The following is a 72,089-nucleotide window of genomic DNA, read 5'->3' as shown; positions in this document are numbered from 1 at the left end:
CTCTAGCCTGTTATCTTGGGAGGAACGAGACGGGAGAGGAACAGCATGAGAGGTGAGCGGGAAAGAGAAGGGAGATATTTACTTGCCAGGGGCGCCAGTCGACTGTCGTCTTTCGTCGACATTTGCAACGAAAGGAGTAGATACGGGGCCAATTTTTTTTATTTGCAAAAGATACAATGACGCCATGTTACCCTTTAGCGAATTTTGGTGTCTAGGGGAGAGGGGGTAGCTTATGAGAATGGATGGAAAATTTGATATACCCAATAATGTACGAAACTAACAAAAATGGTGCTTCCACACAAGGAGCGGTTCCTCACACCACCGCCAGAGGCCGACCGTGTTCAATCTCTGGGAAATTACCTAGTGGCGCCCCCTGGCTCTGACGTCGGCTTAGGGATTCGCGCCGCTGTCGTCTGCTACACTCGCGCCGCTGGTACACTCGCGTCGCTTGAGGGGCAGCGGTGGCTTCTGCTAGAAAGCGCCCGCTTTTATGTTTTAGTACAATAAAATGCGTATTTCCAGTAATTCAGGTATTTTGCCACCTTCTGACACATCTGAATACATTCAAGCAGTATCCCGCACACGTTTGCAACAGACCAGGAGACAACAGCTTTCTACAGAGCATCGGTCAGATGATCGTGTGTAACTCGTCCTTTCTGGCATAATTGCGAGTTTCAGTGCTCTGAGCTCCTCGATAAGTATTCAAGATGCGTAGGCTTCCCTAAAGTATTTACACACACTATAGCCCGTAATGCTACGCACCAAGCAGCGAGCCCCTACACACGCATGGCACAGCAGGAAATAAAACGGCTGTCTTCTATTTCTTTCGTTGTTGGTGACTTGTGTTAGACGAAGGTTTTTTTTTTTTCTGCATACCCAACGCATTATTTTTGTAGCACCGTCACAAACATCTTATTATGAGGTTTGGGGACGTTTGGGGGGCTCACAAAGTTCGTGATTTTATTGGGGCTGTAAGGCATACAGCCTACAGAAATTTGCTTTCGTTGTGGCTACGTACAAGAAGGTGCATATCCTCAGCATTGCATTGCTTGTTTATTCACATGCAAATGCAATGAGAAGGTTTCTGCTACAACAACGCGAAACAGTGCAGACCACGTTGTCCAGAGTACTTGAAGGTGGCTTTTGTGCCCCGAATTTCTATCGTAATTATCCTTATAGTCACGAACTGAATCTCAACCAGAACAGCTATAACATGATTGCGGTGTTGAAAAGCTTGATATACCCGTTAACGCACGTAATAAATAGTATACGTGCCGGTTTTCGGTATAACAAGAATCTAAACCGATGAATATGCCCAATCAGCTCTTATTGTTTTCCAACCTCTTCAGACGTAATGAAAAAATCCTGGCCTATTCGGGATAGCGTTCCATGAACTCAAGAAAATTACTCTTACTGTCTTGTAATGGAATGAGAAGCCCGCCCACTAATCATCCCGATTTTACTGTTAAAAAGTCTTTCCTCGTCCTCCTCCTCCTTCACCTCCACTTGAGTGCAGTTTTACAATAACGCATATCAGCTGGGAAGATATGGCTGTGGGAAATGTAATAAAATGTCCCTCCAGGTCTCAAGAAACATAGTATTACTGTATTCTTACCGTACACGTGACTCGTTTTGCTCAATAGGCATCCGTACTGGTTACACAGTAGGTTATATGGAATTAAGCTTCATTTTTTTGCGCCCCACAGTGCATTTAGGCCTACTTTCATGACGTGACAGCGTCAAGGGATGTGATGCAATACTTTCAATCGTTCGGCAAGATTGCAAAAACTGTTTTACCTTCCATACGATTACCGGGAATCGTAATTCTTTCTGCCAAAACCGACAGCCCCGAACGCCTGGAATTTGTTTTGGTCTTGCAGTTTCGCTGTTGTCGGTTACTACACTCTGTCTGCTCCCTTTGTTCGAAAGATTGCTTAACACAGACGCTGGCGCCTAGCTCCGACTCTTCGCGCTCAGCACAGGACCGTGCACATGTTCGTAGAAATGGGCGACGTCGGCGATGTTTCTTCCGGAGCGGCAACAAAAACTGCACTTTAAATCCAGGTTTGAGCTGGTGTATGCGATTTAAAAACTTTTATTATAAAAAAAAGTTTCGCATGCGCAGAACTGGTGGCACAAGCATAAAAAGTCCGCGGGGCGCAAAGGAACCGCTGTGAGACCGAGCCCGACTGAAGCAGACGACAAATGTGAGAATCCCTAAGCCGACTTCATGGAGGCGAGCTTCGCAGCGCCGCCTGGAATCGTGCTCACCGCCATCGCTTCTGCTACAGGTAGCACTCGCCAGTATTATTGGGCAACGGGTTTTATCACCATGCCATTTCATTTATTTTACGCCCATATATTATTTCCTAGGTAATAAATTAAACCAATAAGTTCGAATCAGAGCTCTGTGCATGGATTAATCCTCCTTGTGGGAATGTTATCATCATCAACTCGTTCACGCGCCGCGAAGGAACATCGAGCCCCGCAGTACAACAACCACGGCGCCATCAACGGTACGTTTGCCTCCCGGCATGACGAATCAAACTTCGGACATGGCAGCGCCAAAGACCCACGACATGTCGTACCCCGAACAGATCGTGGCCCGCTTGACACCGCGAGGTCTGCGGTTTGAACGCGCCTGTACGCAAGCCGATGACCGCGACTGCTGGCTTTGTGGGGAACTCGACGCTTGGAACAAGGTGTTAACCCTCGTCAGTCTCGAGCTCATCGAAGCCGTGCCAGGGTGGCTTACCCTCCGCTCGACGCCCGCAAAGCAGCGCCAATACCGGTCCGAGGAAGAGCTTTACGACGCCGCGTACGTATTCTGCTGGCTTCCGAAAGTGCACCGATGCGTCCAGGCAATCAGGCTCGAAGGTGCGAACTTGGAGATTTTCTATCGGCCGGCCTACGCGCTCGCCTCAGCCCTGTGTCGAAGCTGTAATATCCGAGATCTGGCGCTGCGCGGCACTCCGAACACCTTCATCTGCGAAGAGGAACTGGTCGAAGGACTGGGTGGCCTGGCTGTCCTCGAGAACTTCGAATTTGCCTGTTCCCTCATCAACCAGACCATCGCTAGCCACTTGGTCGTTCTACTGAGACGCAACGTGAAACAGATAGCTAGCGTAGTCATCGAGAGCAACCGTATGTCGAACGGCACTGCCAACCAGCTCCTTCGGGCGCTACACAGCTGTCACGCTCTTAACCAGCTCTCCCTTGCCAATAATCCGCTGGACCCAAAATGTATCAGGACTCTGTCGCGGCTGCTTCGATCCTCCAAGACCCTGAAGAAGCTGGACTTGTCTGGTTGTTTTCGATTGAACGCGGACATTCGCACTCTTTCCGAAGCACTCGAGACGAACACGTCTCTCATGGAACTAAGCTTAGGGCGCTGTCAAACAAACTTAGTCTCTATACTGGAAGCTCTGATAGTGAACAACACCTTGCAGCGCATGGACTTGACTCGCTCCGCGCTCGACGACAACGAAGTGGCGACACTTTCGTCCGTGCTGCAGCGCAACACGGGATTACGTCATCTGGTCTTAGAGCAGTGTGGTATCAATGACGACGCTGCTGAGGCGCTCGCAGCAGCCCTGCGGACGAACTGTACGCTCGAGACGGTTAACCTCAAGAGCAACAGCGTCAGCGTCTTTGCCGTCGCTGCTTTCTGCGAAGCACTCCGAAACAACGATTCCGTAAAGATGGTCCTGTTCTGTTCGGTTTTAGGATCACACCAGGACAGGTAAGTATAAGGTAGACATGAACCACAGCACTGCGCGCTGGATGCAGGGATATGATTGAGCGTCCGCTTAGGTGAATACCTCAGTTTTAAAAGTAGTCGCAATAAGATGACCTTGTTGCATCTCCACACTCTCGAGTGCCCAGTGGGGGGTGGAGGAGGCCTGGACCCTGCTACCGCAACTCCTTCAGTGCGTGAACATGTTCATGAATTCAGAAAGGGTGTAGGCGATTACTAAAATTACGTCTTGGCCACGACGTTGGAGGGCCCGGACATTCGCGCCTGATGATATTCACGGTTGTATCTGATCGCTTCTTCCTGCAATACCCTTTAGCAAAAATTCATACATCTGCAACATTATGCCTTTTGTTAGCTCAGAATACCGAACTAAATTTCTTTTTTTATAGAGTACATAGTATCTGATTTGACTAAAAGTATACAAAGAAAGAACTCATCTGAAGAAACTCCGACAAGCGCGCATTTCTACACGCATGTTTCCCTGTATTTTGTACACTTATTCCCAAACAGTCTCTGGCCTTCTGTACACCCTTCATCATGCCTATGAATTTCACCGTGCTTACGGTTAATTGAGAATTGCTAAAGTACGCGTCGGCTCTTTTATTTAAAATTGAAGGGTGTGATAACTGTGATAACTAAAATACCTCCTTCTTCTTTCTGCAGGACAAGTCTGTCGTTTCTAATGGACGAAGACAACGGCTACGGTCGAATACAGATGACGTGGTGCGCTGTGGACATTCCGCTGCTCTCCGCGGCGGTGGCCCGCGTTTCCGAGTCACCCACGGAGCTCCACCTTGTCCCCATCTATCACCTGGACGAAGAGAGTGTCTGCGCCCTGCTCGAAAACCTCGCCACTAACACGAGGGTCCTCGTCTTGACGATAGAGCTGGGACAACGCTGCAGGGAAGCTATCGACGCCTTGTACTGCGCTCTTCCACAGAACCAGAGCATCCGGCGCCTCGGGGTCACCGCCGCCATCGACAATGCCTCAGATTGCGGGATGTTCTCGTTGGTCGCAAAGGCTCTCGTGCTTAACAACACTGTGACCGATGTTTCCATGCGGAGTGAAATCACGAGTCTTCGTTCTATCAAGTCTATAGCGCATCTGCTGTCAAAGAACACAAGCATAACGAAGCTTGCAGTGAACATCAACCAAGCGTTTCCCATCAAGCGCTTGGCCATCTTGTCACGAGGCCTGACCAAGAACAAGAACGTCTCGAAATTCCCGCTGCCAGAGCAGTCTTCAGCGAATTGTGTCACCCGGCGCGTACTTAACGCACTGAGGAGGAACGCATGCCTGCAGAATTCCGCCATCAGGTTCGTGACGAAGCAGCGGCAAGACAGACGGGCGGCACAGGCCTTTGAAGAATTGTGCTGCAGTGCTTCGTTCCTTGCGCACGTGATGGAAGCGATGGGACAAAGCGAAGCCGAGGCCAGATATTCCACGCTGTCGGCACGTCACTACATCCAGACCAACTACTTTCGCCTCGTCGGCGTCGTCCGGGAGAGTGTCGCCTGCTACCCGAGCGCGAGACTTCAGCTAGGTGACCTGAACCAGGATTGCCTGTGCAGTATTGTGAAACACCTCAAGTTGTCCGACGTGGTTCAGACGGAGCCCTAGGACGTTTACATCCTTACATTCTTTAAGGGTGGTTGTTGAGAATCCTGAAGATTACAATTCGAGGTATCAGCTAAGTTTATAATAACTATCGCGCCACGCACCTGTCAGCAGACGCCATGTTTTTGACACTCAAAGCCCGCTGCATGTGAACGATTAATGTTGTGTCACGAGGCAGCCATTCCTCGCGATTTAATTTCTTCCTATGTCTTTGCAGTGCATCTGTATCTCATCCTCATTGAACTCGTTCTTCGCGAGTAGACACATCATTTTTGTGCGCTTTTATATACGGGACAATATGGGGAAACTTTCTCAAGAGTCAGCGTGCCGAGTTCAGTGAAAAAAAGAGTGAAGCATACTTGAAGAGAGAGTCATGTCATTAGTGGATCTATCATGAACGGGCTGTAGCGTGGAGAAGATGTTTGCGCAGATGTAATTGTGATTTTAGGTGCGGAATACCTTAGGACCGCAGAATGTCCGTCTGCGTCCGTGCGCATAGCATTTACAATCGCAAAAAATCACGCAGGCTGTGGCAGTATTTGAGCCTGTGTCTGGCAGACCAGACAGAGTTAGTGTCAGTCGTTTTACCCATTGGGCTACGACCGTGAGTTAGTACCCGAGAGTCAAACGGCTTACTCCCTCGCCTGTAACGGTGCGGAGTACCTTAGGACCTCCCAATGTCCGTCCGCGTCCATCCGTGCGCACACCACCATCAAGCAAAAATCAAGAGAAATTCGATTTGAACCGTGAGTTAGTTTCCATTAGGGAATAATGAAGATGCAACTCACGGCTCAAATCAAATAACGGTCGGGCACAACTCGGAGGTCACTCGGGGCACAACTTGGACCTCATTCCGAGTCCCCGTACTCCGCACCCTCTCCATCATCGACGGACTGGAGATGCTGCCATTTTTTGTTTAAAGGGGCCCTAAATAGGCTTCCGAAGGTCGCCATTTCAATCGCGCAATCGCTAGAGTACCCCTTCACGACAACGTGTACCAAATATTACACCTCTGCGTAAAGCAGGGGCTGCACAAACACGAAAAAAAGATTTCACTTTCTCTCCTGGCTCACCAACACCATACCTTGCCGCCACACTTGCCCGCCACACTTGCGCGCTCTGACGCAGTTCTTTCCCGCTCTGACGCGCCTCTATGACGCACGAGACACTGCCCAGTGCGGCGCCGCGAACGCGAACCACAGCGACAGCGCTCACCGCACAACCGGAATCTGGTAGGCGGAGCATGTGCGTCGAGTGCTAAAAAAAAAAAAGCGCGAGCAGGGCTTGGCGCAGCCAATGACTGCACGTACATCAAGGAGGGGGATGGATTGCCCTGTTTCTCTCGGTGGTCTTGCGCCGGGTCGATGACGTCGCGGCTTCCACAGTGCTTCGGAGGAGCTACTAGGAGAGCCCCAGGCCTTATGGGTGGCCCCTTTTAATGAGCGATAACTCGGCTAATACTTAACGAATTTAAACAATTTTTGCGGGATGACGTTCCTTGGATAGTACTCCAGTGACTGCGCACGCAAAATCGTAACATTTGGCAGCCTATTTAGGGCCCCTTTAAGGTTTCTCTGGACAAACGTGAAACAGACATGTTCAGCTTCTGATGGACGGTTTGCACCAGGTGCATATACGGCTAGTCATCCCCGTGAAGATTGGCGATGAACGGTAGACCGTCGGCTGTATAATAAATTAATGTTTCGGGGGTTAAATGAGTGTAGTCGATTCAAAACAAGCACCGAGATGGAGTCACGGGAACTGTTTGATGTACAGCGCAAAAAAAAGACAAAGGACAAAGAATTCACGAAGACAAAGCGCTAGCTTGAAACTGTTTATTGAAAGAAGCACACATTTATAACAACAGCGTACATGATAGACAACCTACGCGACGTAAACCAAAAACAAAAAAAAAATCCCGCCATCTCCACGAAGTGAATGATGATGAGAGGGGCGAAGCCAAAATGCTTATCGGTAAATCCGTGAAACATTCGCCCACACATCATATAAAGACCAGACTCGTCAAGTTTTCCACCGCTCCGTTGACAGCCTGTCGACGACGTCGATGTTTGTGGTGATTATGTAGGGCTGTTTGGGATCGCATCGCGCGGCCGTCGCGCCACGTCGCGAGGCCCCGCCTCCTGGGCGGCGATCACGTACGGTGCAGCTGGCGGAGCAGCTGCCGCGCCGGCTCGCCGGCGCTCGAAGTCCGCTCGTCGCGAGCGCTCGGCGTCCAGACGGAGAAGCGCTAGCCGCTCGTCGCCACGACGCAGCAACGACACGAAGCAAACGAGAGCCTCCCCGGAGACCGTGGAACTACGCAAGATGGTGAAAGAGCTACAAGCCACCGTACACGCCCAGCGAGTGACCATCGAGCAGCTCACCACGAAGCTCGAAGAGCTATGGGGGCCAAAGTCGACCACGGGGTCAAAGCCCGCACCCGCGGAGACAACGAACGCTAGCCCGGCGGAACGCCCGAGCCGGGCGACGAGTTGGAAGCAACCGCCGCCAGTGAGAGACCCGATGCCGAAGCCGGCGGAGGAGCGACGGGAATCCCCGGCCCACGAATACTACATAGAAGAGGAATGCGACGAGGACGCCGACGACGTGGGCTCCAGCGTGTCGGTCTCCGCATCGAACGTCCTCGAGCTGAGCAAGACGCCGGGCTACGCCGGCTTGAACAACCGCATCAGAAGAATAGAAAGCCAGATGAACCGCTGGGGTAGAGACCTCGAGGTCCTGGAGAAGAGAATCACCAACAGGCTGATGCAAGCTTTCCAGCAGCAGATGCAAGCCTTCCAGCAACAGATGCAAACTGCTATCCAGCAGCAGATACAACAACAATTCAGCAAACTGACGGCACCCGCGTGCGGAGTCGTACAAGAACACAACAACCAGGTCACCGTCAACGTATCACCATGATGACGACGGCCCGACATCGCACCTCGCTACGAATCTGGCACTGGAACGCGAACGGCTTTCGGTGCCGGAAAGCGGTCCTACAACAGCACCTCCGCACCCTGGCGCCGACGGAGCAACCCGACGTCATCATGGTGCAGGAAACTCACGCGGAAGACGCCGGCGCAGTGTCCCTGCCGGGCTACAGGACGCACGCCAGCCCGCCGAGCGCTCGCACCTGCGGGCGCGGAGCGGCGCAGGGCGTGTGCACCTTCGTCCGAAAGGGCATCGCGTTCGTCAAGCACGACGCACTCATGGGAAGCCGCGGCAGCGCGATCGAGCTATGCGCGACCGAGCTGACGGTGGCCACCGGCAGACGCAAAGGGAAGAGCACGAGCACGACCGTGATGGCGGTCAACGTGTACAGCAACCCGCAGCACCGGCAGCAAAAGTTCAAGTCACTACTGCACAAAGCACGCGGAGCGGTCTCCGCATGCGACGGCGCCGTCGTCGTCGCGTGCGGGGACTTCAACGCACGACACAAAGAGCTCGGCCACGCCGATACTTCGGTCAAGGGCCGGAACCTGCTGGAGGACGCCGCGGAAGCGGACTACGTTCTCCTCACGGACCCATCGCACCCCACGCGCATCGGCACGTCCACAGTCAGAGACACTACCCCGGACCTGGCATTCCTGCACTTGCCCGACGACCGGACGGCGAGCTGGAGAAACACGGGAGTGAACCTGGGGAGCGATCATTACATAATCGAAGTCGTCGTCCCGCTCCGACCCAACGGCAGAGGCGGTGACGACACCGGAGACGGGAGCATCAAGCACCGACTCACAAACTGGCACGAGTTTCGTACCGAGGATTTGGGCGAGATCAAAGACATCGAAGAGTGGTCGAGAAGCATAGTCGCGGCCGCGAAGAAGGCGACGACCGTCACGGAAACGTCCGAGGAGACCGCGCGCATGGACCCCCGGCTCGCGCACATGCTGGAGGCGCGACGCTCGCTACAACAACGATGGAAGCGGCAGCGGCACAACCGTGCCCTTCGCAAGAGAATCGCAACGCTCGGCCGAGAAATCGAAAAGTACAGTCGCCAGCTATGCGCGCAGCAGTGGTTCGAGCTGTGCAGCGAGGCCGACGGCCAGCTCCACCGGGGCGGCACGTGGAAACTCCTCCGCCACCTGATGGACGAAAGCCAGAGTAAAGAGTACCAACGACACCGGCTCGCGCAGATCATGTACGCGGCGACGAAGGAGCTCGGGGAGCGGGAGGTTCACAAGCGTCTCAACGAGCGCTACCTTCCCGAGACCGCGAGAGAACGGCACGGAGAATATGCCGGCCCGCCCAACCCCTCGCTCGACAGAGACATCGAGGTGTGGGAAGTCCGGCGCGCGACCCAGGCCCTGAACTGCCGGTCGGCGGCGGGCCCGGACCGAGTCACGAACAAGGCGCTGCGCAACCTGAGCGACGCGGCCGTAACCTCACTCACGAAGTACTTTAACGAGCGCTGGCGAGCCGGCAGCCTCCCGCGACAGTGGAAGACGGCCAAGACGATACTCATTCCCAAGCCCAACAAGCCGCCGGGCATAGAGAGCCTGCGCCCCATCTCCCTCACGTCGTGCGTGGGGAAGGTGCTGGAGCACGTTCTCAACGACCGGTGGCAGCGGTACCTGGAGACGAACGACCTGTACCCCGACTCGATGCTGGGATTCCGCTCGCGTCTGGGGACGCAGGACGCGATGCTACTGCTGCAGCGCGAGGTGCTGGCCCCGCCAACGAGGCCGACCTCGGACAACCGCGCCATCCTGGGCCTGGACCTGCAGAGCGCCTTCGACAAGGTGAAGCACTCGGCGATCCTGGCCCAAGTGTCCCGGCTCGGCCTGGGACAGCGTTCCTACAACTACATCCGGACTTTCCTAACCGGCCGCACGGCCCGACTGGAGGTGGGCCAAACGCAACTAGAAGAGCGAGAGCTGGGCAGCGTCGGCACGCCGCAGGGCTCGGTGATCTCGCCGCTGTTGTTCAACTTGGTCATGATCGGCGTGGCCCGTCGCCTGGACGAGCTGCCCGACGTAAAGTATACGATCTACGCCGACGACATCACGCTGTGGGTGTCGGGCGGCAGCGACGGCCACATCGAGTCGGCGCTGCAAGAGGCGGTGGACGGCATCGAGGAGAGTCTGCGCGGCACGGGTCTCCGGTGCGCCCCGCAAAAGTCGCAGCTGCTGATCGTGCCCCCGTCGGGCCGGTATCACAAGAAGGCGTCGGCCGAAGCGGAGCGCAGCATCGTGGTGCGAGCGAGCGACGGCACGGCCATACCCAAGGCGACGAGCATACGCGTTCTCGGCATGCACGTGGACGCGAGCCGCCGCTACAACAACACCACCGTGGAACGGCTGATCACGAAGATGGGCATCGCCACGCGCCTCGTCAAGCGACTGGCGACGCGAGCGCGCGGCATGAGAGAAGCGAGCCTGCTGCGGTTGCTGCAGGCGTTCGTCGTGAGCCAGGTGGCTTACGTGGGAGCGTTTCACGAATGGAGGACCCAGGAACGAGCCAAGATCGACGCGGCGATCCGCAAGTCATACCGGGCGGCCCTGGGCCTACTCAACGGCACGAGCAACGCGGCCCTCGCGTCTCTGGGAGTGCACAACACGCTCGCGGAGATCAGCGAGGCGCAGAGAGTGGCGCAGCTGGAACGCCTGGGGTCGACCCGGACGGGCCGGAGACTGCTGCAACGCGTAGGACTGGGCTGCCCCCTCGAGGAGGAGGACGAGCTGATCCCGCTACGAGACGACATAGCCAACAGCGTGGTGGTGCCCCCGCTCCCGAAGAACGTCGCGCCGGGACGGAACTCGGAACGGAGAATGGCGCGGGCGTGCGCGCTCGCCAAGGAGTACAACGAGAGAGGCGATGCGGTGTTCGTGGACGCCTCCAAACATCGGGACCGAGACGACGCCTACGCGGTGGTGGCGGTGCGAGCCGTCACGGGAGAACTACTGAGCGCCGGCAGCGTGCGCGCCAAGTCCGCCAGACAGGCGGAGGAGGCGGCGATCGCGCTGGCCCTGCTCCACCCGGGGACGAAGACGGTGTTCAGCGACTCCAAGTCCGCGATAGCCAACTTCGCCAGGGGCACGGTGTGCAAGACGACGATGCGCGTCCTTTCCGGCATCGGAGAGGGAGCGCGCAGGAACACCAGCACGACCATCCGGTGGTTTCCGGCTCACATGGGCCGGGAGCTCCGCAACGGCCACCGAAACGTCAACGAGGTAGCCGACGCCGCGGCCCGTGATCTCGCCACGTGCCGAGCCGCGCCAGCGACGGACGCCGACGTCGACGAGGAATCGAGCGAAGAAGAAGACTACGACGCGGAACCCCTGACCACGTACGGCGCGACGCTGCGCTGGTACAGGGAAGAGAGGCGGGCCTACCCTCCGCCCCATCCGGGGCTCGCGAGGAGGGAGGCCGTGCTTCTGCGGCAACTACAGACTCGGACGGTGCTGACGCCGGCGCTCGCGCGCCACGTGTGCCCGGACCTGTATGAAGACTGTGTGTGCAGTGTTTGTGCGCGAGTGACCGCGGACCTGACCCATCTGATGTGGGGTTGTGAAAGACACGACGCGAGTGACGGGAGGCCGACCCTCCCTCCAGACGTTACGGACTCGATCGGCTCTTCGGAGCGCGAACACCAGCTAAGGGCTATCCAGCGGCTCGAGGCTGCAGTGGGCAAGCAACGGCGAAAGGAGAACCCGCACTCCTCTCGGCCTCCTCCTGCGGGAGCGAGGGCTAGGGGAGACAGCGGCGGCACTCCAAGTAGCCCGCGCCGACCAGACGCAGGCCTCGGGGTCGGCCCGACGCCGCAGTGAGCGGCGAAGACTACGGGACGGTGAAGCCCTGGGAGCAGTAGTATTAACTCTATGCCTGCGAGGCCTGACCCGTCCCCGACTGCAGGAGATCCAATAAAGTCCTTTCTCTCTCTCTCCATGGGTAAGTTGGCGAATTCGGTATGTGACATTTTAGCTACCTTGGCCGTCGCCTTCTGCAGAGCGTCTTGTGTCGCGTACCCCCGGTACGTGTCTTCAGCTCTCAGGCGACGAACGACCTCTTCTTCTCCTCCTTGTTGGGTAGCAACGAACGCGTTGAACGTTATGACCTCTTCGGCCAATCTTTGGTTGGACAATCCCTAGGGGGATCCTGCCACAATCATCATCAATGTGCCGTGTACGGCCGGGACAGGGCCCGAGCAAGAGGAGCTTCGCCCCTAAAATAAATTTGATACCCCACTACGCAATCTTATCGCCCCCTTCCCGAGCCACGGGCTTCCAAATAAGCAATCTCTTTTTGCCGATAAAGTAATTGATGCTTGATTAATGCATCCGTCTCCGGCTTTGAAAATTTCTAGCGCTTCCACTATTTCTCTGGTTATTTGTTTCTTGCTTTTGGGCAAAATCTTGCACTTCGAAAACAAAGGCACGCATCCACAATCGCGACAGTGCTGCCCAATGTGGCCCTGCTTCTGCCGCACGTTATAGTTGTGACCCCTCAATCTGCAGCTTGGCCGACGTATTGCTTGCCACATCGAGTCGGAAAGGAGTACACCACGCCTTCTGCACACGGTACAAACTGGTTTTCGTGCTTTATCGAGCACTCTTTCGGTTTTGGGCCAACTGGATTCGTCTGCTTGCAGAGCCGCGATAACTTATTTGGCGCGGTAAACAAAACGTCGACCTTTGCGCGCATTCCAATGTGTTATGGGATATTCTGGGCAAATATGGTATTGCCGCTCTCTTACTACATGGTTCGTCAGCGTTTTGCGCGTGTCCTTGGTTTTTAGTGTCATGTTTAAGTTTTGCGGAAAACCCTTCAGCCACTGAAATAAGTAAAGGTTTCGGATACCCCGAGGCAGAGAGCCGTACCTCTTGCTAGATAAAACTCTCTTTTATCGTGTGGGCGCATGATTTTTCTAGAGCGTTGCTGAAGCACAGCCCCACAATACGTCCTTTAACCAGCTTCGAATGCGCAGAGTTAAATGGTAAAAGGGCCTTCTTGGCACACGCGGTTCGTAAAGCCAGCAAACGGGGTCTGGGTAGAAACGGATCCCGAGATCTAGAAATTTTATGCTGTTTTATTCGGAAAACTCGTGCGTTAAAGTAAGAGGGCTAAGATATTGACTAAAAACTGATAAAGTGGTATTGAAAAAGCTTTTAACATGTCCGTCGGCTGTGTCATGAGTATCAAAAACTCCACAAATCTAAAAACATTAACAATACGAGGATCACCCAAGTCATTGGACATGGCGTTGTCACAGGATCCAAGGTACAAATCGCTAATGACAGGTGCAATGGAGGAACCTATACAAATGCCTTTTCTTTGCAGGTAGGTGCCATGGTTGATTTTATTGATTGATTGATTGATTGATTGATTGATTGATTGATTGATTGATTGATTGATTGATTGATTGATTGATTGATTGATTGATTGATTGAAGGGTTTAACGCGCCGACGCAACCAGGCGATGAGGCGCGCCGTAGTGGAGGGCTCCGGATTAATTTTGACCACCTGGGGTTCTTTAACGTGCGCCGAAATCTCGTACTCACGGGCGTTTTTGCTTTTCGCCTCCATCAGAAAAACGGCCGCCGGGGCCGGGAATCGAACCCGCCACGTCGTGCTCAGCAGCACAACACCTTAGCCACTGAGTCACCACAGCGGGGAGGTGCCGTGGCCCCATTCCGCGTAGGTGCTATTAAGATAGACATCGAGCAGTTCTAAAAAACCGGCAACACTGATCCCAGAGGCATTTTGGAAGCCAACATCACCATACCTGTAAATGGCATCTTCAACACAACGAAGAACGCCAGCATGAGGCAACGAGTAAAATAAGACCTTAAAAGGACCCTGCAACACTTACCATCGACTACTCGGAATGTATTGTGAAGTAAAGTCTATTGTCCCAGAAATCTCCTCCGGCAAGAATTATGAAAATCCGTTCACTATCACCGAAACTACGCGCGATGAAAAATCGCGCATAAATGTTCCCTCTCAACTCAACCGCGGACAACGCGACGAAAGCTGCGCGCTCTCTACCGGAGAGGGGGCGGCGCGCGGCGTTCTATTCGGAGGCCTTCGATATGTCACAGGCCGGGGAGTTCTGTCCTTTTCCCCGCAACGTGCACGGGTCTATTTCCGGTCTGGTGCCACAAAAAAGCAGGCATGGCGGCCTGCTCGCAAGCAAGCGCTCAGGCTGGTAGGGCGTTTTTGAAGCAATAAACTTTTGTCGTCGAGTGGGCTAGTTGAAAGTGTAATATTTAGTTTGTCACTCAAACTCCGCGCACACTCAAAACGAAAGAAACGCCAAAAGCATGTGGACAGGTATACTCAGGAGAGGCCCCTAGCATCCCAATGCATTGCGAAAAGTGTGGAGAAAGATTTTTCTTGAGCCCATAGACAATGTTGCTTACTTGTTTACAACAGCGGCGGCCAAATTTGGGCGAATAGAACGGACAAATTTTTAAGGCGCTTGGTATGTGGCTGCCTCGCTACGTTTGCAAACCAGCGCAGTCGCTACGAAAAACGTTTTTAGATTAGGCCAGTTTGAAATCTTCGCCGTCGGAGGCGGCCTTAACTCGTACCCAGTAAGGTCCCTAAAAGTAATTTTAGGGACCTTAGTACCCAGGCCGCAGCGGCGCTTACGTCGCGTCGAGATTGGCAGAGCGAGCCGCTGCCGCCGCGGGCGACCTGCCGGGAAAATCCCGTTAGCTCAGCGATGGCGAGAGCCACAGTTCGTTCTTTGCTCACTTTGTGTTTCTTCGTTGTGAAGTAAAGTGAAATTTATCGCTGCTGAGACGTAGCGCGCAAAGACCGCAGTGCTGTACGACCCCAAACAATGCTCCCGTCGTCTGCGTTCGCCACCCCGCGAGCCTGTTGCTATGACGACGACAAACGCTACTTTGACAGGCTTAAAGGAGTACTGACACGAAATTTTTATGTTACGTTTTTTTCGCTGCTATGCGTGCCCACCAGCCCACTAATCATAGAATGACAGATTAGACGGTCGAGCGCAGCGTAAACATTCATTTACGGCGTCGTTTATTCGTGCCAGTTTCGGTTTCGACTGAAAAACGCCGAGCGGCCGCCATGACCGCATGTATAACATGACGTCACCATTCTTGCCGTATCGCTGCCTCTCTGGAAGCGTGCGCGAGCGAGCGCACGCGCGCGCCCAGACCGGCCGGGGTTTTCGCCGTCCCCACAGGCCCGGGCAGCATGACGTAAGTCCCAAAACCATGACGTGTACACACGCCCGAGCAGCGCGCGCCAACCACAGCCAGCGCGTCGGCTTCGTCACGGGAGCCCCGACGTCGGCAGTTTGGGGCACGTAGCAGATGATGTCACGTCGGCCCGCTCTGGGCTTTCTCGTGCGGGCGAAGATTAAAATGGATTTTAAATATGTTTCGCTGAACGGTTGCTGTTGAAACTTGCTGGGAGATATCTCCTGATAAAAAGGAAGCGTTTTACATAGTTATCTCAGCTTTGAAATTTCGTGTCAGTACTCCTTTAATAGGTGAAAAATCGTCCTTCTATCTCAAAAACGAAGGCAGTTTTTCGATTGAAACTTTGGGTGAGCGTTAGAATGGGCAAATTGAAGGCGAAATCAACAGCTTAGAACATGACATCGCACCGAGGAATTAGCGACGAAGCTCTTTTCGCTTCGAAGCGGGAGGGCCAGGGCGACGCCATGTTAGTCAAATCAAACCGGAGGCAGCAAAGGATGATGGGATAGAGTGCTGGGTTCCGTGGGCTTAAGTCATGGCGGGACTCGGCTACAGTGTACTCGAGTATTTCTAGGGACCATAGTACTCGGCTTCACAAATGTGACGTCAGGGCCTCTCCTAACCTTTTCTTTCCTCCATGGGTTCAGACATAGAAGAGGTGCATACACAGCGCCGACGACGGCGGATCGTCACAGGAAGTGCCAGAATTTAGCCGCGAAGTTGACCAGCGACAGCCAATAGGACAGCCAGGACAGCCATGGCACGATTGACGTCGCAGAGGCCATGCCAGGGGTGCATAATGAGGAGAATTGAAGACAGCGCGGTTGGTTTTTCCGCGTCTTTCACGGCGATTTGCGCGCTTACCGCTTCACGTGCACGTGTAATATTTGAACCGGGTGTTCCTGGCAGTGTAATCTAAACGTCACGCAGGTTTACTTGCACTGTACGAAGAGTGTTGCAGGGTCCCTTTAATATCGACTGAAAAAACAGTTAAACTTTTCTTCTCATTACATTTTACAGTATCAATCATTTCAGAATTCCTAATCATGTACGGATCGCCACAACTTATTTTATTGAGCCTCTCCTGTAAAAAGAGCGCTACTGACTTCTGCCAAGCCCCCCCCCCCCCCCCCCCCCCCGTCTCCGATACTATTACTTGGGGGGGGGGGGGGGGGGTATTACTACTTTGTGTGTTTTGGCTACAAAAAGTAAATCCAGGCTGCATTTTTTAGAATTGCTTATGCTACGAGTAAGGCTGGTTAAATCCAATTGATGGCACAGGTTCTTAGCCCTACGCTTAACCATCCGCAACGAAACATTGTCGTTACGCGCGAACAACGCATCTGCGGCCTCGGAAGCCTTTCGCTTTAAAAAACAGTTTCGCCGTCCCTTTTCCCCTACAACTTCCCGCACTGTCACATACCTCTCACCACTTACCACCTTGTTTTCTCTTGTCCTCACCACCCTAACCCCATCCCATCCGCCAACTCTGACCAGTGCATGGGAGGAGAGCGACAGCAAGCCCTGGTGCAACGAGCTCTGGATGCAGCTCGGACTCGCGGCCTCCTGGACTAGGGAGGCTGAGCACATCATGTTGTGCACAATAAAAGTGTATGCCTCCTCCTCCTTGGCAATACGGCAAAAACCCCTTCGTTGCCCGCAGGCAAAACACACAGGCGCAGCTGCACCAGAGAAGTTGACACTTTCCCCAAAGACACACCTTTATGGGGGCACTCGGAGTGTGCCAAGGCGTCCACTCCTTGTGATACACACATATCGCCTTCATTCTCAGGAGCCAACCTCGAAACGTCCATCACCATTCCCGGCAGCTCCGTGGTACTTTTCTTCGGTTCCATGGCATGCTTTGGACCGAGCGGGCGTGCTCGGGTAGTGCAGCGTCGCCGATGATGTGAACTTGGTTTCCAGACCGCGGGGTCCTGTCTGGCTGTGCTGACCGGAGGAAGCCCTGAGTGGTTTGCCACTACGACTCGGTCGTCCAGTTGATCAGCCGGCAATAGGCACCCCACTTGACCTTGGCTGTTGCAGCCTTCTCACGCTGGTTCACCCGGACGAACAGACAATCTGTGTATAGACGGGCTTGTCTTAGCCATTCGGTCCGCGGAATACTGCATATCCTTGTGCCATTCCCTACGGATGGCTCGAAGCCACCGAAGAGGGCCAAAACTTGCGCGGGGAGGAATTTCTTCCTGATGCAGAAGGCAAGCGTATACGTGCCTGACATTGAGCGTTGCAAGTCAGCAGAACGAGAAGACGCGGGTCAAGCGACGAACACGAGAAAGGACCCATATAAGTATAAGCAGCAATGAAGTCTAGCAAAGTACGTGGTTGGGCTAGTTGGTCGATCATATTTAAGACATGTATAGCGCAAAAAAAGTCGAAGGACAAAGAATGCACGAAGACAAAGCGCTAACTTATTGATAGAACTGGTTTATTGATAGAAGCACACATTTATAACAACAGCGTACATGATAACAGGCAACCTACGCGACGCAAACCAAAAACAAGGAAAAATAAATTTGATACCCCGCTACGCAATGTTATCGCTCCCTTCTGTGAATTGCTTTCTTGTACGCACACTCCCCTTTTTCCTCGACTGTTCTTATTTGCTTTATTGGTCGGTAATGTTTAATCTTAATGTCATGTTCGAGCAACAGTTACAGGAAACAGAAATAATCTTTCAGCGTTTTTGGAATCATACGGGGATGGAGAGCGTTAGTGGGCAACATGGACGCACATTTTGTTCCCATATTTTTACGTTGCTTCTCGTAAGCTTCTCCTTGTGTATCTCCTTTCCCAGCGCCCTCCTTTCAGCACGGACAATAATTATTCCTTCAGTATAATGCCATGGACTAGTTTTCTTACTCAGTTGTCACTATGCCATACTACTCGGCTTGATCCGGACATTTCGGTGCAGGACGTCTCGGTGCGGACATGCCAGTGCACGGTATGCCCCAGGCATTCTTTTAACGTTCTAGCTTTAATATTGTAATTTCATCAGTTTGTATGATTTTACGTTCCAGAGTTGTGTTTGCGCGAGGAAACGAAAGCTAAATCGAGGAGGAGCATCAGAGCGTAAAACTCAATTTCGTTCGTAGATGTTAAAAATTAACGCTGTAAATTTACTTCTGTTCAACTTTCTTTTTGAATTTCAACATTCATGCGAACAACCCTTAAGTACTACTGAACCGCTTTCATTAACTTCACCCAAAGCTGCAAAACATTTCTGTTTTTAGTCCATTGATATCACTTCTCTCCCACCCCTCCCTGCCAAAACACCACGAAAAAAAAAAAAGGAAACGAGCTAGCTTAAACGCCAAGAGAGAGAGAGATAGAAATAAACGTTTATTTGCTGAAAAGACTAGCCAGGACTTGATCCTTGCCGGTCCGAGGTGGTAGGTCTCCTCAGTCCAGGAAACCTCTGGCAGTGGCTGCCGTCTTCGCCCGGTTCACCAGATTCTTCTGGTTCTCCGGATCTTCGCATACGAGCAGTGCCTCCCACTTTTCAGCGATGTCGTGGTCACCGGTGGTATGGGAGCTTGCAATATCTTGTGATGCGGCAGTCAGAGTTGTTGAGGATGCTCGGCTATCCACAGGTGCGTCTGGACGGCGGTCTTCGCAAGGGCACTCCAGGATCATGTGTGCCAAGGTGTCGGGTATGTCGCAGTAAGGGCAGAGATATGAAAATTGCGTGGGGTAGATGCGGTTCATGATTATTCCGTGTGTGTACGTGTTTGTTTGGAGCCGACGAAAGATTTCGCTCTCTTCCTTGGTGAGGTCGGGGTGTGGTGGGGGATATCTCCTCCGCTCAAGTCGGTAGTGCTGAAGTATGGCCCTGTATGTGATGGGTACGTCCGCTGCGCCCGTTGCAGCACGGATGTTGGGTGGCAGGAAGGCCCGGCTGGTGTGCTCTCGGGCTGCAGCGTGCGCTGCTTCGTTTCCTACCATCCCTTCATGCCCCGGGATCGAGGAGACGTAGGTGTCAGGAAGTTGGGGGCGCGTCTTTAAGATTTTAAGAGCCGTCGCGGACACGCGTCCTTTCTGGAAGTTCCGACATGCCGCTTGGGAGTTGGTGAATATCAGTGCTCGGTCGCTGCAGGTCGTCATTACCAAGGCGATGGCTGCTTCTTCTGCAGTTTCGGGGTTACGAGCCGGTATTGTTGCCGATGTCAATTCCCTGCCTCGTGGGTCCATGACGCTTATTGCGAAAGCAGTGTGGCCTGGATATCGAGCAGCGTCTGTGTATCTGGTTTTAGGATCCTTTTCATATTTTCGGAGGATTGCCTACGATCTTGCCTGTCTTCTTTCTTTGTGGTAAGTGGGATGCATGTTACGTGGTATGCGTGCTATACAGATTGTCTCTCGGAGTTCCGATGGTAGTCTCGCTTTTTGGTCGGTGTCCGCGATGTAGGTTTCACTGTAATTGGGGAAACGGAGTACTGCTCTGCCTGTAGGAGTGAGCTTGAGGCGTTCGAGTTGGCTGGCTTTGTGGGCTTCGACCATCTCTTCCCACGTATTATGTACGCCTAATTTAAGGAGCTTGTCGGTGGATGCCATGAAAGGAAGGCCTAGAGCAGTCTTGGTTGCTTTCCTAATAATTATGTCCAATTTGTTTATTTCAGCGTTTTTTAAGGCTAAGTATGGGGTGCCATACGTGATCCTACTGGTTATTAATGCTTGAATGATCCGCAAGGTGTCTTGTTCTTTGAACTGCACTCAAATTTACCCTCGACCAAGTTTACTTTTAATGTGTAGTAAGACCCCTCAAATCAGCTGGGACACAAGTGGTAGCCCCGTGAAACGCCTCGTTAATGCCGCAGACCACGCTGCACCTGCCGGCGGATCGCGTAAACTGACATGACGCGCCTGTGACGTTCCAGCCGAAGGGGGGGTCTTCCTCTGACCAGCCACGCAGCAGGAGAAGCGGTCGAGCTCTGCTGCGCTCGCTTCACCCATGTGTTGCCCCGTGCGCGCGTAGAGCTTGCGCGCAGGCTTTTCTCCCGAGCTACTGACCATACGTCTGGCCGCTCGCTGGACGGCTGCAACGTCACTGCAATGGCCGCGCTTTCCTCGGTTTCGGTTTCAAAGCCGCCGATTTGTGCTGGCCGCTTGCGGCGTCCACGCGCGTATTTCAGCTATTGTATTTTGCATGTTGTTTTCTTTTTAAGCATACTATACGAAAATAGGGTTTGCAAGAGGTCGAAATTTTGAGTGCAGCTGGCCTTTAAGCGCGTGTGCATTCCCTTTTGATTATTTCCTCTATCAACCTCGTACATATGTAGAACCCACCAACGCACTTAATCTGGCGTTAGTAGAGGTTGGGGGAGGGGGGTGCTGAGCACCGCTGGCAGCCTTGGTAGAGAGAGGAGGGTGTCACTTGTGTTTCTCCATTGTGTAAACTGGACATGGAAAACTTAAAGACGACTGTCGCAGCTCTCGTCAAACGAGCCTATTGAGTTTTTCTTTTTTTCCCCTTAGAATGGAAGAAAGCGAGGTATGTCTAAGGTGTCCATTATGTACGCGATTTGAAGAGTTAATTGCCAATGGGGCGACCGAAGGCGAAGACGAAGCGATTCCTGGAGAGGGTATGTCGGTATGGTGTACCCAGCAAACTTCTTCCTCGATGGGGGCGACAGGCGCCAACGATAATGGACATTGTGTCCCGAGCAGCACTCCGGATGGCTTTCTGTTGCGAATTGGAGATATTGTGTGAGCTCATGGTGAATGTATAGCTTTTTCTTGCATCAATGCGGTAACGCGTTGGAGACTTTTAAGATTTTCAGGGGAAGCTGAAAGTAATATGACTAAGAAAATTAAAGCCATTCCACTCAATCTGAAAGTGCTCGGAAGTGTAGAGTAGTGATTCGCCATAACGGGCTGCAGCGCGGTTATCCACTCACTGCTGCCACACAATGCATTTCAAATTTCCCGCCTTCGCAGTGCTCGCGCGCCCCCTGCCTGAAACTGCGCAAGCGGTAGTTCTGCTCTTTTTGTGCTTTCTTTAATTTTGTATGCTGGAGCTGTTTGCGTCATCTAGAACGCGCTATTTTATTCTTGCGCGGCTGGAGCCTTTTTGCGTCCTTTCGAACGCACCATTTTTTTCTTGCGCGGCTGCTTTTTTCGCTTAATCGTAAAAACCAACCCAACGAGCGTTCCCAACTAAATGAACGCGGGCGCTGCAGGTTACCTAACGTATATTTTGCCTCAAGTACACCCATAGTTTTCTTTGCGCTAAACAACGGGGAAATGTAGGACAAGCGCCAGCGTTTCACGAATTTCGAACGCTCATAACTATATAAACCGCTTGGCTTTCGAAGCCTCTGGGGTACGCCGCGAACGACAGCGTTACCACGGGACGACCCCGTTGCTCTACTTGGGTCCAGCGAGCGAGCTACGACGACAAGGCGAGCGCCTAAAGTGCTCTGCACTTAAAACAAACGTAGATCGCGGGTTCGATTCCCGGCGGCGGCCGCCGCTTTTCTGATGGAGGCGAAAATTAAAAACGCCCGTGTGAACGAGCTTTCGGCGCACGTTAAAGATCCCCAGGTGGTCAGAGTTAATCCGGAGCCCTCCACTACGGCGCGCCTCATCGCCTGCGTTGCGTCGTCGCGTTAAACCCTACAATAAATCAATCAATCAATCAAAACAAACGGGTGATTCGATGACATTTGAATCCGGGTCTCCAACGCTGCAGCCCAATGCACTTAAATTTTCTTGTGCCCAGGCGTGCAACAAGTTTTTGGTGACCCGACTTCTTTATGTCCTACAGGTGTTGCATTGCTCTAGCTTCGGGAGGCAGGTTCTTCGCGGGATTTTCGCAACCTTCATTTGGTGTTCGCGTAGTGAGCCTATACGTCGCGATAAGATATTCCTTCCGGTTGCGCGAGGGGAACTTATTCATCCTTTTGTTGGGCAGCTTTATCTCGTTTATTATACTTTACAGATGTTCAACATCCGTTTGTGAAAGCTGTACTGCAAACACGTCCTTCCCATTTTATCCTCGATACGGTTGTGTCTTCGGTGTCTGTAAAAGCAGTCCGATGTCGACGGGGTTTTCTCAAAGAAGTGGTTGACACGTTCCGCTTCTTACAGGCTTTTACAGGCCTTGAGTACATATTTAATACCTCGCGCGTCTATTTACGATACCCTGATTTGTGGGCTTTTCCCCAGACCTTTATACCGTGTTCCGTACGTCCAGTGTCCTCAGGAAATCGTCGCACGTACTGAGGACTCAGGACGTCCTCGAAGAGTGTGTTCCGCCAGGTGTTAAAACATTTTTCTTTTAATCACACACGAGTACCCTCCCTGCTAAAACTGTGATTAAGGATCCTAAACTATTTTTAGCTATAGATCAACAAATGGCCGCCTCTGCTCATTACGAAAGACCATTAATCACTCTCTTATAGATTGCATGGATGCTGTATTTTTCCGGGACCTTGTGCAACGAACATGCAGGAAATATATGGATATCGAGCCTTTCTCAGTTCAATTTTTGCCATTCGGCTGTCGTGGTGAACCACGTTAATTGGTCTGTTCAGTCTTTGGCGGTGCCGCTTACGTGATTGGGCTGCAGTGCAATGTATATCAGCAAAGTCGTACTTTCGAGAAACAGTGGCGTTTGTGCATATTGTGCATAATTCTTGCGACGAAGCCAATTACTGGTTCCCATTTTTGTACGCTTGTTTGTGTTTGTCTAAAATTTTGTTGTATTTGTGCTTGTCCTAACTAGTGTCTTCTCTTGTTTGTTTGAATGTGTAGTGTCCTTGTACTGTCGCTATGCTTAGCGTATGCAATCTCCATGCAATATCCGCAAGCTGCCAGCGTTGGAACAAAGCTTGTTGACGCGGTTCTTCACGGTTCGTTTTTTGTGCACTTTGAAAATTAGCCAGCAACCGGAAACTTGGAGGGGATAGCGTGCCCGTGTCACAAAATTTACGAAACTGTAGATTAGAAACATTGACGATGTAGAATAGTGCAGGCTGGGCGTGATGGCCCGTCAGTAGAACAGGCGCGCCTCAGCCGCGGGGAACCCTGGTCCTATAGGAACCTGTGGCGTGTGCTAGTCTGCTTTGACTTAATTTGCGCTGTAAGATGAAGAAATGAAACACACGCACACAGTTCAGCAGAAAAGAAGTTAATAGGCTTTTAAAGCACATAAGTAGACGAATGCCTCGAGAAATTTTCTCCTTGTTGTATTAGTTTTTAAGGACGATACACATGTACAAAATAAAAATAACCACACGCTGCATAAGACACACCGACACAAACCTACCAGACATACCTCCGGCTTGGCTTTGTCATTTGGTTATCACACCGGCTCTACAAAATCCAGCCAATCTGGGAGTGGCTGCTGGACTCTCAGCCCCTCAACAAACTGCGTTCACGCAGTTTGTTGAGAAGAAACTGCTGCTGAAGAAAACTCTACTGAAGAAACTGCCGGGCCGGTCAGGCAATCAAGTCGCCACGAAACCACGCCATGCGTGCCCACCATATGATGTGAAGGCGCACGAGCTTTATTAAATCGTAGGGGACAGTTATATTTCGCCTCTCCATCTTCTTGGGGAGTGGTGAAGACGAAATAACGAGGTTCTTTTGATGCTGGAGCCGAGAGGACGATCTCGGCTCGCCCCGTTGACCGACATCTAATGCTTGAAGAAGGTAAGGGATGAGGACTGGTCTTCCTGCTGGATATTAGTTTTATTTACACTATCTACACTACTCCAAGTATTTACAGCAGGGCAGAATGACGGTTACATTGCAACTCTGCCCGCAGCATCCTGTTTGGCCAAGGTCTATACTGAACTAGATCCCCTCGACCCACCCCGGACAAAACCCGACACTCTGGTTTTGATACCAAAAACCACGCCTCCAAGTGGGGCGTTCAAGAAAGAGCGAAAACCCGTTTCAACATTATTCACGTGGACCATGGATTGGCAACAAGAACCAACCAATCCTAAACATGTCCCCACCTGCGGTCACATGACCCAACACTCTCTCTCATGCAGTCATGGGCACGTTACCGAAAAAAAGTAACAGTGTTACAGTTACAGTTACCTAACCCAAAAAAGTAACTCTGTTCCAGTTACAGTTACGAATTTTCCAAAAGTAACTAGTTACAGTTACAGTTACTGCAAAAAAGTAACGTCGTTACTTTTCCGTTACTGTATAAAACTAAGTAATAGCTAAAGAGATTTGGCTTATTTAATAGAAACGTACGAAGGCATGCAGGTAGTAAAAATTACACGTAGTAAAGCTATACACGAGGGGACCTAAAATGATGCACTCTCATGCCCAAACAATCGTTGCTTACACCTCACTTTTTTATTACGGAAGTTCTGCTATCCATCATAAGGAACTTTATTTTTTGGTTGCTGCACTCTCACTGCAAGAAATTTATTTGCAAACATCATTGTAGCATAGAATTAGTTGTTTTTCAAAGTTGGACTCAGAGAGGCCGAACTGGAGGACAACACAGCCGAAACAATCGTTCAATGTCAACTTAATTTATTTTCGCCTAAAATGCCGTCTCTTGACCGCCCTGCGCAGTGAGAGAGAATGAAAAAAAGGGGGGCGGAGGTGGCGGATCGACGGAAGGCCCTCGTAGGAAAGGGGAAACGGACGTGGGAGTACATCGGTTCTCGAGGTGTTTCTGAAGGATACTAAAAAAAAGCGCTTCGTTGACTTTTTATTTCGTACTTGTGGCCGGAGACGGAGACCAATTTGAGCCATTGCCGAAGCGACGTTTGTCCGGGGGCCCTCGGAGTCGTTCTCCCGCCCCAACCCGCAGCTACCCCCATCCCCGGAATGAGACAAGATATTTCCAAAGGGAATAGAAACTGAAGCGAACGCTTTACTGTTTTCGTCCTCCCCTTCCTTCCCCCGCCCCTTCCCCCCCGTCCTCACAAAGGCGGATTTTGCGTCTCGACCGGAAAAAACTGCTCTCACAATCCCAGCCTTCCACAGCACTCACGTCTCCGATCCCAGGAACCCCTCCCTTCGTTTGCTTTGAGGCGTAGGCCGAACGAAGCTCACCCAAGTATTCCTTGCACCCAACATTCGAAAGCAGATGTAGCTACTGTTTTCGTTTCGGCCACAGCCCTCGAAACGAAGTCGCGAGGCCTTCCAAGAACATTTCTTCGTGCAGTGGCAGTGTGGTCAGACGTTTGCCGGCCAAGATGCTGGCTGGTGTGAGGGCACTCGGGGGCCACCATCGTTGGGGTCGTCGTACGTGTGGAGGGGCATGAAATTTATTACTTCCTAGACCTCGTTCGAGCACTTGGTACAGCTCGATGGAGCCTCTAGACCAGGGGTCCCAAACGTGTGGTCCCAAATACGGCCAGGGGTCTCTAAAGCGAACAATGGTCGCAAGCAATTTTGACTTGTCAATCGGACACTCTACAATGCGCACAGGGCTGGACGAGCGTGAGGCCGCTGAGAGACTCCCCGCGGCGTTTTATGACCCTGCAAACGGGGCTGCACGTCGCTAATGAGAAAGCGACGCCCTGACCGGAGTTTTCCAGGCTTCCGCGAAAGTGAAAAGGTTTCAGTGCGTTGTGGGTGCTTGTTTTCCTGTTCGCCTTTGTGTCAAACACTTTTACTGCCCTCCAGATGTGGCGAAAATGCATCCACGTGCGCTTAGGCGCGTGTCGCAGCGCTATTTATGGCTTGGGTGAGAGGGATGTCGCGCTGCTGAGGAAAATACTGCAGCTTAGACTTAGAAACTTCGAGCCCTTAGTAGACCGCGTGGGACACGACGCACACGTGCACGCCTAAACATTTCTAGTCCAGATGTTTTTCACCCGTGAGAAGGGAGTGAGCTGGCATAGTTGTAGACGAAGGTTCTGCGGAAGAAAGGCCGAAAAAGGGAAACGCGCAAACTGTACACCGGTCGTTAATGAGTGTTGCCGTGGGATAATTTTTGATAGAAATAAAGTAACTGTAACGATATTTCTCGTTACAGTTACTCAACAAAAAAGTAACAGTGTTACAGTTACAAGTTCCTCTAACTTAAAAGTAACTAGTTACAGTTACAAGTTACTGAAAAAAGTAACTAGTTACCGGTAACGCGTTACTAGTAACTAGTTACTGCCCAAGACTGCTCTCATGCACTCATAGTACGTTTCTCGCGCATGTTATTGCAACCGACAAGGAAATACAAGACATCTGCCACCTAAAGTCACTGACTGCACGGAGTGGTCGAACCATTACGTTGAGCGGGCGGCACCTGCACAAAGCCAAATCCGAACGCTCACAGCGGTCTTTGCGCGGCTAGCATCCTACAGTGTCTTCGCCTTGCTGCCTCGCCTTTGTCCCTGTGCGCGCTGGCACAATGAGGGAGTCGTGGGCTAATCCCTTCCCCAGATTAAGGGACGCCGCTGCCCGACGCCTGACTGGCGGGAAGAGCTGCTCCAAACCCAGGCGAGCATTCTCGAGGCGAATGACCCATAAACGAACAGCACCTTCGCCAGCTTCGTAAAATCCTCAAAGACTACGCCGCGTGCCTTTTCGACACTCGGCACCCTTTCTTTCCGTCAGCTGTCAACTTTGACGAACGACCTAACCACCTCTGAACGTCGGCAAGCCACAATAGCGGAGTCTGCGCTGCACGGGAGAGAACAACTCGCCAAGACTGTTTTCACTGCTGTGCACCCATCCGCCTTTCTCTGAGACCACCCGGTCGCGCTGACCGCACAGCAACACAACAGAAGTAATCGGGCTAAGCACCCCCGTCTTTTGCCACACAAAAGGAAGGAACACATTGCATGCACTAAGCGGCCGCCGACTTCGCGCCCCTGCGGCTGCATGAACGGACCAGAGCATGGCAGCGGAGGCAACGCCGATACGTGAGCTACCGGCGGCTTTCATTAATTAAATGAGGAGCCCTAACTTAACAGGGACTATTTCGTTATTGTCTGTGGGTAGATACCGTATACAATGCGGGTTCGCTGCATAACATCCCACAAGTGAGCCCCCCTCTAACAGTATATAAAAACCTTGTATATACCCTCCGGTACGTTGCTTACATATTGTGCAGTCAGTACCCCACGGTGTATCTAACCCTTTTCTTGTAACCAAGCTTGCACAATAAGTGTCCCCGAATGAAGTTTGAAAAAAAAAAAAAAAAAAAAGGACACTCGCGGTTGTACAAGCATACGCTTAACTCTTTTTAGTACATCCTGCCCTGGGCTTCCACTGTATTCGCCACGAGATCGACATGTAGGTGGCGGCAGCGTCGCGCCGCTAGTGGATGCTCCGCTGAGCTGCCCCGGAGAATGTACACTGGGCGCGCTTCGTGCCTTTCTCGCGCCGTATGTGCGCACAAAAGGCGCAGACAAGAGTGGTATGCTGTAGTTCGGTTCCTCAACGTTCAATGTATAGCATGGGAGCGGCAATAAGTTCCATTACTACACCAAAAAAAGCGGTGATCCATCGGGAACCTCAGAACGGCCGCAATAATGACAATGAACTTGTACGCCGTGGCTCGTAGCAAGCTCGATCGTTATTTCCCCTTCCCGACTATGGATTTGAGCCTTCAATAAAATCATAAATAGAAACAAATCCGGAAGCCTCGATCTCCGGAATTCAGTTTACAACAGCAGTTTCAATTGCTTTCACTGGCAGCATGACGCTCGGAGGACACAGAAAGTAGGTGGCCAAATTCCAATACAGGGGACGCTCGCAGGACATACACAGTCTGTTGCCTCCAGGACGTAGACTGTCTTTTGACTGGACATTAAAATTTTCATAAGAGTCTTGCATTTGTGGGATGCCCTAAAATGGTAACAGCACTTAACTGCCCCGACATCTTTTCTAAGAGCTTACAATATGTTTTGTGTGCTCGAAGGGCAACATAAAATTACTGAATTCTAACCAGCGCACAGATATAAATGCAACCGTTATAACAGGTCTTTTGCATGCAGCTTTAGTTAAATGAAATTTTAGCGACTCCAAAGACAGGTTTGATGAATAACGATGTCGGACCGCTTATTTAAGGCGTTCATCGCAAGTGAACTTGCGAATTAAATTGCTAAAGCGCGCAATACAATCAACATCTCATGTTTAGCTAGACTTGCAAAGTGACAGGCTGATTTACAGTGTGTAAACCAAGCTTCTGGGACCTCACATGTACAGTGAACACAAAATTTTCTGTTACGGCTGCACTGTTGATCATTTGCGTTCCTTTTAAAATCTAACAGGGGCCTAGAACAGCGAGATGCGTTTGCATTCTCCCGTAATGTCGCCTACGAACCACAAAGATGGCAAATGAAGTTGCTGTGTTGCAGGCAGGGTGTCGAACCGGAACCGAACCGAACGGAAAACCGGAACTGAACCGGTATTTTTGCCGGAACTGAACCCGAACCGTTATTTTTTGAGCACGCTGAACCCGAACCGGAACTGAACCGAAAAAAAGAAATAATGGTTACCGGTTCATGCCTAAACGGTTCGACCCTCCGTTCTTGATATTGCACAGTCAATGAAATTCAGCCCTTATTTTCTTTCACGTACCATCAACTTCGTAAACGCTCGCGCACATTCCACGCCAGACAGTTGAACACTATCACGCTCTATGAAACAATGTAGCAATGGTCTGTTGCTGCTAAAACCGCAAGCATAGTGCAAGCTGACCAAACGAAATTTCATTCTCGGCAGCTTGCAGGGGATATAAAACGACTTTGCCCTTCCCTAGCTGCGGCTTTATAGGACCAATCAGGCTGCAGGAGTGCTCCACTGCGCAACAGCGAAAGCACACACCTGATGTGTGCAAACCTTTTGCATTTCATAATTTGTTTAAAAGTTCCGACACCTGCAAATTGTTAATACTTGACAAGTGTGACCGCAGGAGCTGCTCAGTGGCTAAGCCGTTTGCTGCTGACCACAAGTGGCCTCGATCTCCCTTCCCCACGTCCATTTTTCTGAAGTAGATGGAAATCGAGAACGTCGGTGTATCGGGATTTTGATCCACGTTTAATATCACCAGCTTGTTAAAATAAGTCTGCTGGCCTGCAACATAAGCTGCGCCTCGAAGCAGAGATATAGCACGGGGCATCAAATGTGCCAGTTTTTTTTAATGTGTTTACACGGAAAACAACAAAAAGGAAAAGGCGAATCTTAAAATATTAAGCAAAAAGTAAGTAAAACCGAATATGTAAAAAAAAAACTCCAAAACGTGGATTTTGCTCTATACTTTTCTTTGCCCTGCCTTTCACAACCAAACGTGTCATCAATGCGAAGGAAGTGAGTTCCGTGGTCAGTTTTTGGGGACAGTACAGTGGACAAGTTCCGTTTTTTACAGATACAAATAACAACAGATATGTCAGGGAAAACTATTAAGGTGCGCACTTAATCCCTTGGCAAGAAACTGCAGCCCTCGACCTTGTCTTGGAAGCAGAAACGGTAAGAAAGCAGATGACACGTGCAGAAAGGCAGGCCGGCCGGTACCTCACACTGTCCCATTCGCCCAGCGATCATCTTTTCTGCTTGTTCTGCAGTTTTGCCTCTTTCAGATCTGCTTTTTTCGAAGGTGCACTTGTACTGACTGCCCAACTCGCTACATTACTTCTACTGCTACTCGTTCCGGAGGGGAGTACTGCTGTGCGCGAATTAAAGAGCGCCTAACCAAAAAAGTTCCACCTCATACTCCGCGCGTCAAATTTCCGTTTCATTTTTTAACAGCATAATCTGTTATAAGATTCCGCAATAAGATTCCGCAAAAAAGAATTGCAGTGGTCAGAGCAATAATGCAGTGACTGAGCGTTAACTAAAGCTTACTTTTAACAAAAGTGTGGCTAACACATTCGATAAGGTGACAGCCAACAAATTATTCAGGGTGACCAAATAATCTAAATCAGCAGTAGTAGTATTTACGCGCCTGTTGTAGGATTTTTCTGTTTTGTTAGAAATATAAAAAAATATGCGTCATTGGTATTAAGCACGCAGTGGCATTTGAACGAACCACCAAGTAGGGGGTGAATCGTCGTCGCTTCATCTTTTAAAGACGATAGTCTTTCTTGGGCTACTTAAACCCAGAAATTTTGGTCTGTCTGTATGTCTGTCTGTATGTCCGTCTGTCTGTCTGTGACTCGATTCAGCCACCCGGCCAAAGTAAAACAACGCCTGCGCAATAGCCTTATATAGTCACGGCTAAATCTACCCGTCTAAGTCCGGTGTAATGTTCATACCAACATTGTTGAAGAAGAACAAGACATTACGCAAATATAAGACGACAAATTAATACAGAAGTGATGTCTGCAGTGTTCCTCTATAAAAAATCATACATGCTTGACTTTGGCGAAATTGAATACTTCATCAACTCCAGAAAAAAAAAAATTCACTTCGCTGTCGCCTGCTGTCGCCCGCGCCACTATAGCTTCTTGCGGCATTTTAAGAAATCAACCGGCAACAGCTACGCAAGGTTCCACTAGATAGGTTCCACGTTCTGCTTGCAACGCACGTGGAGTAGGGAAACGCGGTTCTATAAATGTTGAAGTTGGGCGCCTCGATTAACGCGCGTCTTCGCCGTACGGCAGCGTTGGCATCGAGACACCCGGTTTGGAGCAGTGGACGCGGGAAATTTCAAATGATTTAAGCAAACCTTTGGCGTCTTTACCTTGGGAGGAGCGCGACGCAAGAGGAACATGAGAGGTGAGCGGGAAAGCGAAGGGAGGCATTTACTTGGCAAAAGTCGATAAAGACTGTCGTCGTGGACATTTGCAACGAAAGAAGCAGATACGCGGCAAATTTTTTTTCTAAATATATCGTGATTGTTTAAAGTTTGCTTTGCAACTGCGCCACTGCCTTTGGGGAACAGCAGCATTTTGAATTTTTGTTTGTGTTTTGATTTGACTGTAGTTTTAAACTACGAAGTGATTTTTTCTCATTTCAGTGATAATTCAACTCATCGAACCGGTTCGCGAACCGGTTTGGTACGTGATTTTGTCGAACCGGAACTGAACCGGAACGAAATTATTTCACCTGAACCCGAACCGTAACCGAACCGGTATTTTTTTCGGTTCGACACCCTGGTTGCAAGCGTGGTAAAACTAGAGTGAAATTCTTGTTCACTCTAGGTAAAACGTTCATTTTTATTTCTCGTTACGAAACAGCGCAACTGGTTCCCGGTAATTACTTTGTGTTGTAAACTGAACATCGCTTTTGTCTTAGCACTTAATTCTTGAGGATTAATTGGCTAAAAAGGCACGGGAAAAAAGTTCTGTGCATTTCGTTTTTTTCTTTTTTGGGGGGGAGGGGGGGGGGGGGGGGCGTGCTCAGCTAACGTTCCAAGCACAGCGAGAAGAGAATGCATGTAACGCGAAAAGCCAAACGTTGGTTGTCAGTATTAGTTGCAATTGAAAGTACGCTCGGCGTCGTGTTTCGTAGCGATGAAAAAGCAGTACTTCAACGAGTAGACGCCGGCATTTTCAAAATTAATTAACCTCATTTTTGCCCGAGATTGTCCAGAAATCATGGCTGGCGTTTTTCAGAATTATATTGAAAGCGAGCATTGTGGGAAAAATAAAAAAAAGATCCAGCGAGTTACGGCACACACCCTCCACACATGTGGGCAACGTGCATTATATATATCACGCGATTTTTCCTCCCTCTTTAAACTTAAGTCCACCTTAAGAGGTTTACACCTGACCATATTAGGCATTTGGTTATGTTAAGTGAAACACATTTTTGGACGAGGTGATTCATGTCGGCATTTGAAAATGGGATATATGAAAATTACACACGAAATGGCACAGCAACAGGCGCAAACTCACAAATGCTTAATTTTACCGCGAAATCCCCCCCCCCCCTCCCGAAATACTCTTGCGCATCCCCAGTAACGTAGTATAATCTGTAAAATTAGTAACACAGTATAAGCAACGACTGTCCAAAAACGGTATTTATTTTCGAAAAGGTACGGAAAGAATTCAATCACATGTACAGGCGCTTGCGGGTGTAAAGGCCGCTGTAGCACACGGCTCGTGCAGTGTAATTGTTTTTGTTTGTTTCTTCTTTCTATTGGCGGTGAGATGTTTGAGTGGCGCCCCCTGGCTCTGACGTCAGCTTAGGGACTCGCTCCGCTGTCGTCTGCTACACTCCGCTTGTGAGGGGCAGCAGCACCTGTGCTACGAATCATCAGCTTTGATGCTTTAGTGCATCAAAAAGCGCATTTATAGTAATTCAGGTATTTTTACCAGCCTCTGACACATGAATAATTTCAAGCTGTATCCCCCACAAGTTTGCAACACACGAGGAGAGAGAGAATAACTTTCTTCTGAGCAACGGTCAGAAGATCGTGTGCAACTTGTCATTTCTAGCTTATATGCGAGGTTCAGCGCTCAGAGCACCTCGATAATTATTCAAAATTCGTAGGTTTCAATTGAATATTTTTGGGATGCTCTTATGAAGACTGAACAGTCTAATGCTACGTGCCAAGCAGAGGGCCCCTACACGCGCATTGCATTGCAGGAAATAAAGCGGCTGCCTATTTCTTTCGTTTTTTACTTGTATCAGGTTGATGTTTTTTTTGTTTTTTTACTGTGCTCAACGCATTATTTTTTCCGCACCGTCGCAAACGTTTATTAGTAGGTTTTGGGATGCTGGGGAGGATCACAAAGGTCGTGTGGATATTTTTTTCTGGCTGTATGGCATACATTTCCTTCTTCACAAATTCGCTTTCGTTATGGCTGCGTGCGAGAAGATGCCTATTCTCTCCGTGCGTTGTTTATTCACATGCAAATAAAATGAAAAGATTTGTGCTACGCCACCGCGATCGCGCTCCAGACAAAGGCCGCGCGGCGTTTGAGCTCCGAATTTCTACCGTAACCATCGTTATCATAACGAGCTGAGTTTCAACCCAAACAATTATGACATGATTACGGTGTTAAAGGTGTGATATACTAGGTAACCAACGCAATGAATGGTATACGTGCATATATTGCAAGAATCGAAACCGACGAATATTTCCAAAGATTTCTTTATTTCTTGTTACCCCTTCCAAAGAAACTAATCCTAGTCTACTCAGGATGGCGTTCTATGAATCAAAGAAAATTACTCTCACTCTCTTGTCCTGGACTGAGGACCCGGCCCACTAATTAGTTCGATTTTACTGGTAAATTAGGTTTTCCCCTCCGCCTCCTCCTCCTCTTGAGCGAAGTTTCCCAATGTCGCATATCTGAATATTGGGGAGATAAGGCTGTGAGAAATGTACGAAATTTCCCTCCTGGTCTGAACAAACATAATGTTACTGTATCTTTACCATAGACGTTACTCGTTTTGCTCAATAAACCTCCATACTGGTTAGAAGCCTAGTATAAAACCAACACACAGTGGGTTATCTTACTGTCACTAAATAAGGTTATTTAGTGACACTAGGTTATCTGTACCTCAACCTAAAGGTTTTGCGGCCCATAGTGCATGTCGGCATACTTTCATGCTATTACAACGTAAAGTGATGAGATATAATACTTTCGATCGTTCGGCGAGGCCGCAAAAACTTTTTTCTTTCATATGACTACCGGGAATCGTAATGCCTTCTGGCAAATCCGACAGCCCCGAAGGCCTGGTATTTGTTTTGGTCTTGCATTTTCGCTGTTGTCGGTTATTAGCAGCTGGCGGCTCCCTTTGTTCTAAAGATTTCTGAACACTGAAGCTGACGCTTACTCCGACTCTTCGCGCTCCGCACAGGGCCGGCGTCGCAAAAACTGGGGTGGCGCCGGCAATGTTTCTTTCGCAGCGGTATCAAAAATTATACTTTAAATAGCGCCTTCAGCTGGTGTATGCGATTTCAAGTGTTTTGCTATGATAAAAAGTTACGCACACGCAAAATCTGGTGCGAACAAGCACCAGACGCCAACCGAGCGCAAAGAAACAGCAGGGAGAGCGAGCCCGAGTGAAGCAGACGACAAATGCGAGAGTCCCTAAGCCGACGTCACGGAGGCGCGATTCGCAGCGCCGCCCGTGGTCGAGCTCACCGCCAATAAGGACACAGCGCAATTTTACAAGGGTGCGGAAAATGCACGGGTATGCACAAGTGTTGTCGCTTCTCGTTTCATGTATAAATTTTTATCCTTTAAATAAGCACCACGCCACCTTCGAAAAGCACCCTTTGCCTTTTTGCTATGAGGAAAAGCTATGAACAGCAGGTGGTCACCCTATTCCGGTAAGGCACGTGCTGCGGCTTCCGTCCTCGCCAGAGAGATCAGGGCCTGCAACGGAAACTGCAACGTACACTCCCACTGCTCAAGAATAGAGGATCTGGGTGGTGGAGACTTAATGGGGCAGGCCTAGACGAGATGAGTGTAGTGTTAGGGATGGTAATTTTATATGCAGACATGTTGTAAGGCGAAACCAACTTCAATGTACAAGCGTCACTGTAAACGAGGCAACAGTATAATTCATTTGTGTTTGATGTTGTCGATGATAACAGTGGCGACTTGCTGCTGCTGTCACCAACGCTCGTAAGGGCCGCCAGGAAGCTTGGCTGGATAGCTTTTCTTGGTGTTCGGCATCCTGGCAACACAGAGCTTTTGCGGCGCAGTTCATGGCTAGCTAAAATCCAGGAGGTTGTCGGCGGCGACACACCTAGCATCGCTTAACAATTTTCAGTGTAAGCGAGAAAGTCTAATACGATGAATGTCCGGAGACCTCCATATTTTGATATAACTTACAGTCTTCCCACCAACCCATTTGCGTTCCGAGGTGAAGCCAACTTTAGACAGCGTTTTAGACGCCGACTTCAGTCGGGCTGTGAAGCGCTTGTCCCATTGTTCTCCCTCGTCGTGTTTTTCCACACTCTAGTTTTTCGAACGACTTTATGGGAATCGGCAAGAGCTTGGTCTTCGTAAGCTGGCTTTCCGTCATTGTGCGTTCTGCAGTGAAGCACGGCCGTCTACGGAGGGAGTGTTGTTGCAGCCGCACGTTACGTTTCCCTCCACCGCCACCGCACCTCCCCCTGCCTTTGCACAATGCCGCACGCTCCTTGGCGGCCTCCTGAGCAGCGCACAAGAGCGCGGGGTGCGATTGGTGTAGCCGCCGAATAATAAATAGGCATTGCCTCCACCCACCAATCGCGTGCGTCTCTAGTCAGTGAACATGACATAAATTGCCCCACTGTCCTCACAAGTGAACACAGGACATCCACAATATATCAAAATCCCAACATAGGAAATCCCACAAGAGCTCCAGCTTGCATCTTATATAGCTTCATGTAGGTCGGGTCACCACATGCAGACAGTAACTAGACACAAACTCAGAAATATGTGCAATATTCTTTATAAATCCAATTTTGAGCTTGTGAACAACATCACTGTTTTGATTTGAAGTAGTTTTGATTTGAATAAAGGGTACGACTGTTGGCACCGCTTGCAGCCTGAGGGTAAGTCTACTTTTTTAGATTTTGTATAACCCTAGCGGACTACATTCTGCCTCCAGCAACAATGTGGTTTCAGAAATTTGGCGTTTCAAAGATTTAAAAAGGACTGTGCTGATTCCGATAGTACACAAAGTATACTAAGCAAAACTGTTCTGAATGTTACAGTGAACGGTACCTTCAGGACAATGACAAAAGACAAATAGAGTTAGGAATCACACTGGACAAGTGGTTGACCTGAAAAGCAAGAATGCCTACACACTATTAAAACACTAACATGCAAATACCCCGAAAAAATCTCAACATACAGGAAATATGTAACATCTTTCACAAAGCTAATTCTTCCCACACCAATGTACGTAATCCTAGTGTACTTTCAGCTCCATGTGATGGTTCATCTTAGACCCCTGTCACATGACAAATCTAATGCCATTCAAAGTGAATGACATTAGCTGGTAATGATATTCGGTTTGGCCATACGGGTCTACACGGCATAACAAATGTCATTTGATAGTGATAGCGGGGACCATTAGTGCGATCACAAAACCGTAAAACTATATTTCAAGTTGCTCTAGAATGTTTTCATACATATTTTTTTTAAAGATAAAGGATTATTTTTTAATTAAAAATAAAAAATAACTGGTCCAGGTGACATTAGTAAGCATCACAAGCCGAGACAAGTCCGAAAAAAATTTGTATTAGGGTAGCGCGCGCACTGGGGCGAGATTTTCTTTGCTGCTAGTACATGTTTGTCTTTCTTTATTATGAAGATGAAAATATAAGCTAACAGTTTTTAGAAACAGCATTCCTTGGTTTATTACTCAACTTTCTTCTCTAGTGACACTCCACTGCTGTCAAGGCTACTCATTTGGCTACTCATAAGGCTACTCATGAGCCTTAGCCGCTAAATGTAATTCGCCTCAAATGTCAGTAGGTATTCTCGTGTAGCACCGAATTAATGACATTTGGAGCGAATGACATTTGCTCTAAATTGTCATTAGATCTGGCGTGTGACAGTGGTATTACTTTGATTCCCACTGGACCTATTGAGTCCTAAAAATGGGGGCCACATCTCGGACCTTTGATCAGAAATAAGAGCTCAGTTTGAAGTAAGCTCATACGTCATATCGTTATCTCCTTTATTACCCAGTTTCCCCATAGTCTGAAAGGAATGATGAACACCAACACATTGCCAAAATTTCCGTTTCAGCGGAAGCGAACTGTGGGCCACAAGATGGTTTATTCACACATCCTCGCTACAAGCACTCTCTTGGCTTGGCTTGGATAGCACAGGGACGCAGCCACTAACAATCCGAGACTACCAAAGGCCAGTGCTCTAGAGGAGTTCATCCAAGTGCGGGGTCTTGTGCAGGCGTCCAATGGCGGCCATCGCTGGCTTGGCCTTGGACACACGAGCAGCCACCTGGTGGGCGGAACGAAAGAACAGACGATAAGTCGGTAGTTACTGCAAAAAGTATCCAAGCAGATGATGTGCACCTATACAGGACTTATATTCCGTGCCTGTACTTTGTGCACTTCTTTCATACAATGAAATAAAAGTAGAGTAGTCTTTCGTACAGTATAGACTCGTTAACTCGAACTACAAGGGGAAGTCACCTCAATTCAAATTAAAGTTTGCACTAATGAACACGAAGAATAACAACCTTACCCTGTGATGGCGGAAGCAGTAAGCTATTCCAACAATCTGACGCTCAAAAAAGTCTGTGATTGCAGTCTGCCCTATGTTCTTGAGGGTGACAGCCAGCGCTTTCTGCTCCAAGGAGCGAATGCAGTGGAAGCCCTTCTCTTTGCCTTCTTCAAAAGTAAACAAAAGAGCATCGGCACTCCAACCGGCCTTTGTGGACAACCACAGTGGCACTACGTCCTCTGCCTTCTCATCGTCACCAGCAGAAACAGGCTCTGTGCTTCCGACTTGAGAACTCTGCCAGCACACCACACACACCAGGGCATTCCCGTTCATTGATGCAGTCCACAAAAAAACAAGGCGCCCATAAAGTACGCATGGGCCTTTAAGATTGCATTTACCCGATCTTATCTCCTTCCTCCCTTTTGTAAGTGACACAGCCTCCCGTGCAGGCAGCAGGTGCATTTCCCTGGCCGTTTGTCAGGCGGCAAGCCGCAGGTGCAGTGCCATGTAGTGCAAATCATCCCAGGAGGAACGCACCCATGTCCGAACTAACAAGCTTTTTTATACATAGGTTTCTATGGGGGCTTGGTGGAACCAAATTGTACAGTTTGAATTATCCATAATTTCTTATTATTGAAGTTGGAATTACCAAGCTTTCACTGTGGTCTTTTTCTGGGCCTGTTTTAAAAAACTGGGCTTCATCCTGTTTATTTTCTGCTCTTTCATGTCATCTTTTCCTGTGCTTTTTCTTTTTTTGCTACAGATCGAAACCAACTACCCACATTTTCCATCGTGCAAAACTTTCCATTCTGCCACATTAATGGAGACGGCATGTGGTACGGGCATTCTTTTGGCACTGACCGTAGCGACATCTTGGGTGGTGACAGCGTCGATGGCTTGCACGAGGTCATCGTGGCGCCAGGGCTGCCCGGAGCGTGACTGGTGCACGCCCATCTCCACCGCCACGTCCGTCTGGTTCTCCCGACCGTACAGCAGCGCCGCCTTCAGCCTCTGCCTGCAGGGACAACAAAGAAATGCGAGCGCAATGACACACTGACCTTGACGTTCACCTTTCTGGCTACCTTTCCTACCCACTGAGTGAATGCTTAGAGTAACTCGCAATACCAGCCAATTCAGGGCTCTGAAGAAAGGTGTTTCTTGTGACTTTAAAAACTATTCCAACTAAAAGGGAATAGCTTTTGCCTGGCTACATGGAGCAGTTTGTTTTGGTTCACAAGAAACTTCTAGCCCCATAAGTCAGTATTGATATGCAATGGGACGTGTTTTCTGTGATGTCTTCCCTTCATCAAGATTTGTGATTTTCACATGCTAGCCAATTTTAAGCATGGTGTTCCACATTTTTGGGTCCGAACCAAAAATTTTTAAGAACAGGGTCCTCGAGTTTGATATTTTTGTAGAGCCACAGCTTTTGTGCTTATGCATTGGTTGACTTTAAAGGAGCCATGAAGACAAAATACAAGTTGGGTTTATTAGAAAGACTGCGTAGTCCCGATAACAATGATACCAATATCATCGCAATCTTCGAACAAATAACGGAGATATTAAAGAAAACGTGTGAAGCAGTCGCGACCCCCTAGCCAATTTCCCGCAACTTTTCTATGACGTCACGGAACCTTGTTTGTGCGATTGGCCGCCGCCTAACTGACCTGTCGCGACGACACATGACTGTACGTCTGTAATGGGTCCTCTAGTTCCACTTGACCGCATCACTTGAATGCTAACGTGCAGTTAACGCACTGAAAATTGTCTTTTATTGTTGGCCCGTATGACGTCATTCCTGCTCATAAAACGTCACTGTGGCGCCAAATTTGAAAGTTTTAAAATACATCTTCCTTTTTTTTCGTTATAAAACATCTTTCGTGGCTGTAATTGAACTGAGTGAGATACTGAATCCTAGTTCTTTCAAATTAAACGAAGTTGTATTTTCTCTTCATGGCTCCTTTAATTGTTTTTGATATAACTTTACATTTGACGATTGTCAAATAAAGGTTTCCTATTGGCTGAATGTGTCCTTCATTATCCCAACATTCAATTTGATACACAAATTCAAATATTCTCATTTGATTCCTATTAGAAAAAAATTGGCCGTTGACACACCTCAACCACTAACAAATCAAGAGGCCGGAGCTTCCAGTTCCAACCTGCATTGCCAATTTTGTCTACGCTCAAACACCGACGGCTCAAGCTTTCTTACGGGCTGACGATACAGTCTATGCTCGTTACAGCGGATCCGGCAACAACGGACTTTCGGTTACAACAGACCATTTCTGTTGGTTTGTCTGGTACCCATGCATTTTAAATGGAGTCCACTCCGCTCACAACGGACCCGGCTAGAGCAGACTATCGGCTACAACAGACTAAATTTTAGGCGAAAATTGTTTCGACTGAACGTTTATAGCGGACTTCCGCGGGGCCGGCGCCCGGTGTGCTTTTTCGTTTATTTTGGCAAGAAAACTATTATGTCTGGCAACATTGCTGGCAGCCGGGTCGTTGGTGCAGCCAAGCCAAGCCAGTGGCTTTTTTTTTTGTGCGACCAGCGGCATGAGCGGCAGGGTAGCTGATTTCACTGTCGGATAAATTAAGCGTAATTAACGCTGTTGAACACGAGGAAAAACAGGCTGACATCGCCAGAAGTACAGGCCTGTCTAAGCACAGTGTCCGCTGTACCGTCAAGAACAAGGCCGCTGCCGATAAACGCGATTCCGGTGAGATTGAAAACAGGGCAATCGAATACTCGAAGTGGTGCACTCGGAGGCGAGTCTGCCATCGTCAGTTTTTTTATGTAAACTCGGGTTCAGTGAAGTTCGACTTTTATTATTCCCACGCATGCATCGTTCCCGTTCCGTTCGGTGAAAAAGGTAAGAAATGCCTCAAGTAGGGGTTGTTCCCCATCCATTGTGTGCAATCTGCCGGTAACCGTGCGCATGGTCTAACTTTCGATTTTACAGCTGACCGTCATCAGATTATTTCATTACATCTGTTTCAATGACCAGAATAAAATCGCTAAAAATGTGGAATCTGCCTTGAGGGAACGTCAGGCAGCGATCCGATTTGTTTGACGAACGGTTTCGGGAAAACCTGCCTCGTCATGAGGGGATTTAAAAGAGCCTAGCTAATGCTGATGGGCACGACTGATGTTTTATAGCTGGTTTATAATTGCGCCTAGTTATATTCTTGCATTATTTGCTCAGCTCATCTTGCGTCTTTACACGCTTGACCGCAATGGCTAGGCCTTTTCCGAGTGCCGGTTCTAAGCTTTGGAAACGGTGTTTACGCGATTCTTTGCCCTTGCGCGAACACTGTGCAGAGGTGCTGCAGGCGTGTAGAAAGAACAAAGTGTATGTACTATGCATGCAATATCGGTCAAAGTACCCACTGTAGGGCTCATAGCCCCCCCCCCCCCCCCGGATACTCCATACTTCGGCTACAGCGGACGTTTTTTTCCGGATTCAGAGGGTCCGTTGTAACGGGCGTAGACTGTATATCCATGTTAATGCAAAAATAGCATTTCGAAAGTCAGCTTACGTGCTTTAAAGGTGAAAACTTAAAGATACTTATCAAAGACTTTTTATAGCTACACTGTATTTGAGTCTCTTTCCCTCCGCTTTCGCATCATTATCTTTTGGCGCAAATTACTTCTGCAAGCATAGTAGTGACACGTTCTTTGTGGCTGGTGTGCACCCGTTCTACTATGCGTCACCCTGTCACCAATATTGTGTCGGTGCTGCCATATTGGATTAATCCGTGTTCCGCTAACACTAATTCTTGTTCCTAAGGCTAATTCTTGCTAAGGCTAACTAAGGCTAATTTTAATAGGCTATTTCTTGTTCTGCTGCTGGAACAATCGTCCGTTCGAAGCTCCTTGCTGCCAATATGCTAATGTAGCATGGTGGTAACACAGTCCGCTCCTGCTATGCAGAACCAAGTTCAATTACCATCGAACTAAAATGCCGTTTTTACTCTTTATGGCGGCAGCCATTTTCATCAAGGTGGCGGAAAACACTAACGACGGGAACAAGAGAAGAAAACAAAGATGACAGAAAGCGTTTTCTTCTCTTGTTCCCGTTTTTAGTTCGCATTTTTTACCACCATGACGAATTACCAACTCGCCCAAGCTTCCGCTTGAAGCCATCTTCAATACTGGACAACAATCACAACAATGCCCGTTTTGTAAGTGCGGAGTACTGCACAATGTACCGCACAATGTACATCCGCGTCCATGCGCATAGCATTTACAATCGCCAAAAGTCATACAGGCACCGGCAGGATTCGAGCGTGTGTCTGGTAGACCAGACAGTTGGTGTCAGCCGTCTTACCCACTGGGCTACGACCGTGAGTTAGTGCCGGGTCCCGAGAGTCAAACGGCTCACTCCCTCGCCTGTAATGGTGCGGAGTACCTTAGGACCTCCCAATGGTCATCCGCGTCCATCCGTACGCACACCACCATCAAGTGAAAATCAAGCGAAATTCCATTTGAGCCGTGAGTTGCAGTTTCATTTAGGGAATAATCAAGATGCAACTCACGGCTCAAATGAAATAACGGTCGGGGCGCAAATCGGATGCCACTCGGGGCGCAACTTGGATGCTATTTCGAGTCCCCGTACTCCGCACCCTCGTCATCATCCATGAAGTGGAGATGGTGCCATTTTTTTGCAGAGTGAGGTACTTTAGGTTTTCAACTTCAAAGAAATACAAACACACCGCTTGTCCAAAAAAAAAGAAAAACACTCCAGAAAAAAAAGTGGAGGGGTTTCCAAAGGAGACTCACTTGGCCTCCTGTACATCCTTGTCAGCCACCTTTTGCGCCACCGACCGAACCTGGCCCATCACTGCCTTGGTCAGCTGCAAGAAGAGACGCAAGAACAGGTCAAAGTGTGACACAGTGTTGCCAAATCGTGTGGGAAATGTCGCACACTGCAGGAGGCGGGAAAATGTTTCTGGTCAATGTACAAGATGGGAAATTTTTCTTGCCAGGTGAAACATTTCTAAGGGGCACTTTTAAGGAGGGACATAGCTCTTAAAACAATTTATTTTAATTTTTAAGTAAACTCTGTGTCACTTTGCAGTGTTGCTGCCTTTTTTTTCATTGATTTAAAATATGGCGCCATTTTGAATCAGTCAATCCCATGCTGCCAAGATAATTAGGGATAACCAGCCATTTTTGGAGGAAGAATAGACAAAACAGTGTTAGCCATAAAACTGTAACCTTTGTATTTTTCAATACTATTAACCCTGGTGAGTGCAGTGAGAGAATCGGGTTTTTGATGCACTGCTTGGAACTAATTTTACAGCTCATTAAACTTTGGTGTTTGAAGTGGGCATTCGAAATGGTTCCTTGCCACTGGTGCCACCAAAGTTTAATGAGCTGTAAAATTAGTTCCAAGCAGTGCATCAAAAACCCGATTCTCTCACTGCACTCACCAGGGTTAATAGTATTGAAAAATACAAAGGTTATAGTTTTATGGCTAACACTGTTTTGTCTATTCTTCCTCCAAAAATGGCTGGTTATCCCTAATTATCTTGGCAGCATGGGATTGACTGATTCAAAATGGCGCCATATTTTAAATCAATGAAAAAAAAGGCAGCAACACTGCAAAGTGACACAGAGTTTACTTAAAAATTAAAGGAAGCTGCTTTAAGAGCAGTGTTCCCCCTTTAAGTCCACTTGCATGCCTTGAAGGTGCAAGCTTGGCGACATTTATTAACAACCTCTCTATCGCTACCTCGCACTTACGTTTTTTCCATCACTTTTGTTTCTTTTTCTTTTGGCATGAATGAGTTCAGCTGGCTTCTTTTCTGCTTCATTGTGTTGCAGACTCTTTGTTTGCTTTCATTTCTACATATTACCGCGCGAAAAATGAAAGAAAGCAGGCTGCCAGAGGCCACAGCCCCCTTAGATATAGGGTTCTGCCCAACGGTGCGCACCTGTTCCATTCATTATCATCACGCTCGGGTGTCCCACGGCACACGCTACCGTACAACTATTCCATTTCTGATTCATAGTTAAGTGAATTTTGTGAAGCGGCCCATTAACCCCTCAAAGCTCCCTATTCTGGGCCTATAAGCAAGTTACAACCACAACGCACGTTTTATGAATCACACATGTTAGGATAGCAAAGTTGGTAGAGCATTGGGTTGTCATTGTGCAGGGCTGGGTTCAAATCCCACCAGATCACGCATGTGTTTTCCAATTACCCTATTGGCACAATTGTAACGCGCCTCCAATTACAGTGCGCAAATAAGTTTAACTAGAATAATTAGAAAAAAATTACCTTACGCTGATTCTTTCACGCAGATTTAAAATTAGATTTTGGGAAGAGTTAATGTTCATTTGGCTTTAAAGCCAATTTCGGCTTTGAGCCTGATTGCAGCGCGCACACAAATTTGAAGGCTAATTTTAGCAAAAAAAAAAAAAAACACAACGCGTATTACAATTGTGCAGTTACAGTACTCTTTACAACGGTGACCATTTTCTTGGCAACATCGGTGCCTTTTCGCAGAACGTGAAAAAAACTATTGCCTAAAAAAATAAACACGAAGCTGCACTGAAGCTGTCACAAAACGCCAAATAAGAGACTGGAAATCCACCCACCTTGTCCATGTCATCAGGGTGTCCAGCCAGGGCAACACCAAACAGGCCGGTGTCGCTGTAGTTGATGTTCAGTGCTGTCGCCTGTGCACAAGAGGGCACTGGATGTCGGTAACGGTATTTCACACTACCGCCATGAGCCAACGACTTTTTTGAACTGCCCCAACCTCACAAGTCCTCGCTTAGAGCGGGCGTCCACGACGAAAGAGCAGCTGCGGCCGCAATTGGGGGCCACTGACTTCAAAACAAACTGATAACAATCTCACTGGACAACGAATACTTTGGAAAGAAAAAAATGCGCGCATGTACTTTGTACAGCAGGTCCGCCCTTACCACCGCCAACCGACCAAGCCCGTCGGTGCCCCTTGAGGCTTCACACAGTCGCTTACAGCAAGCACGCTCTGCTGTGAGAGAGGCTATTTTTCGCTTCCTTCGATGTGCCGTTCCTACTTACCACTGTCAGTAGATGCGAGAGTGTAGCTATGTCATCTGTAAGTGCAGCCGATCTCTCTGCCTGTACTTCTAACTCCTCTCCAACCTGGTTCTTTTACGTACTTGCATGGGGTTGCACCGGAGCCGTTTTCTCTACACATGGGACGGCCGGATTTGCCGACGGATATCTCGGCACCCATAGCAGGAACGACTAGGTAATTTTTTCGCTTCCGATACCTAAATGTGTGGAGAATACAACGTCGGAAAAAAATTTTTCAAGTGGAGGTTTTTAGAACTTATTATTGTGTTCAACTGACACCACCTGTGAGCCATTTCTGGTTGAGTGTGGGCGGAGTGAAGTTCAGTGTGCTGTAAAACGATAAAAAAAAACAGCTAAATCGACAAAGTTCTTCCAACGTTGTATTCTTTAGTCATTTGTCTGCCTCGCCATGTGGTAATTGCCATTCTGTAAGGTGTGGTTATTTTGTAATTGTGACCCAAAATAATGCCAATTAATCACTAATTATCTCAAGAAATAATCAAGTTACAAAACATCTAATTGCAGATTTGAAACCACCACAAAAACTCCATAATGCTGGGCAGTTTCATTAAAATTGATAGGTAAATAAAAGAGTAGCTCTAAGAACAGTCTGCCCCTTTAAGAAAAAGGGAAGCAAGAGCACTAAGGAATTCTAAGCACATAAAATAACAATTAGTGAGAAAAATTCGAACTGAGAAGCAAGAAAAAGAGATGCAAAGCTTGTCAGAAAAAACTCATATCCTGAACAGCCCTTTTAATGGCAGCAAGACAAGGTGAAAGCAAAGTGACAGCACGAATTATTTAGGTGAATTTTTGCACCGACAAATTTCGTTTCAAAGATGCAAGAATGAAAGTTTCCGCTAAAAACTTAGCACAAAAACAAGAGAAGACGAGAGCCAGTCACTCGCCTGGTTTCGACGTTACGATTTCAATAAAGGATCCCCGACAAGGCGAAATTCACTCTCTCAGATGATTTGATTTGATTGATTGCAGGGTTTAACGCGCCGACGCAACGCAGGCGATGAGGCGCGCCGTAGTGGAGGGCTCCGGATTAATTTTGACCACCTGGGGATCTTTAACGTGCGCCGAAATCTCGTACACACGGGCGTTTTTGCTTTTCGCCTCCATCAGAAAAGCGGCCGCCGCGGCCGGGAATCGAACCCGCGACCTCGTGCTTAGCAGCGCAACGCCTTAGCCACTGAGCCATAGCGGCGGGTCACTCTCTCAGATGAAAGTTGCTTTTCCAAGCAGTACTCACCCACCCACCTCTCATTCTAGAGCGCTTTCGAGAAACGAAAACAAAGAAATTTAAAGGGACTGTGAAGACGAAATGCAAGTTTGGTTTTATTGAAAACACTGCTGCGTCCCTCCCAATAACAGTGACGCCACTTTTTTTGCAAACTTCAAGGCTGTGGCTAGCGTTCCATCCAGATGGAATGATACACAAGTGCTAAAGTTCCGTCCAGACAAAACGGAGCGCTGCGGGTTATCCTTCTGTCCAGACAGAATACAGTTGAACCCCTTTATAAGAGACACGTACCGGGGAGCAGTTTCTGTCTCTTATATGAGATGTCTCTTATAAGCAGGAAACCATGTTTTCACTTACTAATCAGATCCTAGTTCAATGTTGGCATCGTATGACTAAAATAAGCTCAAAAGAACGCTACAGCATGTTTCGAAAGATTCATTCTAATTTATGTTTGGCCCCCAGTATTTATGAAACAGCTCTGAATCTTTGTTTGCTTCATGACTGTATTTACACTGTTTTTTACAACCGATTCTACGAGCTTTTTTTTTTTTCCTTGTTTGTGGAAGATGAATCGTAGATGTTGAGTGCACACGCCTGATGAATAGCCAGAGCGCACAGCTTCTTCTGCTGTGTGCTCAGGCTATTCATTACGCTTGCAGGACTGAACATCTGCGATGCTTCTTGATTGGGAGCTACGCGAGTGGGAGAGCCCGCATGTGCGATCGCGCTTTATCCAATTGATGGCAGTAAGCTTCAAGCTTGAACCACTTCTGCAAGTTCCATTTCAATTGGCAGGGCTTCTCATCGTCATTTCATAGCTGCCTGAACCACTGTGTGTTTGCTAAAGTTATAATAAATTGCGACTGCAGGCGTCTGTCGTGCACCTGTGTTTCCACAAAGGAAGCAACTGCAGCTAGTGACTGGTGGCACTGCATCTGAAGTTAAAATGTCTGTTACAAGCGAGATTATTGATTAAACTTCAAGGATGACTTGTCCCTTATAACCAACTGTCTTCTACATCCGATGCCTGTTATAAAAGAGGTTTATATAATGGGAAAGATAGGGCAGCCAACCATGTGAGTGAATAGTGCCTCTTATACCCATTTGTCTCTTACATCCCAGACTCTTATAACGAGGTTCAACTGTACAACTGAGAACTTAGCATTCCATCCAGACGGAGCCGGCGTGAAATTTGTACATGTACAGTTCCCTCCAGACGAAAGTAAAACCCGCTGATTAGACGCCATGCTCAGTTTTCATATTTGGTGTAGGGGTTGCGCCTCGGATAATGGCGCTATCGTACCGGGTTAGATTCCCCCCGGACATGCTTTAATTTTTTTTTTGCGTGGTTGTGCCAGCGTTTTGTAACAGCTAACTTTGCGCCCCCTATAGCAGTCGGTCTAAATTTTTTACTCAACAGAGCCAAGGCCGACGTAGCCATCGCTAGTTACGCCCGATCTACTGTAATTATTACCAGTGGTTAATTAACGGCGACTCAGGCTAGTCAGTGAGCGGAAGCGGTTTGGCCGGTTGGGTAAAAATAAAAAAAGACTGCTCTCAACGCGAGTTGTGTTTCCTCTGGACAGAACTTTAGTGACAGTTGCCATTCCGTCTGGACGGAACTCGACACTATTCTCTTCGCGTTCCGTCTGGACGGAACTTTACCACTGGATATCGTTCCGTTCGGACAGGACGCTAGACACGGCAAACACGCAAGGGAGATTTTACAGAGAGCAGATGGAGCAGAGGCAACTGCCCAACCACTTTTCAACGATTTCTATTCGACGTTACACAACCCTGCTTGTGCAATTGGTGGCTGCCGCCAAGAAAAGAAACACAACTGGGTGATTGCTGTGGGGCTCCTACTTCCATTGTACCATACCACTTGAACACTAGCACGCAGTTAATCCACTGATAACTGCGCCAGGGGTGAAATGGCATACAACAGATTTGGGAGCAGTTTTTGGAACAGCGAAATCTCGATTTTGGAGCAGAAGAACCTTGATTTGGACCAGCTAACAACATTTATTATGTCACCTTAGGAGCCTAAAAAATAAAATTTTTGGCAAGTTGGGGGACAAGTGCACTTTTAATTCGCTTTTGAAAATACAGTACATAACACTGCCACAGCATTCAGAAAAAGTTTTCTTTCTACCAGAGTAACACAAGGCACGAACTGCACTATTTCTTTACAAACTTTTTAAATTCTGAGGCTCTAATCATAGATAGCATAGAATGCCTATGGAAATATAACTGAAAAACTGAGCAACCGTAAGGCATTTTTATTATCATTTGAATACTGAAATTGTTATTTTTGTATTACCAAGCTGCGCTGTATGCGCGAGTGTAGAGTCACGGCAAAAGTTGTGAAAAGCAAGGTGACGGCCGTGCCACCCAACAGCCCCCTCCCATTTCAATTCCCAAGGGGCACGTTCACCACGATTGTAATTCAAGTGCGTCCGGCGGCCGCATTTCCTGATGGAGGCGAAAAGCAAAGACGCTCGTGTGTTCGAGATTTCGGCGCACCTCAAAGATTCCCGGGTGGTAAAAGTTAATCTGGAGCCCTCCACTACAGCGGCGCCTCATAACCCTGGTGTAGTATCTTCGGCGCACTAAACTTCATAATCAATCAATCAATCAATTCGAGTAACACTGGTATGTTTACCGTACACCTCACTTTTGACAATAAATTTCACTTAAAAAGTCCCGCAATCGGACGCTGCTTGGACATTTCGCAGCGATGTAGCCTGTGCCACAACTTCTGTCGTGTTGGTCGTACCATTCTCTCCGCTTGCAAGCTCGCTGTCAAACGCAGCAATAACTCGGCGTTATATAACACCGCAATGAGTCCAGAATTTTACTCCGTGCACCTCAAACAAGGACGAACTACGGCGAAGTCATGGGCGCCACGTTGTTTTCGTTAAACTCAGTCTTTCGAGCCACGCAATTCTCTGAAACGGATCATCCGACTAAATAAAAACCCAGCCACCCGTTTAATCTAAGCCATGGTAGAGATCAGTGAAACGCACCAAGAGCCTGAACTACGATCAGCCACTCCACCCGGCGCCATGTTTTACATTCTCCATACCAAGATGGCGGCGCCCAGTGGTGCTGTTCCGGAGCACGGTGTAAGAACTACTTCTTACACCACGTTCCGGAGATGCGTCGCTCAAAAATTGCCATTTTTTTCGTCAACTTGCAAAATTAGTTTGTCGCCTCAGCTGACATACATGTTTCTACGGCACATTGCAATAGTTTTCGATTAGAAAACTTCAGTAAAGCACAGAATATAACGTGCAACTCGCCATTGTGAGTTCAGAGAAAAACTATCGTTAGAACTTTTTTTTTTTTTTTGACTAATTGATCAATTAATCAAACCGCTAAAACCAGTGTCATGTTGGGCGTGCTCGAGAGTTACGCCGTTGGCATTTCCCCCCACCCTCAAACAGACGTGCACGCCAAAATCATTTTTTATGACTGTTTTGGAGCAGTTTGGTGCCATTTTTGCAATTTTCACGCTTCTGGAGGGCGCAGGCAAACTGATCCGTATCAGAACTGCGCAACATGTGCAGCTGTCTCGCCCCTGCCACGCTTTCAGCGCTGGCCAATATTACGTCACTCCTGGTCGTAATACGCCACGACAGTGCAAAATCTAAAATTTCGTCAATACTTCTTGCATTTCTTGGTTTAGAAAAGGTTTTCCGTGGTTGGAATGCAGCTGAGTGAGTTACCGAGGGAAGGCTAGTTCTTTCGAGTAGAGCAAAGCTGTCTTTTGTCCTCACGGCCCATTTAAAGTAGCTTGTCAGCGGTGGATAAACAAGGACAAAAATGATGTGCTCAAAGAATCGACAAAGAATTAATTGCCTACATTCCTCCCCAATACCTTCCAATGCCCGCTTCCCTACCACGAGAAAAAAAAAAACAGCTTCCAAGACGTTGTGGAAGCAAGCAATCCCCTTGTCGAATCAGCGATTTCTGACATCCCCGGCCTTTCCCTCCCGGCACTCACGGCAAAGGGGTTCTGGGTGGCCTTGGAGGCGGCCTCTCCCAGCTTGGTGGCCTGGCTCTCGCTGTAGGGCAGCCGGGGTCCCGTGCCAAGAATGTGCGCAAACACACCCAGGGCCACGCACTCCTTGGTGTTCTGGACACCCGCCCCTTCCACCACCACCGCCGCATCCACGAACTCGCCGGGGGACTCGATGCGCACCTCTCCTGCGAGAAGCCCACGATCGTTTCCGTTATAGCCTCAAGAGGATTACGAAGGCAAAATACAGATTTGGTTCATTAGAAACACTCCCCGTCCCCATCACAATGATACCTCTTCCGTTGCAAACTTCTAACAAACAACTAAATGAATGAATGAATGAATGAATGATTGTGGGGTTTAAAGCACCAAAGCTACATGAGGCGTGTCATAGTGGAGGGCACTGGGTTAATCAAAACAATGGAGACATTAACTCTTTCCCGACCGCGCCGTTCAAAATTATCGTTCAAGGGTGAACGATAATTTTCAAACCTCCCGCAAAAACTAAAAATGGCGCTATTCGGACAGCGACGCCATCTGGCGCATTCATTAAAAACCCTTTTTCACTTTCGTTGCCATTTGTTTACCTTTCATGTCGGTAGACGGCGTCACGAGTGAAAATTTGAACCTAAGGTAGTGGAGAGTTCAGCGAAAATGGCGTCCTGTTTTACTGCCCGCTCTGCAAAAGCGCACAGCGATTTCAGGGACTTTGGCCACTGCTGCTGCTGATTTGTTTTACCTCAGCGGCAGTGATGACTCCAGCAACGATGTGGATCCTTCAGATTTTAGTTCTGATAAAGACTCATCCATTCGACAGCCTCAGGCTTTGACAGTGCTGCCAGGGAAGTTCCTTTTTTGACTTCGCGCTGTATTTTATAAACAAAACGCGCCTAATATCTGACAACTGCGGTAAGGTCTGCACAACGTGCGGCGGGGATATTTTGCCAAATGCACCACGCCACATCGCGTTATCTCCTTCAAGATAGCCTGGCGCTCGCGTAAAATAAGCGCTCCAGAGCACCGTGTGCTGCTTTTCAGGAGGACTAACTTTTTTTTTTGTTTTTTTTACCGCTGCAGTGCTAAGGATTTTGTGTGAGAACACAAACAAGCATGCTTGGATGCATGTTTTAGACAGACAGAGTAATTCTCAAGTGGCTTCTCGGAGTGGCACAGCCGTCAGGCCCGTTAAGTTGGTGGGCCTGCAAAAATCAAGAACTTGGTGCACAGCGTTGATGTATATATTGAATCATGGCTTAGAATTGCTAAAATAATTTTTAGGCTCAGCAAAATTGCCTATTCGTGTTTTGTGTATACATTTTTTGTGATTTTTTTTTGTTTCGTAGGCCAATAAACTCTCAATAATTACGCCTTTCACGAAACTGCTGTTATATGTTTCAAAGATAAGTCTATAAGCTACAATTTCATGCACAGCAATACCAAATGTCTCTAGTAGCTCAAGAGCAAAAAAACGTTTTCTAGAAGCACTAAAATCGGTCATTTTTTCGCCGTTGCAAAAGAGAGTTAAACAGCTCTGCTGTTAATTAAAACAATTTCAACGTCCGTGTGTCTGAGATTTCGGCGCGTGGTAAAGATTCCCAGATGGTCAAAATTAATCTGGAGCCCTCCACTACGGTGCGCCTCACAGCCTTGAAGCGCCGGAGCGTTAAACCCTACAATCAAAACATTTTGGTCACTTTTGGTCATTTTTCATTGATTGTGGCGCAGCGGCCGGCACCCAAAAACAAAACCGTGCAAATGCGACACAAATAAATCCAAAGAGCCTGCGGCCTTACAGCAAAGCAAAAGCAAACTTCCATAGTCACTCATAACCTTGATGAAACCAAAACCATAACTGCATTGATGCCAAAAACGCGACGTTTCAGCCAAGTTTTTGTTTGGCACAGGGCATAATGGTCGTACCTTGCGGCACAATTTGAGCACTGCGGCATGGGACAGCGCTGATAAAAGAGTTTGGCGCCACACGTGTGTTTTGGCGCAGGATGGCACAGGTGAACAAGTTTGGCACTCAATAACACAAATGGCACAGCTGTTCCACCCCTGAAGTATTAAATCCTTTCGCACAAAACTAAACCTCTTCTGACAACTACATTTCCACACTACTCTTAAGTTGAACCTCTAACGTAACACTGTTCCCTCCCATCAGTCCCTTTTTTATTCACAAAAGTTGCATTTAAATTCTCTACCGTGGCTTTGCCTTCTTGGACTTTTCTTGCGGGTGTATATACAGCGCACCTTTCCTGAGCAGAAGTACCTCCCTCCTCCTAAAGTTACGTCGCGAGGTATTCTAGCTGGAACTAAATGAACTAAAATATTTCACTGCAAGATGGGTGACATAAAAGGTGGCAAGGTTCACGGTGCTGAAGCCTAAACTTGCCTAGCCCTTGAAGAGGCCACGAAGACAAAATATGGCCACGGTTTGTTAAAATGATTGCTTTGCCTGACAACAATAATTTTGTTTGAAACCTCAAACAGAGAAGTAGGATATCAAGGAAAAGAGATAAAACAGCGGCAACCCCCAGTCTCTTCCAGTGACGTCTCCATGATGTCAGCGAACCTTGTTTGGGCAATTGGCAGCCACCAAACAAAGCGACCGGGTGGTTGTAGTGCTGCCCCTAGCTCTGTTAGATGTTATCCCATGAATGCTAGCGTGCAGTTAACACAATGATAACAACGTCTTTAGTGCTGGCGCATGTAACATCACTCATGCCCACATTACATCAGTACAGCATGAAATTTTTTAACAGTTTTTCAACATCTCTTCCACTATTTCAGTTAAAAAAAGCATATTTTTTAGCTGCAATGAAGCTGAATGCATCGCAAATGGCCGATTCTTTTACACTGCAGAAAATTTTATTTCATATTCATGGCCCATTTAATGAAAGCTGCTTCAGGCATTGTTTGTGTGTGTGTGAGTATACTTACTCAAGTCCTTCCTGCCCATGCCATGTCCCAGAAGAATTTCAGGTCAAGATAAACCGAAACATTCGCTGGCAAGCTCGTCTACGTACACCCGGCAACAGCACGGGTTACTATGCTTTGGTCTCTTCAGGCTCCCACTGCTTAGGCCTAAACTCGCCTAGCTCCCAATGACATACACGTGGCTTTTGAATGCCCTCCCTGCCAGGGAGGGGTGGGGAGGGGGCAGAGCACTCGAGCGAGCTCTGGCGTGACAGAGAGAGCACTCACCGGTGCCGAACTTGCAGGGCAGGAACTCTGCCCCCGGGTCCGTGGGCAGGTCCAAGTTCTTGATGGCATCCACCACCCGCCTGTTCTCAGCACCCACCAGGGAAAGGATGGCACGCGGCGCGGACACGTGCTTCTTCACGAACTGCGACAGCTGCGGACACACGGGGTAGGGTGTGTGTTGGCAACCGGGGTGAGGAGAGAGAGAGAGAGAGAGAGAGAGAGAGAGAGAGAGAGAGAGAGAGAGAGAAAAAAGGGGAGATAGAGCAAGGGAGGGTGGGAAGGAGGAGGTAGGGAATAGCCAGGGTAACCAACAAAGAGCCAAGGCAGATAGAAACGAACAAATGGAAAAAAAAAATGGAAGCTACAACGTCGTTAGAGATGTGCAGGGCAGAGACATTGTACATCAAAAAGGAAAATTTCTGCAGATAATTCCCACGGCACTGCTTTGCTCCTTCAGGCTAGAGCAGGTTGCTTGCCAACTAAGAGCTTTGTGGGTAAGTATACACAAAATCACGTGGTAAGCGTGGTCTGCGGAAAAGAAACAAACTACGCAGCACAGAGTGTTGGAATGTGAGTGCATACATCCAAATCTACATGAGGGACGCATTGGGCTTCCAGAAGCCACAAGATTTAAGGGTAGCACAAAGGGAGTTAACTTCAAGGCTGACGAGGCGACGAAAAAAAGATCAGAATGATGGTGGAGGAAAAGCAGAGAGGGGAATACTGCCTACAACAGATACCACCTGTAACAAAGAAAAAATAAGTATTTCGTGCCTAATAAGTTTTTTGTGTCTGCCTTAAGAGCAGCGCTAGCATTCAACAAACAGTGTAAAACATCGGTACATATATCAGGTTTTTAGGGTTTTTTTTGGTGAGATGACACGTCGTCACTTCGTTACAAAGAAGATACCACTAGCAATCACCATCATCATCATATAAGAATTGGTCCATTAAAAATTCAGCACCGTCGGAATAAACACTGGCAAAAATAGGGACAGCAAAAAAAAAAAAAAAAAAAAAAAAAAGACACCACACAAGTGCTGACCTACGAGTTGTTCACTCCAACAAATCACGAACCAACTGGCCATACTCTGCTGCGAAATTTCGCATTTCAATTAGTCAACTGTGAGAACCAAGAAGACCACCGACACCCATGTGCCACATTTTTGCGCATACAACTAGCAACGATAGTTGAAAAATCTGATGAGTCAAGTTGAAGGGTGGGTAATACGTAAATATAATTGCACCCTAAAATGCAGCCTCAGCACGTTAAGGGCCGCTCCATGGTGCACGCGTCGCCAAAGCCTGCTTCCTCCTCTATTCCAGCTGACTTATTCTTAAATGAAGAAATAAAGTGGAGTTTCACCCTTCGGACTTGAACACACATCATTCTATCTTTGCCCCGAGCAAGCTTGCCATTGCAAGGTCAGCTGTTGCCGTGTGACGTCAAAGATTCGCAGGAGCTAGAGGGTTGTTTCTGAAGACCCAGACGCTATGTGCATGTAATCAGCTTAGCAGATGCACCTTGCCATACAGCAATGTAGTCTCTTGGCTGCACTTGTTCCCTGGTTGTGTGCCCTCCAACCTCAGATAGGAAAAAGAAAAAGGCAGTTCGATAAACACCGGTGCACTTGTTAATTGAATAACCCTGACATAATTGATTTGATTGATTATGAGGTTTCGCGTGCCGACGCTTCACAGGCAATGAGGCGTGCCATAATGGAGGGCTCCGGATTAATTTTGACCACCCGGGGATCTTTAATGTGCGCCGAAATCTCGAACACAGGGGCATTTTGCTTTTCGCCTCTATCAGAAAAGTGGCCTATGCAGTCGGGAATCAAACCACCCGGGGATCTTTAATGTGCACCGAAATCCCGAACACAGGGGCATTTTGCTTTTCGCCTCCATCAGAAAAGTGGCCGATGCGGCCGGGAATCGAAACCCCGTTCTTGGAATAATCGTGGCATAAATGTGCAGTACTCCTTATTCTTCAAGATCATTAAACGGCCACATTACACACTCAAAAGTGTGGGCGATTTGCGAGCATACTTTTCTCCCAGAAATACAAGACAGGGGTGCGGGTTGCAGCAGCAGCAGGTTATGCACACAAAAATACAGAACATCAGACCAGAATATGTACCGTGTCGTTGTGTGTACTGGCGCATACTGCTACATATTGTAAGTAACCCTCCCCTTTTTTTCCAGTTTACTGTGGGCTGTCAACCAAGCCAAACCTACATAGTGCAAAACTATTCTACTGGTAATGCCAATCTGTGGTGGGTGTGCGTGCGGCCAATGAGCAAAGGGCACAGTATCCATCATCACCACCATCACCTGGCTCTGATCTTCAGCCGCATTTATCTTTCGCCTTTTTGTTGGCCATAGCACTCATCCTCATCTTCCTGCACTATGATCATAAAAACTATGCTTCGATAAGAAATTTTGAGCCTCCAATATCAACACAGGTAACCGGGAACCCACTTAAGCTTCCAGGCTTGCAGGGTATGGTGCATAGGTGGTGGTTATTATTATAATTATTGTTAATATTCAGTGACCAAGATCCAAAGTGGCGTTTATTGAAGGACTCCAGCCTCTAGAGTGGCGAACAAACCTCAATGATGAGTATGCACAAGAATGAAGACAATGCAGTCCAGGTAGGTGTAAGAGCTAGTGCTGACGGATAAGTACAGACAAAGCCAAAGCACTAGTACTTCAATCAATCACTAGTACTGTCCAGAGCTCACTCAGAGCCCTTATGCTGATCACCACTTTCAGAACGGTAAACAATGCTCACATTATTATTATTATGGTGAGAGAGAGAGAGTAAACTTTCTTCAGGATCTGTTTGTGGTGATTCGGACAGTCCTAGCAATCTTCTTCTGAAGTGCAGAGTAAGGTTAAGACGAAGACGGAGATGCCCAGAGAAGCTCACCTTGTTGTGGCAGTAGTGGCCGACGAGGAAGTCCTCGATGTACAGGGAGTTGGCCAGGCCACCGCGGAAGGCAGCCTTGTGCAGGGCCTCCGCCAACACTGCACAAACACAGCCCCCCCACAAATTATGGGTACGCGATTGATCTGTTAACCCGCTGATTAATCAATAAATGAATTATTTGTGATTAAAATTTATAACCACTTAATTCGTCACACTCATGCGAGCCCAGTAAACCAAATACCAAGCATCTAAAAAACTATCAGAGAGCTTATCTGACCGTGCTCAAATCTGAGGGGGCACGAGCGTTCGGCATTGCACTGCAACACTCCGGTCATATCACGACGAGACCCACAAGCTTCTAAAGAAATGGTGATATGCATTCCAGCCACATCCCTGCCACGCGAGGGTTTGTTTAGCCTGGTTGAAAAGACTGAAGAACCCCTTCCGGCTGATACTGCTTCAAAATGCGAAGAAATTTGCTTGGCTCACAAAACAGGAGTAATTTCTTATGACTGAACAATACAATTTCGACTGATCATGCTAATGAACAAATAGCAAGAAAAAAAACAAAACGAAAAGAGGTATGTCAAACTCGAAATGGGGTTTTATTTTTTTTTTATGCGCTATAAACCACACCAACCAATTAATCGGCTAATGTGTGTTAAATATTTCGTCAGCAGCCAGTCCTAACACAAAGTCAAATCCCATTCAGAACAATGGGAATTTCAGGTAACCCTTTTGTGTGTGGACCTTAAACACACAAAAGGTTTCACGTCTCACCTGGTTCCCCCGGACCTCGTAGCTCCCCGTTCGGCCTCTGTCAACACTAGGTAATGAAACTCATTCCACTATTGAATTTGGCACCACTACAGATGAGTTGCTGAGAAATGGTACATGACATGGCGTGCCCTCGAAGACGCTAAAGCTCAAAGGATAGTTATACCCCTGTCCCACGGGCACTTTCAATTGCGATTGAAGTGAATCGCGATCGAGTTTTCGAGCTCGCTCGACGCACTGCCGCTGCTACACGGCCCGTTTCAATTGCGATCGAAAAGTTGCACCTGTTGCACTTGTGTATGCTAAATGGCACTAACATTGTACTTGCAGCCGGCGTCTGGTAACTTCTCGCGGTCGTAGGTATGCGTAACTACGTAAATGTTACCTCACGCTTATTTGGGTCAAGTTATTTGACACAATTTGTGGCGTTAGTTGAAGTTGTCACATTCTGTGCCATTACTGAGCGGGGACGAGAGTATCGCCGCTTTCGTTCGATCGCGCTTGGAAGCCTCGATCGCGCTTGAGAAACCAGGACCCGTTTGCCCGAACGCGATAAGTGTGGCAATAAGTTCTCAACTACGACTTTAGCGCGGTCTAGGTAATAAGTCGTTTGCCCGAAACTAATACAAACGCCCGGTTAAGGTAGTGTTTCCGTCAGGTTTTCTGGCAACCAGCTTATTTGCCGTGGCCGATTTCGACTTATTGGCGTCTTATTCATAAGCGGGAACTTAATCGGGAACTTATGCGTACGAGCAAACGGGCCCAGGATTGAGTTCGAGCGGGATCAAGCTCGATCACGATTGAAACTGCCGTGTAGCATGCGCCCAATCCGGATTGAGCTCGATCCGGATCGACTCAATCGCGATTGAAAGTGCCCGTGTGACTGCAGCTGCAGCAGCTGTGGTCACCATTTTTCCTGGCATCCTTGTTTGCATTCCTTCCTACAGTGTACAGCTTTCAGGCACCAAGTTCATAATAAACAGAAACTCAAGAAAAACTTATCTATGTCTAAAGACACCCAGCTGAGCACTGTGAGGCAGTCCCAACTTTCCCCCTCTTCCCTGCTTTTTAGGACTAAGCGGTGCACATATCCATAGGTGCAGTACCTCAGATCAGTTAGAGCTTTGAATGCAGTTGTCCTTCACATACTCACCACCAAAACCTGGCACTGCTAAGGATAGCAAAAAGGGAGACTGACATCATACGAGTTTCATGCACCAAAGCTACCCACCTATACCTGAGCTACCAGGTGCGCGGTAGTGCCGGAGCTACAGATTAGCACAGGCCACTTGGGACCTTTTAAAATGCACCAAAAACATCCAAACAAAGTATTTAATTGAAAAGGTGTTTGGGGCCGAAAAACGGTCAGAAAATCGTTTTTAGAAAAATGGGCATTTTCTGCATCCACAACCATCTTTTCCCCAAAACGCACCATATTTTATTGAAGATAGCATTTTAAAGTGCGCTAGTTTGAGCAGAGTTCAATGGCAAAACGGCACTTTTCTTGCAACGTGAGGCTAGCATTTTGCCAAACGGATATTTCGGCACCCAGAGCAGGCACGACTAATTTTTTTTTGCTTCTGATACATATATGTGTGCAGAATAGAATGTTGGAAGCAAATTTTTCAAGTGGAGGCATTCTAAAATTATTATTCTGCTCAATAGACACCATGTGTGAGCCATTTCTGGCAGAGCACGGGAGGAGTGAAGTTCAGTGTTGTATGTAAAACGACAAAAAAAAAAAAATTAGCTAAAGCAAGAAAGTTCTTCCAAGGTTGTATTCTTTTTGTCATTTGTCTGACTAGCCACGTGGTAATCACCATTCTGTAGGGAGTGGTTCTTTCGTAACTGCAACCCAAAGTAACAGCAATTATTCATTAATTATCTCAAAAAATAATCAACTTGCAAAGAATCTCATTGCATATTTGAAATCAGCACAAAATACTCCATAGTGCCGGGCAGTTTTATTAAAATTGGTTGGTTAATAAATAAAATAGCTCTTAGACCAGTCTGCCCCCTTGCAAGGTCAAAAACTGCCTCGCACATTGACTGCTCTAAGAATATAAAAAAAAACACGCGAATAACTGCTCTGAATGATGCCGAACTTCTCTAACAAAGTAATTGGGTTTTTCTGAAAAGAAAAATGTGCAAACTCGTGTTTTGGTGGGATTAAAACCAAGAGCCTCTGAAATGCGAGACAAGCACCACCACCACAGCATGGTCACAATCTGACCAGAGGAGGAGCCAGTGTGACGGACTTGGAAAAATGTTAGAAGCCTGTGCTGAGGCCTACACGGGCAATTTGAGCATGCTAATTGCAGAAGTAATTACATGATCAGCAAAGCACGATATATACGCTCCCACTAAATGTCCTCTTCACTTGGCAGTGTGAATAGGGGTATGTGCCCGGTCATAGTAATGCAGCACAGCAGAGAAAGATGCAGAGTGATGAGAGGACATGTTCACTTTTGGCAATTATTGGGCACTCACGCTTTCACAATCGCTGGGTGTCCAAGCACCGTATTTTCCCACGTATAACCTGCCCCTGCACATAACCCGCACCTTTACTTTCCGTCAATGAATAAAAAAATATACCGTATTTATTCAAATATAAGGCGAGGTTTTTTTCCGAAAACCGCGGCCTCAAAGTCTGCCCCCGCCTTATATTCGAGGGCGGGCTCCGAGATCAGCAACGGCGCGTTGCAGGAAGTCATAAAAAGTCAAAAACAGGCAGCAAAAATCCAGTATGTTTCAATCTACAAGCCGAGTCCAAAACCGCAGCCATATTTCTTTCTCTATGCCGCAGCCAGTTTCCCACGTGCGCTTCGCCACTTGCATGTGCTTGTCTTTTGTGTTCCCTCGCTGGTGTGCGTGTAGCGGCAGCCTCCCGCGGATGGCCTCCGACGAAACGGCCTTCACACCGTCGGGCCGTTTGAAGCGTGCATCTCCGTCGGTAGTGGCTCGCTGGATAGCCAACGCTTGGGCAGCTATACCCGACGCTATGGTGGCAGCTTCTTTCAATAAGTGCTGCATTTCCAACTCGCTGGACGGCACTGACGACAGCGAAGTTTGGGAGTGCACCAGTGACAAGGACCGCAGTGATGCTTCAGATGATGACAGCTCGTGATTATGTGGCTGAATTTCGCGAACTTCAAAGGTAGGAATTTAAATAAATTTTCTGGCGGGATCTCTCGGCTTATATTAGTGTGCAAACTTTTTTTCCTTTTCTGCGGTCCTTCAACTCCCCCTCGCCTTATAATCGTGACCGCCTTATATTCAAACAAATACGGTATTCCCACGTATTGCCCGCACATTTTGTACATAAGAGGATGGACCAAAACTACTACTCAAGCAACATTACACATTTGTTCATGCAAAAGAACTTACCTAGCTGATTTGCTGCACACATTTTTTCAGGTTGGTATATTGTTGAGCAGTGCGTGCAAAATAAGCACTGTTAACGGGATAACAGTGGCTTAGTTGCTATTACTGCTTTAGGGGCCTCACAGTCCACCGCACATTGCCGTGAAGTTGCACCAAAGGAAATACCTCGCATGTAATCTGCAACTCTACGTCACCCCTGAAATTTTCGCATTTTTGGTGCGGGTTACACACGCGAAAATACAGTAATTTCTGTTCTCCATCTCTGTCTGCAAAATGAATGCTGCGGCGCGAATCGATCCTTGGTCCCTCTGCTCAGCAGCTCAAACAAAGCCTTAGCCAATCAGCCACTCAGACTACTCCAAGAAGCTCCAATCACTGCCCTGGTGCATACATTCCTGCGGCCACACATTTTGTTGTCCCCTCGAAACTTGGTGGAGAAAGCTATATCTGGGCAGTGTAGAAGTGAAAAACAGACTGACCAGCTTCACGGTTCTGTCGGAAGACGGCCAGTTCCCGGCGCATGTGGGGTGCCACGTCTCCCACCTCCCAGTGCTTGAAGGCCGGCAGGAAGGCCACCTCCGTGGCAAACTTGAGCGCCGTGTGCCTGCAACACCCACCCAGTGCCGCCCCAGCGTCACCCCAGTGTCACACATTCAACAGAGAAAAGCGTCCGTTCCACACACATCGACAAAGCATGTACAGCCCATTAAAGATAAACCTGTTTCCTCTCTTCAAAAACAAGACCACCACAGTTAGGCTTGGCAACAATCTGCTCTGTCGCACTGCGGCCTTCGTTCATACTTTTTTAAAGGGAACATGCAGACAAAATACAAGGTTGTTTTATTCAAAAGGTTTCGTGGTTTGTAGTGCCCCCAACGCTTGTCTGGAAGCAAACGATGCTGTATTTACTGAGAAATGACTCATATTAAGTTAAAATTATGATTCTCCCGCCAAATTGTGTGTTCTCACGACATCTGCAATGACAGCATAAGAACAGGTTTTTAAGCTAAACTTGGTGTGCTGTGGAGCGTTGTTTACTGTTAATCAACCTAGATGGCACTACCATACTGTGCAGGGCCGTTTTGTGCATTTGCTTTATTTTTGAACGTATTTGTACCTGGCTTGTTTTTGTTAAGGTAGAAAATAATCGTTTTGTGAAACATGATGTTCGCTGGGCAAGTATGGTCACATAAGACACCGTCACTTGCGTCAATCGGCCAGTGTCATCCGAGACAATACCAAAGCGCCGCAGTGCTGTGCAGCTAAAACAGCATAGTGTGCACAGTACCAACAGCAGTACACATCGGTACTTCTATGTTTACGTGTACTTTCGTAACTTCCACTGTTTACCCCACCATTTTCCCTGCTATCAAAAGAATGTGCCCTAAATGTAAGCGCAAATGGTTCATTCGGCAAGCTTTAGCCCTGGTAATTTGTGCTTGCTTATGCCGGCCTCCTCCAATCGCAGAGCTGGCTGGTATGACATCATAGGTTCTGTTGCGGGAAATGAGCTAGTGGGTCTCATGGCCATCCCCTTTTTTTCCTAATTATGTAGCTTGTTTGAGCAAAGTGTACATTGAAACAAACTTGTGTTTTGTCTGCATGGCTCCTTTGAACTCTTTAACTGAAAATGACGGTTCAGGGAGTATATGCAGGGAATGTGCAACGTAGCTGCACTGTCCCTTACCCGTTTGAAAAGGTGCACATTGAAGGAACAGCAATGCTTCCACTAGTTGCTCAAACACACCCCTGTCCAACAGCAAATGCAATGCCACCCAAAGCGAATGACATGAGCTGTTGATGACATTCATTTGGTCCGTGCCTGGCTACACAGTGAGAGATTTGTCATTATACAGCGATAGCAGTGACTCACAAAATAGCAAGATAATGAAATGCACCCACAACTTCTGATACCTTCCAATTTATTGTTAGACTAAACAAATCAACTTTTCATTATAACAAAAAGTCCATCATTCCTCTAGGTGACAAGAGTAAACGTCACAAGCCAAAACAAGTAAGGAACGAATTCGAACGTGGGCAGAAGCGAACATAGCAGAGCTTTGCGAAGGTGCTGCTTGCCTTCTTTTCTACATACAACACATGGGGAAAAACCAACTTACTCACACTGTCTAGGTTTATTATCACTAAACTTGCACTTTTAGCAAACAGGCACTGCTGTCGAGGCTACTCATTCAGTTTGGAAACCAACGCGAATGCTTGCCCGGAGCTCATTCAGTCTGATGTGATTTCATACTCATGCAGTTCCAAACACACATTTTAACTACCTAATAAAACGTATTATTAAATATTAAAACTAATTTACACTATTAACATAAAATGTTGTTCAATCTAAATGGCGTTAGATGTGTCAAGCAACAATGTGCAGGGCCTGCGCAATGAACAATCAGTGAAGAGGTTTTTGTGCATTCATGCCCACCAACAAGGCATTTGAAACTGAGGCAGTGCGCAGAATCAGTTCCACAAGCACACAGGACTTACACATCGTCACGGTTGCACTCGAGCAGGTAGATGAGGTGTTCCCGCGTAGTGCACGCCCTGCAGGCCATCAAAAAAACATTGTTTTCCATCATACGAACACTTAAATGGCAAATTCCTCATCTCCTGAACAGACACCCTGTACTGTTTGACATGACTGAACACACTTCCTCGGTAGCCACGTTTAGATCAAAAACAAACATGTATTTTCTACTTCAAGTGTAACATTTTTTTTATGTTTGTGTTGTTTCGTGTATGTTTGCACTATTTTAATTTTTTTACAGAGTGATTTCATGGTAACTTTATTTAATTTTTATTTTATATCATTATTTACTATTTTGTTACGCAAAGAAAATGTATCCATGTTCAGGTATTATTATTTTTATTGTTTTTTTAGGGTAAATTAGTGTACGTACATTCGTATTGATTTGCGTGCGTATTGAGGAATGTACAGTTGCTTCTATTTTTGTTGCTTGGGGTGCCTGGTGCTAGGGGCCTAGTCAGGCGACTATTACAGTGGCTTCTTGCCTCGGAACCATGGCAATTAATGATTGTCACTAAAAGTTCAATAAAATAAATAACAACATCAAATTCAGAAAGTAGAAATGGCTCATCACAATACTGGAAGGCCACAGGAACGGACTACACTAACAACTCTTCTTTCGGAAGTGAGGTTCCAGAATGGCCGCACGCAAATCAAACTGAAAACGATTACAGAAGTAGCTGGAGACGGTCGCACGATGACTCAGTCAAACAAGCCAAAAAACTACCGAACACAAACAACACTTCTCCCCAACTGGCGGCAGACAGGCTTTGGGCTATTGTGAATGGAGGTGATCAAACAATCAAAATTCGCATCAGTCGACCTGTTTGAGTGTACTCCCCCAAGGATCCACTTCTACTGTGCAGACCTCATTCTTTTTCCGTGAAATTCTCTTTGGCCACCCTTGCATCGTGTTTTCGGTGTCTTTATTTTATTTTATTTACCACCCCTTCCATTAAACCCCTTGCTTCCTAACTTAATTCCAACTAGAACGCCTTCCACGCAATTAGGTTGAACACAAATGCCAAACAAGCCAAGATTGTTGAACGAACAACCCTGCTAGTTGGTGTAGGAAAAAGAAGCATCCGAAGTGTTCCTTCTTGCTTCTCTACTCCAGTGAAAACAGAGTATCCTCAAACCGGCTAAGCAATTCACACACAGGCTTTGCTAGTCAACGCTATCAAATTTATCTGGTGTAGAAGAACGTATTGTTGGGCCAGTTGGCACTCATCTGTGGGGCACATTACATCACCAAGGTTGATGATGACTGAAAGAGGACACAAGACAAGCGCTGGCTATTTATTTGACAGGTGTGTCACACAACATTGGTCACACTGTTTCCTCCTGTGCCTGTGCGCAGTTGCAGGATATATGCGTGTGTTTTACCTGTCAAATGAATCACACTTGTCCCCTACTCCCCATCAGTCTTTGTCAACCTTTGCGATGTAATGTGCTCCACAGCTATTAGGTGCCATGCAACAAAACAAAAGCAAGCCCTGTTCAGCAGGAAAACATGCCCCAGCTATAACACTCATAGAGTGATAACACATGTGTGACAGCAGCGTCCGCCTACTCGACACTCACGTCAGATTTCCTCCGAGGTACTCAATGTTCTTGGTGATGGCGAACTTGGAGTGGCTCTTGGTGGCCTGTGGACAACGATAGACAGAAGCGAGACAAAAGCAGATGAAGTCACTCAGTATGCTCAGTGTAGCTGTTTGTAAAATACGTACACTAGATGTCATGGCACATCGTCCACTCGCATGAACACTGAGTCACACTGAATTTCACAGACGAACTAAATTCACAGTTTGGGCATTTTAACCTTTCAATGCCATGCCACAGGCCATCGGACACGGAGTTGCGATGATGTCAAACGTCTCGCGAAAGCTAAAAACGGCGCCTTGCGTACAACTAACGCCATCTGGCGTATTTGCTGACAACTCCTTTTTCCATTCGATTATTGTTTGTTTACATTTCGCATGCGTAGATGGCGTCTCGAGTAAAATTTGAACCCAAGGTAGCGGTGAGTTGGGTGAAAATGGCGTCCTGTTTCACTGTGTGCTTCGCAAAGGCAGAGGCAGCTCTTTCAAGGCCTTTGGCCGCTGCTGCTGCTGCTTTTTTTTTTACCCCGGAAGCAATGATAATACCCCTGTCACACGGACATTTCCAATTCGCATTGAAGCAAAGCGCGACTGACTTTTCGAGTGCACTCGACGCACCACCGCTGCTACATGGCACGTTTAAATCCTGATTGAGAAGTTCCACCGGTTGCACTCATGTACACCAGGTGGCACCAAAAATGCATTTTGTAGCTGGCGCCTGGCAACTTTGCACTCGTCGTACATATACGTAACTATATAAATGCTATTGCCCACTTATTTGAGTCAAGTTATTTGATACAATTTGTGGCCTTAGTTGAAGCTGTCACCTTCCGTGCCATTACTCAGCAAGGAGACGAGAGTATCACCGCTTTCGTCCGATTGCACTTGGGAACCTCAATCATGCTTGGGAAACTGGGATTGAGTTGGAGTGGGATCGGGCTCAATTGCGATTGAAACTGGTCGTGTAGCAGCCAAGTAGCAGGATGGAGCTCGATCCAGATCGACTCAATTGCGATTGAAAGTGCCCGTGTGACAGGGGTATCACTCCCGCAACGATATGGATTTCTCAGATTTTAGTTCTGATGAATACTCTCCCATTCAATGACCTCCAGGTAAGGTTCTTTTTTGACTTCATGCAGTATTTATAAATAAAACGTGCTTCCTATCTGATGACTGCAGCTTTACTTTCATGTGCATGGTCTGGACAATGTGTGGAAGGGATATTTTGCCAAATGCACCGCATCGCGTTATCACCTTCCAGATAGCCTGGTGCTCGTGTCAGATGAGCGTTGCGGAGCGACGCATGCTGCTTTTCAAGAGCACTAAATTTCTTTTTTCTTGGTTTTTATCACTGAAGTAATAAGAATTTTGTGTCAGAACACAAACAGGCATTCTTGGATGCCTATTTTAGAGACCGACTTAGTGTTGAGTGGCACAGCTGTCAGGGCTGCTAAGTTGGTGGGCCTGCAAAAATCCAAAACTTGGTGTACAGCGTTGATGTATATATTGAATCAAAGCTTAGGAAAGTACAAAACACTAGTACATCTTTTAATTCCTAGAATAATTTTTAGGCTCAGTAGAATTGCGTACATACATTGTGTGTATATTATTTGTGCATTTTTTCTGTTTATTTTACAAATAAACTAGAAATAATTGTACCTTTCACAAAACTGCTGCTATGTGTTTGAAAGAGCAATTTATAATTTACAATTTCATGCATAGCAATGCTAAATGTATCGAGTAGCTCAAGAGAAAAAAAATGTTTTGTGGAAGCATTCAAAATCAGCCATTTTTCCGCGGTAACGAAAGAGTAAGAAGGGTACTCGCCGGATCACATTCCTGTGGAATGTACTAATTCATGAACCATGGGATTAAAAACCCTTCTGCACAATTAGGAAACATTTACAGGTCCATGAAAACAATCCTTATGGCCTAGTTTGTTTATTTTAGAGATGTACCACTTCTGTACTAAAATAAAAACAAATAAACAGTGCACTCATCTTAGTTCAGCTAGCTTGCACTAGGTAGTGCTTAGTGGCAATGGCTGTCTGGCAAGCGAGTTTAACCAGGCTATTCAGAACATCTTCAAGAATCTGTAAAGCCTTTCATATCTGAGCATGACGATCTTTGAGCCCATGGGTCACACATTGGTTAGTACTATAGGAATGTGTTCGGGTGTGTACCCCTAACACAGAGATGGCAAAATTACCTCTGTAAAGTAATTAAATTACATTACTCATTACTTTCCTAGAATTTTCTAAAGTGTAATTAAATTACACTAGAAATCACAGGTGACCGAAAGTAATGACATTACATTACTATTACTCTTCAAAAGTAATGACATTACCTTGAAATTAAACAAAAATTCATCACTTATACACAACCAACTCAAATGCGTATACACTGCAATCTCAAAAATATTTGTTTATACACGAACTTATGTACAGTTTATTTAGAGCACTATAAATTGAAATGTTAGATATCTTTCTCAGAAGAAGCCGACATTCAAAGTGGGCATTGGAAATCCGTCCCCGTTTGTACGACAGAGTGTCTTTTGCCTTGCTTGCCGTAGTTGAGGGCTCCGAAGTAATTCGGATCTCCGGAGGGGGATCTCTACCATATGCCGAAATCTCGAACACACGGGCGTTTCGCTTTTTGCCTCCACTGCAAAAACGGCTGCTTTGGCCGAGATCGAAGCCGCGTCCTCGGGCCAAGCAGAACAACGCCTCAGCCCCTGAGACAGTGCGGCGGTTCACAGACAAATCTCCGTGCTAGACACCCAGCCCAGAAGCTGAGCCACCCCGCCCTCCTCTACTCACCAGGCCAGCCGCGTTGCGGAGTGTGTGGGTGATGCCGAGGGTGTGGCCGTCCTCGTACCGTGCACCAGCCTTCACCACTATGGCCAGCCGGGTGATGGGGGAGTAGTTTTCCAGGGTGGTCACTGTCAGCCCGTTGGGAAGGGTGGACGTCTGCGCAACCAAGAAAGGTGCACAAAGTCAATGTCACTGCAGTCTCAGCACAAAGGCAGGCGGGAGACTGGTGTGGCAACCTGAAGGAAAAAATGGTTTGAGAGACAAAAGTAAAGTGCGTGTAAACAATGAAGGAGTCAAGGCCATTTAAAAAATAGCACCAAAGTTGTCACGCCACCCGGTATTAAAAATAACAACATATACACTCATCCATTTACTTGGCATCTTCGTTTTGCTTTTAAGGGTTTTTTATTTATGGATGGAGCTGGGCTGGGGCTGTTGGCGTTAGCGTCACTGAATAAAGGCTTTTAGAGTACCGGCACTCTTTTCTCTCATTGTTATGTGGCGCCGCGATTTTCACTGGTCAGTCGGCACCACGTGATATTTGTTTACACATGGGCGCAGCCATTTTGTTTCTGGGCGCCTCTGTCTCTGCTGTGCGGACGCTAGAGCGGCCAGTCACACTCTGACCGTCACAACCGGCGGCAATTTCGTTGGCAGAGATGGCAACACTGCAAGCCACAAACAAAATGGCCCCTAGACGCTTCCGGGTGCACGAAGTGGCGGCAGTCTTATGCGTAGCTTATTTAGTGACGCTAGCTGGCGTCTCCTGTCTACGTCGTAATCGTCGTCTCATGTAGTCACAGTACTAAAACACTGGGAAGCTCATTTACACCTCGCGCTAGAATGTAACCCGTACTAAAAAAGCACCGCGACCCTCGTTCACGCCTCGCACTAGAGAGCTTCGTGCTTCAAAGACAAGAGACTTTTACAGCAAAGCACCTCTACCCCCAAACGGTTTCATATTCGTGGGCAAAAACACCAATGCCCCAAGAGTACATTTAATTTATACACTGCATGCTTCGCCCCTCCCCAGGTTTCACGTTAGTGGAGATGGCCCGGGATTTTTTTTCTTTCTAGAGAAAAACATTAGGTCCATTAGGTGCTCCTTATTCCCTCCCTAGTGCAACTTGTGTGTGTACCAGCACAGTATGGTTATTCTTCTTCCTAGAGAAAAACATTAGGTCCATTAGGTGCTCCTCATTCCCTCCCTAGTGCAACTTGTGTGTGGTACCAGCACACTATGGTAATTCTATGTATAAATTATTTGCATTGCCCTGCTAATTTGTTAGTCAGCACCTCGTCCTCTGCCTTCTTCAGCTTCATGTTTTGTCAGTTTGGTGCTGTTTCTAGTAAGAAGTCTACCCACAATGCCTAACTCCTGCCCAGTAACTTACCACGAAGGGCGTACCAATCCAACTCACCTCGACATCCTGCTTGGGCAGAGCCTGGAACGCCTGACTCTGTGGCTTGGCAGCAGCCTGTGCCGCAAAGGCACGCGCCTGCACACACAAGATGGACACCAAGCTTTACGTACAGTCCTCCACTTCACCTTCAGTTACAGCGGAGGACACTACATTCTTCTCGCCCGCTACCAACAGGGGACAGCGCGAGGCTCACTGGCTGCTAAGCTCTTAACCCTTTCCCTACCATGTACGCGTTGCAATCATCCACTCAAAACAGATCCTTTGGCTTTTGCTGACAATGTGAAATGTGCGCTGAATCTATGCTGCAGGACCCCTTTAAACTTGTCACTACCATAGCGACTCGAAGCCAAGTGGGCCTGTCCTGGACTTTGCTGAGCAAACCTATGCGTAAGATTGGAAGTACCAGTCCTTTGAGAACCTAGCACCTTTCTAAAAACCAGCTGTTCAGGCTTCTAAGCTATGAATTTGACGTCTTTCACAAAATACCGCAATATCTTCATCGTAACGATGAATTCTTAATAAGCTTACAGGCGTGCACTGGCGTCGGATGTGACGGCTTGCACAGACTCGCATAAATGGAACTACAGCCCAGCCTGCTCCAATACCACCATCATGCCGCGACGTGGCCTGGGGGGAGTTCCAAAAGTTTTTTTTTTTTTACGGCCAACATGTAGCAAGTGTGTTGGAAAAACTTTCCTTTCCCATTCCCCCTCCTCCCCGAAATAAACATCTCGTTACGGCCCTGGTGTCATGTAGGATTTCGGCTGTCATGGTGGCGCCACTGTAGGCAAAGCTTGTGCCTACTCCTGTTTTCACACTCCCTTAAAAAAGCTTCTTGCTGAGGGAATGACTGAAGCTAGAAAACAACAGGCTGAAAGTGTGCGACCACATTCGATATTTTCGAGATGCAACGAGGTCAATCCAACTGAGTGCAACCTTGCGTTGCCCATGAAAACTGGCAATTAGCAAAAATTCGGCGGGGGGCACTTAGAACAGTCTGATTGTCTGAAGTTGATTCTTCCTACCAGCACCTGAAACACGGATTGCTAAATCACACAGGGGACAATGCTCTTCATGGAAAGTGCTCACTTTATCTTTCGCCAATATCTATAATTTATGGTTTTATGCAGCTATCTTGCGGTGAGACTTCGTAGGAAGAGCAGACGACTAATTCACAGCGTTCCATGACAGACTGGTGAACACGGCGAAATGAACACACAGAGTTTTCATAAAATACGATCGACTTAGTAGCACAGGCTCGAAAAACGCGCTCAAGAAACTCGTAAACTATAAAGTACTCCACTGTGGGACTGAAGCTGGTTTTTCGAACGGAAGTGTCTAGCGTTCCGTCCAGATGGAACGCTAAAAACTGCTAAAGTTCCATCCAGACTGAACGCCAAATCAAAACCAGCCGATTAGCCGCTGTTTCTCGTTCGGGGATTTGGTATAGTGGTTCTGCCACTGACTACGGACATTGTAGTCGGTGGCTCAATTCTCGCACCGTGTTTTTTTTTTTTGCGTGCGTGCGTGCGTGCGTGTGCGTGTGTGTGTGCGGCCGCGTGGTTAGCGTTTTGTAACAGCAAAACTTCACGCCCGCTTTACAATTCACACGGTGAGAGCAGTCGGTCTTGGTTTTTACTCAAGCGGCCGAACCACTCCCGCTCACTGGAGCCAAGGCCGATGTAGCCATCGCCAGTTACGCCCGATCTGTAATTATTACCAGTGATTAATAATTAAACAGTGACTCTGGCTAGTCAGTGAGCGGAAGCGGTTTGGCCGGTTAGGTAAAAATCAAGATCGACTGCTCTCACTGAAATATTGTGAAGCGGGCGTCGGGTGGCGGCTTGGAGATCCGTTCGGATAGAGCTAGAGATAGTCCGACCATCTGTAATTATTAATAATGATTGATAATTATCAGTAATTCTAGCTATAGTCAGTGAGCGGTAGCGGTTTGGCCGGTTGGGTAAAAATCAAGAGACTGCTCTCAACGCGAGTTGCGTTTCCTCTGGACGGAACTTTAGTGACAGCTGCCGTTCCGTCTGGACGGAATGCTAGACACAGCCTTTTCGAACACCGCGACCACATCAACACTGCTCCGACAGGACTGCTAGCGCTTCGAAACAGCGGCAAAACACGAGCACATACCCTGGCAAACATTGTGACATACGGTACCGCAAGCCTAGAGCTCTAGAGAAATAGATCTGACCCAAACACCGGTTACCGAAATGGTGCAGATGAAATCAGGCCGGCTGCGTGTCGCTTAAACTGTAACGGAACTGCGGCTAACACGACTACGACTGCTGCGAGCCGATGTATTCTCCATCTTCTAGCGTGGTGTGACCGAAAGAAACGAGATTACGTCCAACCTCTAGGATGAAGCTGTTAACAAGAGCGATTTTAGACGCGGCGAGATTGAATGGGAACTTGCTGAGCATCGCGAGTGCCCCAGCCGGAAGGTGGTGTCGTGCACGCCCTCGCAAAGTACGATCGCGTGAAAATGACTTCTCGAAGCCCCTCATTATCGACAGCACCGCACCGATGTGCGCAGGAGTGGAAATAAGGCAAGCCTGCTGAGTAGACAGCTCCACGAATGTTCACTCAGTAGTGACCCCCGCACTTAACCTTCACAGGCGGCCGCCGGTCACGTTGGGCAGAAAACCACCCGGCGAAGCAGCCCTGGATCGGAACGTGCCCATGGTAGCAGCTTGTGCGTAATGTAGGTAGTAACAAAATGTTTCAAGACGAACGCGCAGTAGTATTCTCACCGCGTGCAGATTTAGGCCAGGGATTCGGGTGATCTTCGCTGCCATGGTTGCACCACAGACGAGACGAAAGGTGAACAAAAATGCAAAAAGAAAACTGTTAACACGAGGCAGTGGAGAAGAGCATAAAGCAATGTGCCTAGAAGCAGTTATGTAGGCAGCGCCACGTCGTGCACAAAAAAATCACAGGCAATACGTTTTGCTTAGTTTTTTTTAATCCACTTTTGCGAAGAAATAACTACTCCTTCTCACAAATAATTTTTGTACATTTACTCTATTATTTGCTGCCAGGGCACAATACCTACTCGCCTACTCTATTTACGTTCTCCTTATTCGCACGCTGAGTTCGAGCAATACTCATTTTTGATTTCGCACGCCGCGTACGAACACAAACATTCGTCAGAAGCACGACCGGTCAGAAGCAACGTTCATAAACGCTTGTGAGAAGGTCATGCATTTAAGATAGCACATTGTTACCATGGGGTTTCATACTATAATACGTCTGCCTACAGCGTGAACTCATTGATTATGAAGTTGAACGCGCCGACGGTGATGGGGTGCGTCGTAGTAGAGAACTCCGGATTAATTTCGACCACCTGGGGACCTTTAACAAGCGCCGAAACCTCGAACACACCAGCGGTTTTGCTTTTCGCCTCCTTCAGAAAAGCGTCCGCCGCGGCCGAATATCGAACCGGCGTCCTTGGGCTCAGCAGC

At 47.9% G+C, this 72,089-nt stretch overlaps 1 protein-coding gene across 1 annotated transcript; it reads right to left on the bottom strand.

Annotated features, from left to right (window-relative positions):
* Nucleotides 1–37,151: 37,151 nt before the first annotated feature.
* On the bottom strand, nucleotides 37,152–71,515 carry LOC144138853 (cytochrome b-c1 complex subunit 2, mitochondrial-like). The gene is made up of 13 exons (XM_077671347.1): nucleotides 71,379–71,515; nucleotides 68,611–68,688; nucleotides 67,196–67,345; nucleotides 64,357–64,421; nucleotides 62,733–62,789; nucleotides 60,713–60,837; nucleotides 56,073–56,170; nucleotides 53,141–53,291; nucleotides 49,919–50,121; nucleotides 44,192–44,272; nucleotides 42,368–42,441; nucleotides 38,440–38,593; nucleotides 37,152–37,353 (listed from the first exon to the last, which is right to left on the bottom strand). The coding sequence occupies exons 1-13, from the start codon at nucleotides 71,421–71,423 to the stop codon at nucleotides 37,267–37,269; spliced, it is 1,368 nt and encodes a 455-aa protein (XP_077527473.1). The 5' UTR covers nucleotides 71,424–71,515; the 3' UTR covers nucleotides 37,152–37,266.
* Between the last annotated feature and the right edge of the window lie 574 nt (nucleotides 71,516–72,089).

The sequence above is a fragment of the Haemaphysalis longicornis genome, unplaced genomic scaffold (genome assembly GCF_048455015.1).
Source record: "Haemaphysalis longicornis isolate Haplotype H1 unplaced genomic scaffold, Haemaphysalis longicornis Haplotype H1 scaffold_5, whole genome shotgun sequence".
Taxonomy (NCBI): domain Eukaryota; kingdom Metazoa; phylum Arthropoda; class Arachnida; order Ixodida; family Ixodidae; genus Haemaphysalis; species Haemaphysalis longicornis.
Note: the sequence above shows the minus strand (reverse complement) of the source record. Positions and strands in the feature narration are given on the sequence as shown.

Bases quoted from the DNA above. Each gene is read 5' to 3' on its own strand.
- LOC144138853 (XM_077671347.1), bottom strand. From the start codon at position 71,423: ATGGCAGCGAAGATCACCCGAATCCCTGGCCTAAATCTGCACGCG. The intron at 64,422-67,195 runs GTGAGTAGAGGA...CGTTGTCCACAG, and splicing joins TCCGCAACGCGGCTGGCCTG to GCCACCAAGAGCCACTCCAA. The intron at 37,354-38,439 runs GTCAGTGCCAAA...TCCGCCCACCAG, and splicing joins CCACCCAAGATGTCGCTACG to GTGGCTGCTCGTGTGTCCAA.